This window comes from Scyliorhinus torazame, chromosome 4, assembly GCF_047496885.1.
Source record: "Scyliorhinus torazame isolate Kashiwa2021f chromosome 4, sScyTor2.1, whole genome shotgun sequence".
In the NCBI taxonomy this organism is placed as follows: Eukaryota; Metazoa; Chordata; class Chondrichthyes; order Carcharhiniformes; family Scyliorhinidae; genus Scyliorhinus; species Scyliorhinus torazame.
This window is the reverse complement of record NC_092710.1, coordinates 63,153,022-63,225,110: the sequence shown is the minus strand read 5'-3', so window position 1 is coordinate 63,225,110 and position 72,089 is coordinate 63,153,022. Positions and strand designations below refer to the sequence as shown.

At 46.5% G+C, this 72,089-nt stretch overlaps 1 protein-coding gene and 1 non-coding gene across 2 annotated transcripts; both read right to left on the bottom strand.

Annotated features, from left to right (window-relative positions):
- Window positions 1-54,401: 54,401 nt before the first annotated feature.
- LOC140411372 (probable G-protein coupled receptor 139) lies at window positions 54,402-64,784 on the bottom strand. Its single transcript, XM_072500492.1, has 2 exons — window positions 64,718-64,784; window positions 54,402-55,312 (listed from the first exon to the last, which is right to left on the bottom strand). Exons 1-2 carry the CDS (start codon window positions 64,782-64,784, stop codon window positions 54,402-54,404), a joined length of 978 nt encoding a protein of 325 aa, XP_072356593.1.
- Window positions 64,785-69,756: 4,972 nt separating this feature from the next.
- On the bottom strand, window positions 69,757-69,830 carry trnai-aau (transfer RNA isoleucine (anticodon AAU)). Its single transcript has one exon. It is a non-coding gene; the product is annotated as a tRNA-Ile (tRNA).
- Window positions 69,831-72,089: the final 2,259 nt, after the last annotated feature.

The following is a 72,089-nucleotide window of genomic DNA, read 5'->3' as shown; positions in this document are numbered from 1 at the left end:
GGTTTAAACTAATTTGGCAGGGGAATGGGAACCGGATCTGTGGTCCAGCAACTAAGGTAGCCGATATTCAGGACGCCAAAGCGTGTGATGAGGCAGTGGGGAAGGGAACACTGACAATGGAGAGTACTTGCAGGCACGGAGATGGGTTGAAGTGTGTATACTTCAACGCAAGAAGCATCAGGAATAAGGTGGGTGAACTTAAGGCATGTATCGGTATTTGGGACTACGATGTGGTGGCCATCACGGAAACTTGGATTCAAGAGGGGCAGAAATGGTTGTTGGAGGTCCCTGGTTATAGATGTTTCAAAAAGATTAGGGAGGGTGGTAAAAGAGGTGGGGGGGGGGGGGGTTACATTGTTAATTAGAGATAGTATAACAGCTGCAGAAAGGCAGTTCGAGGAGTATCAGCCTACTGAGGTAGTATGGGTTGAAGTCAGAAATAGGAAAGGAGCAGTCACCTTGTTAGGGGTTTTCTATATCATAGAATTTACAATGCAGAAGGAGACCATTCGGCCCACCGAGTCTGCACCGGCTCCTGGAAAGAGCACCCTACCCAAGGTCAACACCTCCACCCTATCCCCATAACCCAGTAACCCCAACCAACACTAAGGGCAATTTTGGGCACTAAGGGTAATTTATCATGGCCAATCCACCTAACCTGCACATCTTTGGACTGTGGGAGGAAACAAGAGCACCCGGCGGAAACCCACGCACTCACGGGGAGGAAGTGCAGACTCCGCACAGACAGTGACCCAAGCCTAAATCGAACCTGGGACCCTGGAGCTGTGAAGCAATTGTGCTATCCACAATGCTACCGTGCTGCCCGTATAGGCCCCCCAATAGTAGCAGAGATGTGGAGGAGCAGATTGGGAAACAGATTTTGTAAAGGTGCAGAAGTCACAGGGTAGTAGTCATGGGTGACTTTAACTTCCCAAACATTGAGTGGATACTCTTTAGATCAAATAGTTTGGATGGGGTGGTGTTTGTGCAGTTTGTCCAGGAAGCTTTTCTAACACAGTATGTAGATTGTCCGACCAGAGGAGGGGCAATATTGGATTTAGTACTTGGTAATGAACCAGGGCAAGTGATAGATTTGTTAGTGGGGGAGCATTTTGGAGATAGTGACCACAATTCTGTGACTTTCACTTTAGTAATGGAGAGGGATAGGTGCGTGCAACAGGGCAAGGTTTACAATTGGGGGAAGGGAAAATACGATGTTGTCAGACAAGAATTGAAGTGCATAAGTTGGGAACATAGGCTGTCAGGGAAGGACACAAGTGAAATGTGGAACTTGTTCAAGGAACAGGTACTACGTGTCCTTGATATCTATGGCCCTGTCAGGCAGGGAAGAGATGGTCGAGTGAGGGAACCATGGTTGACAAGAGAGGTTGAATGTCTTGTTAAGAGGAAAAAGGAGACTTATGTAAGGCTGAGGAGGAAACAAGGTTCAGACAGGGCGTTGGAGGGATACAAGATAGCCAGGAGGGAACTGAAGAAAGGGATTAGGAGAGCTAAGAGAGGGCATGAACAATCTTTGGCGGGAAGGATCAAGGAAAACCCCAAGGCGTTTTATACATGTGAGAAATATGAGAATGACTAGAGCGAGGGTAGGTCCAATCAAGGACAGTAGCAGGAAATTGTGTATTGAGTCTGAAGAGATAGGAGAGATCTTGAACGAGTACTTTTCTTCTGTATTTACAAATGAGAGGGGCCATATTGTTGGAGAGGACAGTGTGAAACAGACTGGTAAGCTCGAGGAAATACTTGTTAGGAAGGAAGATGTGTTTGGCATTTTGAAAAACTTGAGGATAGACAAGTCCCCTGGGCGTGACGGGATATATCCAAAGATTCTATGGGAAGCAAGAGATGAAATTGCTGAGCTGTTGGCAATGATCTTTTCGTCCTCACTGTCAACCGGGGTGGTACCAGGGGGTTAGAGAGTGGCGAATGTCATGCCCCTGTTCAAAAAAGGGAATAGGGATAACCCTGGGAATTACAGGCCAGTTAATCTTACTTCGGTGGTAGGCAAAGTCATGGAAAGGGTACTGAAGGATTGGATTTCTGAGCATCTGGAAAGACACTGCTTGATTAGGGATAGTCAGCACGGATTTGTGAGGGGTAGGTCTTGCCTTACAAGTCTTATTGGATTCTTTGAGGAGGTGACCAAACATGTGGATGAAGGTAAAGCAGTGGATGTAGTGTACATGGATTTTAGTAAGGCATTTGATAAGGTTCCCCATGGTAGGCTTCTGCAGAAAGTAAGGAGGCATGGGATAGTGGGAAATTTGGCCAGTTGGAATACGAACTGGCTAACCGATAGAAGTCAGAGAGTGGTGGTGGATGGCAAATTTTCATCCTGGATCCCAGTTACCAGTGGCGTACCGCAGGGATCAGTTCTGGGTCCTCTGCTGTTTGTGATTTTCATTAATGACTTGGATGAGGGAGTTGAAGGGTGGGTCAGTAAATTTGCAGACGATACGAAGATCGGTGGAGTTGTAGATAGTGAGGAGGGCTGTTGTTGGCTGCAAATAGACATAGATAGGTTGCAGAGCTGGGCTGAGAAGTGGCAGATGGAGTTTAACCCTGAAAAGTGTGAGGTTGTCCATTTTTGAAGGACAAATATGAATGCGGAATGCAGGGTTAACGGTAGAGTTCTTGGCAATGTGGAGGAGCAGAGAGATCTTGGGGTCTATGTTCATACATCTTTGAAAGTTGCCACTCAAGTGGATAGAGCTATGAAGAAGGCCTATGGTGTGCTAGCGTTCATTAACAGAGGGATTGAATTTAAAAGCCGTGAGGTGATGACGCAGCTGTACAAAAGTTTGGTAAGGCCACATTTGGAGTACTGTGTACAGTTCTGGTCGCCTCATTTTAGGAAGGATGTGGAAGCTTTGGAAAAGGTGCAAAAGAGATTTACCAGGATGTTGCCTGGAATGGAGAGTAGGTCTTACGAGAAAAGGCTGAGGGTGCTAGGTGCCTTTTCTCATTAGAACGGAGAAGGATGAGGGGCGAGTTGATAGAGGTCTATAAGATGATCAGGGGAATAGATAGGGTAGACATTCAGAGACTTTTTCCCCGGGTGGAACAAACCATTACAAGGGGACATAAATTTAAGGTGAATGGTGGAAGATATAGGGGGGATGTCAGAGGTAGGTTCTTTACCCAGAGAGTAGTGGGTGCATGGAATGCACTGCCTGTGGAAGTAGTTGAGTCGGAAACATTAGGGACCTTCAAGCAGCTATTGGATAGGTACATGGATTACGGTAAAATGATATAGTGTAGATTTATTTGTTCTTACGGGCAGCACGTTGGCATTGTGGATAGCACAATTGCTTCACAGCTCCAAGGTCCCAGGTTCGATTCCGGCTTGGGTCACTGTCTGTGTGGAGTCTGCACATCGTCCCCGTGTCTGCGTGGGTTTCCTCCGGGTGCTCCGGTTTCCTCCCACAGTCCAAAGATGTGCAGGTTAGGTGGATTGGCCATGATAAATTGCCCTTAGTGTCCAAAATTGCCCTTAGTGTTGGGTGGCGGTGTTGACCTTGGGTAGGGTGCTCTTTCCAAGAGCCGGTGCAGACTCAATGGGCCGAATGGCCTCCTTCTGCACTGTAAATGCAATGATAATCTATGATTAATCTAGGACAAAGGTCCGGCACAACATTGTGGGCCGAAGGGCCTGATCTGTGCTGTATTTTTCTATGTTCTATGTACTCTCCTATGTTGAGCGTTGCATGGGCTCTTGCAGATTTTGCCATCTACCAGACACACTGGTTGACTGGATCGAATGAAAGATTGTGGGAATTCATGAAATCGATTCCCAGAATGTGTTCTGCTGTGTGGGGCAGGTCAACTAAAACTATGGGGTGCTTGGTGGTGATGGTACCGATTTGAATTGGTCCAGGGGCTGTGATGTGTCTCTGCTGTGAGTGGCCTGTAAAGCCGCTGAGGGTGATGGTGGCTGTAGTGGGCCACGTGTCTTTTTGGAACAGGGTGGAGGAATTTATTGTGGTGCGGGATCTTCCTGTATCCCACAGTAATTCGATGGGCTGTCCCCGAATTTTTGCTGCAACTACCGGTCGTCCGGACCTATCCCAAAGTGTGCCGCAGACCCAACTGGGGGAGCCCCCATACACCGTCAGTCCGTTCCGGTCAAGTCCGTCTGATCTGAACGGGCGCTAATGCTATGACTGGGCTCTGTCTTTTTCTTACTCAGAATGCCCGTCTGCTGGGCTCTCTGTGGCTTTCTAGGGGTATTGCACTCTCTTGCGAAGTGTCCCAACTGTCCGCAGTTGTAACACTCCTGCGACTTGGGTGGGGGGCTGTTCTTTCCTTCATTTACCCATGCGGGGTTCTGGTGTATTTTTACTGCATATATATCTGCTTCGGCCTGCTTTTCCTCGGGATTCTTGACTGCGGGTTTGCTTTCTATCGATTGCTCCCAAGCGCCGGACAATCTTTTCACTACCCACTTCTCGTTATGGGCCTCCTCTGAGGGATCATAACTCGCGCAAGCTTTCTGTCCGGTTTCTGTGGCATGGGAGATAAGGGTGCGGGTCCATTTGGCCATGTTGTCTGGGGACAAATGGGCACGGTCTAAGTCTCCAAAAACTGCTGCAAAGTGGATCCACAGGCGTCCAGCAAACACTGTGGGGTGCTCGGATTCATTTTGCCTACATTTGTTGAGGCCATCTACGGGGTCACCCCGGTTATACCAGATCGCATCCAGGATCACGGTATGCATTTCTGCAAGGATGCCTCCCCCTACATTCTGTGGGTCTGGAAGGGCTGCTGCTCCTGAAGGATCGAAACTTAAAACGGTGAGCTTGACATGCTCTCACTCATCCAGGCCGTACATGGTCACCTGATGCTTGACCAAGGCAAAGAAATGGTGGGGGTCTGAGGTGGGGAGGAACGGTGTGATCTTATCGCATGCGTCCCGTAATTGGGTCACTGTTAAGGGGGTGGAGTATAGAAATTCCGCATCGTCCGATGTGGCTGTGTGGTGGGTGGTGACTGCGTTCATTGGAGCCTGGAGTATCTGCTCTGTGGGGGGTTGGGCGCTTTCCTCTTTTGTGGCTTTGCCTGCGCACATGTTCCCTGAACATATCTCTGCGCTGTTTCATTCAATTCTTCCCAATCAGGGCCGTCTTCCTGATCTAATTTTGCTCCAAAGGTTTCCTGGAAGCCTATCTGAGCTGAAAGCAGCGATTGCAGCTCTGCAATCTGCTTCCAGCACTTTGCGTGATCTAGCGTGCTTTGTCTTTGTTCTGTGGTGGCAGCATGGAGTGCTTTTAATGCTGCCTTTAGATCGCTGCATTTTCTCTGCAATGCTTCTACCTGCTTTTCTGTTTCTTCACGTACGAGCACTGCACGTTGCGTGTCCTGATAGGCCTTTTCGTATTGAGACTGGAAGCTGCTTAAGTGCGCCAGACAAGACTGGTGTGCCCTTTTGGCATCCTCCACCTCTCCATCTTTTGCTGCCAACTTCCTTCTCAATTCTAAATTCCTCTTTTCTACCTCGCTTCCATCCACCTTACTCATTCGATGTATGCCCTCACCTTCTTTCCGGAGTGTCCTAACGACCTCCTCTGTGACTCGCAATTGTGCCAAGCAGGACATGATTGCCATCGGCTTGCGAGCTTTCCCTATGCTCTTTTTGTGGATCTCGCTCAGGTTCTCCCACCAAGTATGTCCTATACTTCCGGGGCCTGATTCCTCGTTGTCACAGAATTCATTCCAAAGGGGTCATCCTTTCCCTTTGAGATATTTTCGGATTTCTTCCTCCCAAATGGGACATTGTCCCACTCTACTGCTGCTGGTCGCTGCAACCGCAAATTCCTCTGGGTTCATGAGGCGTTGCATTGCCTGCATTGCCATCTTTCCTCTCCGAATTCTGCTCTTCAAATTTGGGACAGGGGTATTAAGGCGGTGCTGTAAATACGGGTACGGCTTTCGCTACTTTCCGAAATACAAACTTCCGACAGTTTTGTCGCAACAAAAAATCTATCAGTTTTACCTTAACGCCCTGTTAGTTATGCATGCATACACACACTTCCGAATTATGAGTATTAATCAGAACTGCTTGAACGCTTGTGGTTTTCTGTTTCCAATTTGGTCTCTAATTCAAATTCTGGGTTCTCCCCGAGTGGTTTTCCAATTCTAGATCGGGTCCTGTCAGATGTCGCCAAATAATGTTGCTGATTTTCTCCTTGGTTCAATTGCTCTGTTTTATTACCTTTGCTCTCGAGTCGGCAGGTATCTTTATGATACCGCCACGAGGTTCAAGTCTGAGTAATGATCAATAACCCAATACACCGATTAGTAGGATTTAAATCAAAGCACATTTATTATACACAGTAATCGCTACTCATGCACAAATTCTACTTCTAAGCTGCTTCTATAACTAACAGGCCTATACTTAGCTTCGGACTGGCCCACCAGGTCAGGGGAACAAATGGCCTTTCGTTCGGGTACTGAGTCTGCGGGATTCGAAGTTGGTACGGATTGGTAGCTAGGAGCACCTATCTCGTAGCGAGCGTTGAGTCAAGACTTACGGGTTTCGGTGATCACTGGAGTCACTGCACCAGTCACGGTCAATGTTGGTTCATGTTGCTGGGTGACCCGGGCAGGAAGAAGAGAGAGCGATTTGAACTTGGGGCTCAACTCTTATAGTCCCCAGGGGCTTCCCGCCTTTCGGGGCGTTCCCTGCACCTGGTCCCAAATGATTGGACTTTGTCCCAATCGCTTGGTTCGATTTTCTCCAATACTGGAACGGTTCCCTGATCGATGGGCGGTCTTGAGGTGCTCGTTAACCTCCTTTGTGTTGGCTCCTGCTGGCGCCGAGGAGTCTGGCTTTGCTTTGTGTGTCCAAAATGTTATTTATTGTTCCCGGGGATTGCTCATCAGTATGCAGATGGCTGCTACTTTGTTATGCTGATGGCCGCTGGTATCGATGTTGTCTGGCTTTTGCAGAGGTAAATACACAGAAAACCTGCAGCCGCTGGTTTCTGCCTTGTTGGCTGACTTTCCCATCAGACTTTGCCGTTCGCCATTTTAAATCGGGAGTTGGCCACTTTAGGTGGCTACACGACTCTACTCAGACTTTTCTCATACCACATTCCTCTCTATTCCAGAATCAACTTCGTGAATCTCCTCTGCACTCCCTCCAGTGTCAGTACATCCTTTCTCAAGTGAGGCCACCAAAACTGTACGCAGTACTCCAGGTGCGGCCTCAACAGAACCCTATACAGTGGTAACATAATCTCCCGGTTTTTGAATTCCATCCCTCTAGAAATGAAGGACATAATTCCGATTCTTGCACAAGGTCACCCAGGTCCCTCTGCACCACAGAATACTGCAATGTGTTACCATTTAAATAGTATTTCATTTTGCTGTATTCCTACCAAATGGATGACCTTAGATTTACAAACAGTGTACTCTATCTGCCAGACCCATTTCCACTCAGCTAAACTATCCAAATCCCACTGTCGGCTTTCCCTGTGCTCTGCACACTTTGATCTACCACTCATCTTAGTGTCATCTGCGAAATTTGACACATTACAATTTGTTCGCAATTCCAAATTATCTGAGTAAAATGTAAACAATTGCGATCCGACACTAATGCCGGACGCATACCACTAGCCACTGATCGTCGACCAAAAAAAACACCCATTTATCCCCACGTTTCCTTTCTGTCAGTTAACTAATGATCTATCCATGCTAATACAGTCCCTGTAACGCCATGCCCCTTCAACTTATGCTCAGCATTTCGTGTGGCACCTTGTCCATCGCCTTCTGGAAATCCAGATACTCCATAACCACCAGTTCCCCGTGGCCCACCGCGCATGTAATGTCCTCAGAGAATTCCAGTAAATTGGTAAAACCTGACCTGCCTTTTCAATTCCGCTGCCGGCAATGTGCTGAGAGGTCGCACATCAGGTGACACACCTCCCACGAACATGCAAAGTCGCCACTTTTCATTAGGAAATCGCCTAAAAACTCAGCAATTCACCCCCGACCTTAGTAGAACAGGGAGAAAGAGAAGAAGGAAAGACATGCCTGTCAAAGGTCAATCCAGGGACCGGGTAGAGACCAGACGTGGAAAGACCCAGGCGCGGAAGGGAACAGGCTAGCCGATCGGTGCACGAGGCGACAAACCCCACGTTTTGCCGGAGCAAATGCATGGCATTCTTTTTAAGAGCGCTGAAGGAGCACAGCGACGAAACGAAAACGGACATCCAGTCTCCGATGAAGGGTGCAGTAGCTGAAGCTCTGGCACAAATGCCGCTCGCTCTAGAGAAAGATGAAAAGAGATTGCAGGCGCAGGATGCGACGATCACACGCCTGGAGAGGGCCGAAACTGACCAGAGTAACCGGGTCGTCGCCCAAACAAAAGTCGTGGGGAGGCTGGTCCTGACTCAGGACAGCTTAAAATGAATGGTCGAGGACCAAGAAACCCTATCCAAGAGGCCACATTTACGGGTTGTGGGCCTGCCAGAGGAGATCGGAGGTAGGGACCCCACAGGCTATATAGGGCACAAGTGTATAGCTAACCTGGTTGGACTGGAGACCTTTCCTATCCCACCAGAAATAGACAGAACACGCCGGTCGCTACGACCAAAGCCCAAAGCCGGGAGCAGCCAAGGGTGGTGAAATTGCACCGGTTCAAAGACCGGTAGAGAATCCTGCGCTGGGCCAGGGAGTCCATAAACTGCAGCTAAGACGGGCATAAGCTAAAAATATGCCAAGACATTGGAACTGACATGGCCAAGCGATGGGCTAAGTTCAACAAGGCAAAGGCCGCACTATATAAGAACAGCGTACGATTAGGTATGCTGTACCCAGCCAAGTTCTGGGTCACGTACCAGGGCAAAGAGCATTTCTTCGCAGTCCTGGAGGAGGCGGGTAAGTTTATTGCGGGATTTCGGCTGGAGAAGCGGCAACAGGGAAAGTGATGAGGAGCCCACAGGAAGAAACAGCAATGCTGTAATTGGCTGACAGGGGTATGGGGAGACGAATATCACCCACCAGGGTAGTCACGTGGAATGTCAGGGGACTTAGAGGCCCAGTGAAACGCTCCAGATTCTTCATCTACCTGAGGAATATGAAAGGCGACACAGTCTTCCTCCAAGAAATGCACCTGACAGAGAAGGACCGACTGCCGGTTAGGAAGGGCTGGTTGGCACAGTCTTACAGTTCCTGCTATGGGACGAGGGGAGTAACCATACCAATTAAGAAGAGGACGATCTTTACAGCGACAAGGACAGTTGTACGGTACGGAATGGGACAGCACGTCATGGTCAGCAGGTCCCTAGACGGGGCATCGGTAGTCCGAGTTAATGTGTATGCTCCAAAATGGGACCACACAGAATTTATAAAAAGGACAATGTCGGAATTCCCCTACATATACTAGCACCGACTGATAATGGGGGCGGGGTGGACTTTAACTGCGTAATGAACCCACGGACGGACAGGTCGAATCTCAAAGCAGGAAGGACTTCCATCAAAGCAAAGGAACTCTGTCTATTTATGGAGCAGATGGGGGCGGTAGACCCATGGCGAGTTCTCCTTATTCTCCCCAGTGCATAATGTATACTCAAGAATCGACTTCTTTGTAGTGGGGAAATCGGTACTTTCAGGACTAGTCAGGGTGGAATATTCCACATTCGGCTGAACGTTCCAGGATTTAGAAGTTTCAGGCGGGATAGAGGGGGATGTAAAAGGGGTGGCGGAGTTATGCTACTGGTGAGGGAGAATATCACAGCTGTACTACGGGAGGACACCTCAGAGGGCAATGAGGCTATATGGTAGAGATCAGGAGTCACAATGTTGGGGGTTTACTACAGGCCTCCCAACAGCCTGCGGGAGATAGAGGAGCAGATAGGTAGACAGATTTTGGAAAAGAGTAAAAACAACAGGGTTGTGGTGATGGGAGACTTCAACTTCCCCAATATTGACTGGGACTCACTTAGTGCCAGGGGCTTAGACGGGGCAGAGTTTGTAAGGAGCATCCAGGAGGACTTCCTAAAACAATATGTAGACAGTCCAACTAGAGAAGGGGCGGTACTGGACCTGGTATTGGGGAATGAGCCCGGCCAGGTGGTAGAAGTTTCAGTAGGGGAGCATTTCGGGAGCAGTGACCACAATTCAGTAAGTTTTAAAGTGATAAGAGTGGTCCTAGGATGAATGTGCTAAATTGGGGGAAGGCTAATTATAACAATATTAGGCGGGAACTGAAGAACCTAGATTGGGGGCAGATGTTTGAGGGCAAATCAACATCTGACATGTGGGAGGCTTTCAAGTGTCAGTTGAAAGGAATTCAGGACAGGCATGTTCCTGTGAGGAAGAAGGATAAATACGGCAATTTTCGGGAACCTTGGATAACGAGAGATATTGTAGGCCTCGTCAAAAAGAAAAAGGAGGCATTTGGCAGGGCTAAAAGGCTGGGAACAGACGAAGCCTGTGTGGATAATAAGGAAAGTAGGAAGGAACTTAAGCAAAGAGTCAGGAGGGCTAGAAGGGGTCACGAAAAGTCATTGGCAAATATGGTTAAGAAAATCCCAAGGCTTTTTACACGTACATAAAAAGCAAGAGGGTAGCCAGGGAAAGGGTTGGCCCACTGAAGGATAGGTTAGGGAATCTATGAGTGGAGCCAGAGGAAATGGGGGAGGTACTAAATCAATACTTTGCATCAGTATTCAACAAAGAGAAGGAATTGGTCGATGTTGAGTCTGGAGAAGGGTGTGTAGATAGCCTGGGTCACATTGAGATCCAAAAAGACGAGGTGTTGGGTGTCTTAAAAAATATTTAGGTAGATAAGTCCCCAGGGCCTGATGGGATCTACCGCAGAATACTGAAGGAGGCTGGAGAGGAAATTGCTGAGGCCTTGACAGAAATCTTTGGATCCTCACTGTCTTCAGGTGATGTCCCGGAGGACTGGAGAATAGTCAATGTTGTTCCTCTGTTTAAGAAGGGTAGCAAGGATACTCCAGGGAACTAAAGGCCGGTGAGCCTTACTTCAGTGGTAGGGAAATTACTGGAGAGAATTCTTCGAGACAGGATCTACTCCCATTTGGAAGCAAATGGACGTATTAGTGGGAGGCAGCATGGTTTTGTGAAGGGGAGGTCGTGTCTCACTAACTTGATAGAGTTTTTGGAGGAGTTCACTAAGATGATTGATGCAGGTAGGGCAGTGGATGTTGTCTATATGGACTTCAGTAAGGCCTTTGACAAAGTCCCTCATGGTAGACTAGTACAAAAGGTGAAGTCACACGGGATCAGCGGTGAGCTGGCAAGGTGGATACAGAACTGCTAGGTCATAGAAGGCAGAGAGTAGCAATGGAAGGATGCTTTTCTAATTGGAGGGCTAGTTTTCTAATTGCAGTGGTGTTCCACAGGGATCAGTGCTGGGTCCTTTGCTGTTTGTAGTATATATAAATGATTTGGAGGAAAATGTAACTGGTCTGATGAGTAAGTTTGCAGACGACACAAAGGTTGGTGGAATTGCGGATAGCGATGAGGACTGTCAGAGGATACAGCGGGATTTAGATTGTTTGGAGACTTGGGCGGAGAGATGGCAGATGGAGTTTAATCCGGACAAATGTGAGGTAATGCATTTTGGAAGGTCTAATGCAGGTAGGGAATATACAGTGAATGGTAGAACTCTCAAGAGTATTGAAAGTCAGAGAGATCTAGGAGTACAGGTCCACAGGTCACTGAAAGGGGCAACACAGGTGGAGAAGGTAGTCAAGAAGGCATACGGCATGCTTGCCTTCATTGGCCGGGACATTGAGTATAAGAATTGGCAAGTCATGTTACAGCTGTATAGAATCTTAGTTAAGCCACACTTGGAGTATAGTGTTCAATTCTGGTCGCCACACTACCAGAAGGATGTGGAGGCTTTAGAGAGAGTTCAGAAGAGATTTACCAGAATGTTGCCTGGTATGGAGGGCATTAGCTATGAGGAGCGGTTGAATAAACTCGGTTTGTTCTCACTGGAACGAAGGAGGTTGAGGGGCGACCTGATAGATGTCTACAAAATTATGAGGGGCATAGACAGAGTGGATAGTCAGAGGCTTTTCCCCAGGGTAGAGGGGTCAATTACTAGGGGGCATAGATTTAAGCTGAGAGGGGCAAGGTTTAGAGTAGATGTACGAGGCAAGTTTTTTACGCAGAGGGTAGTGGGTGCCTGGAACTCGCTACCGGAGGAGGTGGTGGAAGCAGGGACGATAGTGACATTTAAGGGCATCTTGACAAATACATGAATAGGATGGGAATAGAGGGATACGGACCCAGGAAGTGTAGAAGATTGTAGTTTAGTCGGGCAGCATGGTCGGCACGGGCTTGGAGGGCCGAAGGGCCTGTTCCTGTGCTGTACATTTCTTTGTTCTTTGTTTTTTGTAATCTCCAACCACGCTCCACATTATATGGATATGAGGTCGGAGACGGGCAGTGCCCAACGTTCCACTTGTAGGTTGGACACGGCCTTACCAGTCGATAAGGCCTTTTGCGAGAGAATAACACAGGCCATAGATGAATATACAAATATCAACCAGAACGGGGAGGTCTCATCCTCTACGTTCGGGAGGCATTAAAGTCTGTGATCTGGGGAGAACGTATCGTTTTAAGTCACGAATAGACAGTGAGGAGAGGGCAGCTAGGCAACACTTAGTTGACTTCATATTGGAGGTACACCGGTGATACTCCGAGGCCCCGACCTCAGAGCTCCACGAGGAGAGTGGTGCACCAACTCCAGCAGGCACGGGGGACCGTTTATGAATACAGAGGCAACGCCAGCCGCCTGCTCGCGCATCAGCTGAAAAAGCAGGCAGCCACAAGGGAGATCACTCGAATTAGGGATAGCAGGGGCACACTAGAAACGGATCCAGACGAAATCAACAAAGCCTTCGAGGCGTTCGACCGGGGCTGTGCACGTCGAAGCCCCCAGCAGGGAATTCAAGGACGAAGCAATTCCGCGACGGACTGGACATGCCAGTTGTAGGAGAAGACAGGAAACGGGGTCTGGAAGCACCGCTAGAACTGGGAGAGTTCATGGAGAGTATTACCTCCATGCAGGCGGGAAGGCGCCTGGAGCGGACCCTTTCCCGGCAGACTTCTACAAAACATTATTGTAAGCCACTCTTGTCTTTGTCGCTTTTTTCGTGGTTTTCTGTTGACTTTTAAATCGTTCCCAATCCAATACTTTCCCACTCATCTTTGCCACTTTGATTGCATTTTCTTTAAATTTGATGCCCTTTTATTTTCTTAGATATCCATGGCTGATTATCATATTTCCTACAATCCTTCCTTTTCACTGCAATATACGTTTGCTGAGCAATGTCAAAAAACGCTTTGAACGTCATCCACTGTTCCTCACTTGCCCCACCATAAAGTCTTTGCTCCCAGTTGACCTTAGCCAACATCTTCTTTATCCTCTCATAGTCTCCTTTTATTTCAGCACAAGACACAGGTGTTTGATTTTACCTTCTCACCATCCATCTGTATTTTAAATACATCCGTACTATGATCGTTCCTTTCAAGAGGATCCCTAACTAACTCACCTGGTTTGACTAATTGACATGTAGACTAAAATACCTCATGTTAGTTGCCGTACCATTTTGACATGCATCAGTTATTTCTTTGTTTACTTCCCGCCCCACTGTGATGTTATTATTTGGTGGTGTATAGACTACGGTTAATAGTAACCTTTTCTCCATACTATTTCTAATTTGTACCAAGGACGACAAATCTCATAATAGCACAGAATCGCAGAATCGCAAACTTCTACATTGCAGAACAGACTCTTCGGCCCGTCGAGGCTGCACTGACGCATGGAAGGCTCTGACCTGCCCACCTAATCGCACTTGCCAAGACTTGGCCGATAACCTTGAATGTTATGGTGTTTGAAGTACTCATCCATGTACTTTTTTGCGGATGAGAGGCATCCCGACTCTCCCAACCTCCCAGGCAGTGCATTCCAGACCGTCAACACTCTCTGGTTAAAAAGGTTTGTCCTGAAATCCCCCCTGATCCTCCCACCCCTCATATTGGACTTGTATCCCATCGTAATTGACCCTTCAACTAAGGGGGCCAGCTTCCCCCTGTCCATCTTGTCCATGCCCCTCAAAATCTTATACAACTCAATCAGGTCACACCTCAGTGTTCTTTGCTCAAGAGAAAACAAGCCAAGCTTATCCAACTTCTCTTTTTAACTTAAATGTGCCATTGCAGACAACATTCTAGTGTGAACCTTCTGAGCACCACCTCCAGTGCAATTGCGTCTTTCCCACAATTTAGCACTCAGAATTACACACGGCACTCCACCAGAGTTCTATAAAGCTCCATCATGTCCTCCCAGCATTTGTAATCTGAGCCACGATTGGTATAATGTGTTTCCCATATGCTATTTAACCAGCCTGTTAGCGTGCTCTTCTGGCTTCAGAGATCTATAGACAAACTCGCCAAGGTCACTTTGTTCTTCGGAACTTCCCATTGACACACCTTTCATCGTATACTTCCTTCTTAAATTATTCCTTTCAAAGTGTTTCACTTCACACATTTCAGGTTTAAATTCCATCTACAAATTATCTGCCCAATTGACCATCCAGTTTATATCTTTCTACAATCCAAGATTGTAGTCAATCTCACTGTGAATCACCCAGCCAATCTTTGTGTCATCCACAAACTTACTGGTCCTAGTGCCCACATAGTCATCAATGTTATTTATATACATAACAAACAAAATTGGGCCTTGCACGTTTTATAAGAACATAAGAACATAAGAACTAGAAGCAGGAGTAGGCCATCTGGCCCCTCGAGCCTGCTCCACCATTCAATGAGATCATGGCTGATCTTTTGTGGACTCAACTCCACTTTCCGGCCCGAACACCATAACCGTTAATCCCTTTATTCTTCAAAACACGATCTATCTTTATCTTAAAAACGTTTAATGAAGGAGCCTCTATTGCTTCACTGGAGAAGGAATTCCATAGATTCACAAACCTTTGGGTGAAGAAGTTCCTCCTAAACTCAGTCCTTAATCTACTTCCCCTTATTTTGAGGCTATCCCCCCTAGTTCTGCTTTCACCCGCTAGTGCAAACAAACTGCCCGCATCTATCCTATCTATTCCCTACATAATTTTATATGTTTTTATAAGATCCCCTCTCATCCTTCTAAATTCCAACGAGTACGTCCCAGTCTACTCAACCTCTCCTCGTAATCCAACCCCTTCAGCTCTGGGATGAACCTAGTGAATCTCCTCTGCACACCCTCCAGTGCCAGTACGTCCTTTCTCAAGTAAGGAGACCAAAACTGAACACAATACTCCAGGTGTGGCCTCACTAACACCTTATACAATTGCAGCATAACCTCCCTAGTCGTAAACTCCATCCCTCTAGCAATGAAGGACAAAATTCCATTTACCTTCTTAATCACCTGTTGCACCTGTAAACCAACTTTTTGCGACTCATGCACTAGCACACCCAAGTCTCTCTGCACAGCAGCATGTTTTAATATTTTATCATTTAAATAATAATCCCTTTTGCTGTTATTCCTACCAAAATGGATAACCTCACATTTGTCAACGTTGTATTCCATCTGCCAGATTCTAGCCCATTCACTTAGCCTATCCAAATCCCTCTGCAGACTTCCAGTATCCTCTGCACTTTTTGCTTTACCACTCATCTTAATGTCGTCTGCAAACTTGGACACATTGCCCTTGGTCCCCAACTCCAAATCATCTATGTAAATTGTGAACAGTTGTGGGCCCAACACTGATCCCTGAGGGACACCACTAGTTACTGATTGCCAACCAGAGAAACACCCATTAATCCCCACTCTTTGCTTTCTATTAATTAACCAATCCTCTATCCATGCTACTACTTTCCCCTTAATGCCATGCATCTTTATCTTATGCAGCAACCTTTTGTGTGGCACCTTGTCAAAGGCTTTCTGGGAATGCAGATATACCACATCCATTGGCTTCCCGTTATCTACCGCACTGGTAATGTCCTCAAAAAATTCCACTAAATTAGTTAGGCACGACCTGCCCTTTATGAACCCATGCTGTGTATGCCCAATGGGACAATTTCCATCCAGATGCCTCGCTATTTCTTCCTTGATGATAGATTCCAGCATCTCCGTGTGGTACAGCAGTTGACTCTGGCTTCCAGAGATTAAAGCAGACGGCTGTCATCACCCTCTGACTCCTACCGCTAAGCCAATTGTGAATCCAGCTTATCAAATCACCCTCTATCCCATGTGTTTTTGCCTTCTTCGTAAATCTCCCATGTGGCGCCTTGTCAAAGGCTTTGCTGAAATCTATGTAAACTACATCAACTGCACTACCCTCATCTACACACTTGGTTACATGTTCAAAAGATTCAATCCAATCTGTGAGGCATAACGTACCTCTAACAAAGCCATGCCGGCTATCCCTGATAAAACTTTGCCTCTCGAAGTGGAGGTAGGTTCTCTCCTTTAGAATCTCCTCCAATAGTTTCCCAACGACTGACGTGAGACTCACTGGTCTGTGGTTCCCCGGCTTGTCTCTACAACCTCTGTTAAATAGTGGGACCACATTTGCGTTTCTCAAGTCCTCTCCCACCTCCCCGTGGCCAGCGAGAAATTCAATATTTGGGTCAGCACACCGGCAATCTGCTCCCTCGCCTCCCACAGCAGCCTGGGCACAATTCGTGCGGACCTGGAGGTGTGCCCACTTTTAAGCCCGCCAATACCCCCAATACCATGTTGCTCCCTGTGACAATTTGCTCAAGAACCTCACAATCTCTCTCTTCCATTTCCATAACTACCTCTTCATTCTCGTGGGTGAAGACAAATGTGAAATTTTCGTTCAGCACCCTACCAATGTCCTCTGGCTCCAGCCACAAATCACCCCCTTTGTCCTTAATGGGCCGTACCCTTTTCCTTATATCCTCTTCCCATTGATATATTTACAGAATATCATGGAATTTCCCCTGCTTTTAGTAGCCAGAGCTTTCTCATATTCCCTCTTTGCTCTCCTAATTGAATTCTTAAGCTCTATCCTGCATTTTCTGTGCTCTACTAATGCCTCTGCAGACTTGTTCCCTTTATACTTGTTAAAAGCCTCTTTTCCTTCTCATCGTATCTTGAATGTCTCTAGTCTCTCGTACTTTGGGTTTGTTACACCTCCCTATTACCCAAGAGGGAACATGTTGGGTGTGTCCCCTCTCTATTTCATCTTTGGACTCTTCCCCACTGCTCTTCTGTAGATTTCCCCACGCGTAACACTTTCCAGTCTACCTTGGCCAGGTTCTGCCTTACTTTGTTTCCATTTACTCTCCCGAAATCGAATTCTTTTTTTGCAAATTGTCTATTTCTTTGTCCACAACAACTTAAATTGAACTATGTTGTGGTCGCTACCACTAAAATGCTCCCGCACCAACTCTTCAACCAGCTGCACGGTTTTGTTCCCCAGAATTAGGACAAGCACTGCACCATCCCTCGGTGGACCCTCTACATACTGAGCTAAAAATTTCCGTTGTGTAGATTTTAAGAACTTTACTCCGTCTAAGTTTTTAGCATCATGGTTTTCCCAATTAATTTTGGCAAAGGTAAAATCACCTAATATAATCACCCTCTTATTATTTTAACGCCCGTCTGCGCACTGCACACATATTTCTATATCCCGGGTGGTTGAGCTGTAAATCCTGCCCCTCACTCAACCATGTCTCTGTGATTGCTATTATATCATAATTACATGTGTCAATCATCGCCCTTAAGCCATCCTATTTACCTTCAATACCCCTGCATTAAAGTCGAGCCATCCAGCCTTGTTTTACTCGCTTGAAACTTAATACCGCTGTATTCGATTTGACCTGATTGATTTTCTATGTTTATAATGTTTCCCTATTCTGCTATCAGCCTGCTTTCCCCCCTTCCTGCCAAAGATTTATGAACGTTGCTAGCAAACCCGCCACCTTGAATCTTAGTCCCGTTTTGGCTCAGATGTATAGCGTCCCGCTTGTACAGGTGCCACCTTCCCCAAAATCTGTCGCAGTGGTCCAGGAATCTAAAACCCTCACTCCTGCACCAATTCTTCAGCTTTCATCTGTACCATTCTCCTATTGCTGTACTCACGAGCACGTGGCACTGGGTGCAATCCAGGGATTATATCCCGAGAGGGTCTGCAGTTTAGTCGATTGTCGAACTCCCTGAATTTTTGATGCAAGACCTCATCCCTCTTTCTACATATATCATTGATACCAATAACTACAATGACCGCTGCCTCATCACCCTTCTCTTCAGGATGTCCTGCACCTGTCAGTGAATCCAGGACACTGGCACTAGGAGGCAACACGCCATCCTGATGTCTTTTTGACGACATCAGAGGCGCCTATTGGGTAAATTCGTGGAGGATTCAATATGGATACAGAGGAGCTATGTTTATTAGGTGGAGTGCAGAAAGTTTGAAGCTGTTAGGTGTGTGAGAGTGGGTGAGTATACTTGTGCGCTGGAGAGCAGCAAAGGATCATAACTGGAAGATAGCGCGGAGTGAGCTGATTAGTCATCGTTAGCAGGTGCTACCGATATACTAGGGTGCTTGAGATTATGATGTGAGGTACAGAGGAGCTGAGGATGTTATGCGGATGAAAAGCAGTCGTAATGTTCAGTGTATACGGAGGTACTGAGAATATTTGTTGCACTGAGGGTGGTTTGAGGATGTTTGGTGGACTGTCGAGGAGCTGAGAGTATTTCGTCCATAGAACATCCTGAATATATTAAATGCTATAGGGAAGAGGGGAGGGTTTATGTCCCGGGCTGGCAAGGGGCTGGTTTAGCACACTGGGCTGAATAGCTGACTTTCAACGCAGACCAAGGCAGGCCAGTAGCACGGTTCAATTCCCGTACCAGCCTCCCGAACAGGCACCGGAATGTGGCGACTAGGGGCTTTTCCCAGTAACTTCATTGAAGTCTACTTGTGACAATAAGCGATTTTCATTTTTCATTTAATCTTGTCGGGGCGGCGAACTGAAGACAATTCCGAGATGTGGCGATTGCCTGGTGAGTTTCTTAAAGTATTCAGGCGCTAGCACTAAGATCTCGGGAGATTAGATGAACTCAGAAAAACTGAGAATATTCACTCGGGAACTGAGATTAGTCCATGGGGCTGTGCCAGAGAGGAATCAATTAGTGGCGGGTATGGATGAGCTCGGAAAATTAGGAGGGGTGGGCACAAGCCTCGGCTATCAGGTCTAGACCGTGAAGAGCTGAGAAATATACGTGGAATGGAAAGGAGTTTTGGATGTAAGATGACGTGGGGAGGAATTCATTATATTTATGAAAATTCGGAGAAGCTGCGGATATTAAGTCAAAGCTGGAAGGGTTTAACTGAATCCGGCGTGGCTGGGAAGCAAACGTCGGTGTTAGATGGGTTGGGAAGGAGTTGAGAGTATAATGTGGGCTGGAGCATTTGAGAATATTAGATCAGGGTAGGTCGTATCTAAAATATTACACCGGATAGGGGAAAACTGGGGAAGATAGGTCATGCTGGATTGGATGTGAAGAAATCGAGTCGTATAAAGAACGTGAGAATGTTTCCTGGAATTTAGTCGCAGTTGAGTGTGCTGCACACAAAATAGACAGGTTGGGGGCCAAGCAATGCTCAAACAGTGAACGAAATGCGTAGAGGATCTTAAGCAAAATGGCTGGTGATCCTCTTGAAACGATTTATTTATTCATTGATGGGATATGGGCGTCGCTCGCTAGGCCAGCATTTATTGTCCATCATCAGTTGCCCTTGAGAAGTTAGTAGTGAGCTGTCTTCTTGGTTCAACGTAGTCGGTGAAATGTAAGTAGACCCACAGCGTTGTTAGGGAGGGAGTTCCAGAAATTTTACCGAGCGACAGTGAAGGGTTGGTGATAGACTTCCATGTCACGATGGTGAGTGACTTGATGGGGACCTTCCAATTGATGGTGTCCCAAGGTATCTCCTATCCTTGTCCTTTTCGATGCTAGTGGTCATGCGTTTGGAAAGTTCTGTCAAAGGAACCTTGCTGAGTTCCTGCAGTACAGCTTAGAGATGGTACACTCTGCTGCCCAGCCGCTCATCGTCACTCCGAATTTCCACAACTCCTCAGCCGAACTCATATTCCCATCTTCCCACCAATCCAACTGACAGACTGAATATTCAATTACTTGGATTCGTACATAATATAATTCCGAACCTTTGAGCTGGTCTTGTAGCCACAGTATTTATATGCATAGTCCAGTTCAGTTTCTGGACAATGGTAATCCGTCCAAGATTGATAATGGGAGGTGAAGGATTTCAGCGATGGCAATAACATTGAATGTCATGGGGCGATGGTTAGATTGTCTCTTGTTTGAGATAGCCATTTTCTGGCACTTGTGTGGCGCAAATGTTACTTGCTACTTGTCAGAAGTGATACCTTCACCACTTGTTTTGAAAATTAGCAGTGCAAATAATCTACAAACTAGCAGCACAAAGTGATGGTACAAAACTGGCGCTGAACAACTGTACAAAACAGTAGGACAAAGCAGAAATAACAAAGTATAAGTATGGGAGAGTGATAAAAATCAACCATACAAATCAGATACAATGATGATCGGTACAAAGCAACAACATAGTCGGACAATGGCGTAATCCGGTTCCTATATTTGTTCAGGGGGCTCTGGGTCTGTTTTTCTTGAGAGTGCACCTGATGGAATTAGAATCAACGGCCCCATTATGTGGTTATATAACTGGTTGGGGCTTAAAAGACATCCTTCTACTTTTACATTGAAAATCAGAGGGCCAGGAAAACCAATTTGCTCGTGTTACCAGAAAGGAGGGATGCATCTCCTGCACCCGTGCTCATCTCTCAGGCTCCAGTGACAGATCTGTCCTTTCATTTCCAATGCAGTATGCCAGAAAAACTGAATGGCTTTCCTGCCGCTATTTATCGGCGTCGAGGAATTGACTAACCGCCTCTCTTCTTCCTCTGTGACACAATCAGGAACCTAAATGGCCTGCTCCTGTACGAATGTAACCGTCTGAAAGGGCAAAATGCCTTATTTCTCGTATGTGAGAAGCTCGAGAAGGAGAATAGCCTCATTGTGCCCCTTTGGAAGACGGGAAAGATTTATTTATTTCCACCTTTCGTTACGTAACATAGCCGGAGGGGGGGGGGGGGGGCGTTAAAGACGGAATCCCTCACAATGTTAGAGACTCGGAGGACGGGATGACAGTGAATCGAGAAAAAATTAATTGGTTCTCATTGAGCAGGCTCCTGGGAACGAATGTTCTCTTCTTGGCCACATTTACCAGTTTTTAGGGATTAACGATATGCGCATGCCCCTATGTATGAGGCTGTGGTGCCTGAATAGGCACTGCACTCCCTTTAAACCAAATAAGACGAGCTAAATTATCTATTATTCTTTCTTTGCCAAATACTGGAGAGATTGAATCGTATACTTCTATTCCCCAACAACCGACGTGAAGAGTCTCTCCTGTCGCTAGCTGAGAATATCAATGTGCTGATTGTTTAATTGCCTTTCTATGTAACAAGCTACCGGGGCTTCATGGCCAACTCCAATCCATGTATATAAGGTGGCCTCTGCAGGATAGCCAAATCTTGACCCTGGCGCTGTAGCTGCTGACAAAGAAACATTAGATAAAAGTTACAAGAACACAGTAAAACAGCAACTTACCCGAAAGGAAAATTAGACGCCCTGTATAAAGGGTTCCCTATTGAAATGTTAACACATAGTTAACTGGGTAAATGGCGTGCATGTATTGCGATTCTTGTGTGGTCACCGAAAAGGGTGTCTAGCAAGGGATGCGGGGAAAAGTGATCAAACAAAGTTGCAACCCAGGCTTTGCTGACTTCAAACGATGTCACAGGTTGTTATCAATGATATAAGGAAAATCCCATCTCCAGGCCATCCCGGGATCAATAGAACTGTCCTGTTAATCGCACTTATTTACCAGACACAGCGGCACCTAACTTCCCTATTTGGAAGACCTACATATTTTCAGCACCTTCATGGCCACTGAGTGCCACCCCAAAATTGGTGTGGCAGCCCCTGATTTTACTTGATGGATCAGGCTGATTGAGCCTTGTTCAATTGATTGTCAGATGACCCAGAGACCGCCCAAAAGGGTCACGAAATCCAAACAGCGTAAAAGTTACTGCACAGATTCTTTCTTTGTCTTGGAGCAGCAACCAAAACGGTGACTTCTACTGGCCAAAGAAGGAGACCATCCATGCTATCAACAGAAGGAAGACCAGAGCCAGAACATAACCAGATTGATAACCAACGAACAGGGACAACAAGACCAGAACCAGAGATAACAGCCTGGTATCTGCCTAGCATTTGTCGGCCACTGTCGAGTTAAGTTCAAATCTTGAAACTATTGGTGTATAGTGTAACCGATGATTGGGAATGTGTGATTGAATAACCATAACCAGTGTTTGCGCGTGAATACATATTGTCATGTTTTATAAACTGAGTGTCATGTTAATTTATCCACTGTATACAAGTTAAGACACACAGTGGTTTAGACAGGAGCAACAGTTGCAAATCAATGGGTAAAAGAGTCCTTTGTTATTCCTACGTAAATGAAATGATCAGGCAAATTGCTAAATCCTGTTGCTATGCAAGGGGATCAAGGCAGTAAATGACCTACTATATTTACTACGTAACTGCCACTGGGGGTGAAAAACAATTACTTCATGGCCGATTGGGCAAGCTGCGCAGCTTCCTCGAACGAAAGAGAAAATGCTGGGAAATCTCAGCAGGTCTGGCAGCATCTGTAGGGAGAGAAAATAACTAACATTTCGAGTCCGATGACGCTTTATCAAAGCTAACAGGCAGAGAAAGTGGGAAATATTTATACTGTGGAGTGAGAATGAAAGATGAGTCATAGCCACAGAAACCCAGGGAAACCGGGTGCTAATGGCCACAGTAACCAAGGGGAAAGAGTAATTTGCTTTTATCCAGTGAGTAGCTTCCTCGCCTTACTACAAACCGGTTCTAGACATTGGCTGACACGTTCCTATTCACGTGCAACCGGTTCAAAGCGCTGATTCGCAAGCTCAATTTCAAATGTAGCAGGTTGAACATGCTAACTTGCATTGACTGTTCCACGTATAGCAGGTTCAGAAAACTAACTAGTAAGGTTAATTTCACGTGTTACTGGCTGAAGGGACCAACGTGCATGGTGATTTCACTAGTTGCATGTTCAAGAAGATGACTGTCAAGGTTATTTCAGATGTAATAGATTATGGGAACTGGTTTGCGACGTCGAACCTACGCGTAAGAGGCCCTAGGTGCTGCCTCGAAAGCTCCGCTTCACAAGTAAGGCCTTTCAGAGCCTCTATCTTTTTTCTGTTCCGCTATCTCAAACTATCTGGTCTGTACTTCGATTTATCAGAGCCTCACGTAGCTCAGTGGTGCATTCATTTTCGTTCTTATGTTTGTTGAGACTGCGTTGCTGGTCTTGTTCCTTTATATCAACTATAAAGGGCTAGATGCGTTCCTTGTTGCTCCTATATGACAAGCTGGAGGGACAGAATGCCCTCTTCCTGTTTCTAACTATCAGGGTAGAGCGAGTGTATGAATTCCTGCTCTTTCTGCAACTCCTTAATATTGGAGCTGAATGCCCTGTTCCTGTTAATATTTAACAGATGCAATGCTGCATGTGGCCTCACCCGTTTCCAATTTATATTTCCGGCTCTGGACAGATATGTAGAAAAGAAATGGAAAAATCCCATTTTTCTTATGTACCATATGCGAAAGATTGAATGTTTTTGCCCTGTGGGAGAGGCTGAACGACTTTCTGTTGTTGTTGATCTGGTGATTTGCTTCATCCTGTTTCTATCTAACAGATTTAAAGAACTGCCCTACCTATTCCATTCCGTAGGTGACAGGCGCAATCGACCACACTTGTTCTGTTGTAACAGATAAATGATACTGGCAATCCTAAACAAACAAACTCACAACAAAGAAGAATTATTTCAGTTAAAACATAGCTTCCTTGTTTGACAACAGTCCAAACAAATGAATCTTGTATCAGCATAACCCTGTTTGACTAATGACAAAGTCCTACCTACCATATAACTCTAGGAAATTGAATAAATTGATCAGAATCAGCACTCGTGTTCATTAAAAATACTGACCTCGGATTACAGCACTGCAGTCACATTTGTTCCAACGATTATTACTTTGTTTTGTTGAAAATACGATTAGGGTAATATAAACAATATTATAATTTTAGGTTACCATGTGAAATCTATTGAAATACGCGACTATTGTACACCACACACGACTTTGCATCAGGGTCCGCTGTTGTTCTGGGTGAATTTGGAAGCCTGGATTGTCAGCTCAGCGAAGGTAATTTTAAATTCCACAACGGCAATTTGGGAACATTAAGTTAGATTTACAAACATGACACTGAAAATGAGGGATCATGGAGCTGTCGGGGTGCCTTAAAGGCTAAACTAATTCGCTCAGGCCTCTGGAGATACGAAAGCCTGCACTGGTTACTAATTGTGACTCTTGACCTCATCAGATTAATGTACTCTAAACGACTCTTTCAGGAGAACCAAACAAGTCACTATTTTTTTAAACCCAACCACCTGCCAACGGTTCCACAGGATGGTTCAGCAATATAACATTTCCTCCACACAACCAGGGACAGTGAGTAAATATCTGACTTGCGAGCGACGGCCACATTCACAGAACGTTAACAAATGTACTTATTGTATTGAAGTCGCGCTTGATGCCTGTGATATGAAGCTGAACTTTGACCAAGGTGTGGTGCAGGGTTATTTCAATAGAGAGCGGGCATTATCTCAGTTTGCGGACTTAGTTCAAGGTGGATTTGTTGACTGGACACTGAGTGGCTTCAGACTTTACGTCTTCACAAGGTAGGAGCAAAGAAAATTCTTCAAATTTGACTCGAAATAATTTAAGATATGCGAAACATTGTACTTATTCGAATAATGCGAGTCTATTTTTGGAATTGGATAGATGAATTCAGGGGTGTAATGAACTGATTGGCAAGAAAGGCTACCGGGTGTAAGTGCAGGGCTCCTGTTCCTGTGCTTCTATGTGAGCGCTGCGAGCACCCTCGGTCTTTAATTACCTCACGTGGTCTATTAATCTGTTCCATTGTTATAATGTCGTCCTTTCCTACGTTCTTCTGTCGCCAGGTTCTTACTGACTCCTTTCCAATTCTCCTCTAGTCCGATGTCCGATTTTACAATACCTCATATCCTTCTGTCAAAAGCTTCATTTCAACGTTATTACTGATACTCCGATTTCCCCTCATAAGTTAACGTTTACGGTATGCTTTGGAATGGCCCCGCAGAAAACAACGGCTCCAAGTTTGGTCCGGCTCAACCCGAAGCGAGTTGGCGGGCAAAACTAGAAATTAAGGAAGTGAGATAATCCTCCTCTCTATTCTAACTTCATGTAATTTACTCCATGTGGGTTAATTGCACCTACCAGTATTTCAACAGGATATATTTTCGATCGTGGTTGCTCTTGCTGTATTGGGGGTAAGACAGCGATTGGATTCTTAGAACAATATATTGGAGTTCATTGCAAAGACACTCTGGGCTAGAGCGTGGTCAATTCCGGCCGCTTTAAAGGTGTCGCAACATCAGTGAATTAACCAATAATTCTTATAAAGGTTTCGTATCATTGGCCCTAGACTGCTGCAATCCCTTCACAGGCACCAGAATCGTATGTAAAACACAACATAAAACTGTTTATTTGTAACAAGAAAGGAGTTAAAACATGCTATAATTGAACTTCAATAACGACCTGCTGATTTATTGCTTTCACCTTTGGTCATCTCATCCTCTACCCCGACACACACATGACAGACGCATATAGAGGAAGGTAAAGGGGTACAATGATAAGGACTAAAATATCGAAAAAGAGAGATATATTTTTGTTGCTGATGTTAATTTTTTTGTATCTGACTATCTTCTAAGGGCGTGGTGTTGAAAGCACCAGTTGGATTGGATCTTCTGGCATATATATTCAGTCAAAACTGGCAATTATTAGCTTCACTGAGAAAAATTAGATTTCTCCAATTATCAGAATATTGAGGTTTTCAAATAACCCAGCCTCGTTGCAACTGGGGCCGGTCTGGATCTTCCTGCAGGTTTAACTGGCAGCGGAGAGAGGGAGATAACGGTCGTTTCTGCAGAACCATAGAGGTCATCAGGAGAGAGAGATAAATTAGAACTGCAGCTCTCTAGCCTCTTAATCAAAAGGGAGCTCCTATCTCCAAAAATAGAGCTGCATGTGTTTGACAGAATATTCCAGAATACTAATATCTATCAGCACTGACTACGGGTTCAACCCCGAGAATATAAGTAACTATTTGGTTGCCAGCCAAGTCCATCAAAATATGTAACCACTGGACAAAACCAAAAGCACATCTGCCCGGAGGTGTACCGAGGCCGGAACAAATAGCACGTCTGCTGGCGTGTGTATGTGTGTGTGTGTGTGTGTGTGGGGGGGGGGGGGGTGCAGTCCATTTTGTTAAAAAAGTTAAAAGTGCATCATCTGAAAGGCATACATCCCAGCAGCTGTCGAGGCACAAAACGTGCAATAGTCACACAGGGTATACACAAGGGAATCCAGGAGGATCCTAACACCCTACAGTGCAGAAGGAAGCCATTCGTAACATCGAGTCTGCACCGACTCTCCATAGGCCGCCTTCCACACCCTATCCCAATAACACATGAGCCAAACCTACGCAACACTGGAGGGGCAATTTAGCATGGTCAAACCACCTTACATATTTGGACTGTGGGAGGATACCGGACCACGCGAAGGATACGCACGCAGAGACGGATAAAAGGCCGGAATACAGTTCTAACCACTGTACCACCATGCCGCCCTTCGATTGGTGTGCAAGCTACAAACAACTCAGACTCTATCATTTCCTTTCGGGGCATAATGGTGTCCCTAAGCACCTCGCATAAAATTACGTGTTTTATTTCTTATCATTGTAATGTAGGGAAACTCGACAATCACTTTGATTGTACGAAACAGCAACATGCTAATGACCATCAGGTTTAGTGGACTAAATATTGACAAGAGGATCCTAGTGTAAAACTATATTGATTTTCTGAAACGCTATGTTTTGGAATGCAGGATACAATCAGTGAAAGCAGACAAACAATGTCTGTGTGACTTTCTCGTTGATGCCTGGCGAGGTGTGGTGAATGTGGTGGTGAAAGGTTGAAGTGTCCAGACTGTACTAATAGATAAATATCGATATAGTCAATCTTTCCGCGATAAAGTTGTGAAAAGTGAAGCTAATAGAGGCAGATCTTAATACTTCTGGAAGTTATAATTTAATATTATCGCATTTTTCGTCTATGAGCTAATTTCAGCAACTCTGTCATTTCATTGGATTGATTGTTCTGACGTCATAACGCAGCAAGAGTGTTTTGGTATTTAGCATTTCTAACAATTGGATTTTTTTGGGGGGGGACAGATTAAAAGCAGGCGCGACATGGCCGAGCGAATGAACGTAGGGCCAGAACGATCTAATTCAAAAGGGGGGAAAGGCGGAAAGGGCGCCGTTCGGAAGATAATCAGCTGTATCACAGGCGCAGGTGAGGAATGAGCAGGAAAACCTCTCGAACCTGTTGTACAGAAATTCCTAATTTTCTTTGTCAAACCAGTTTTTAACAATACTTGATATAATTTAGTCTCTCGAATCTGTCAGGTACAAATAGAAGTGATCATTCAGACTTTCGAAATGATTGCACTGGACAAGGAGTGAGGCATTAATTTTGTGGAGAGTGTTTCACAGAGGCAGGCTTAGATGAATCATAAATAAAAATGCCGAACGAACTCAGCATGTTTGGCAATATCAGTGGAGTGAGAAACCGATCTGTACCAAAATCAAAGGGAATCTAAACGTTAAGTCTGGTTCTCACTCTGCAGGTACCGCCAGACGTGCTGAGTTTATCCAGCATCTTATTCATCTTTTATTTCAGATTTAAAGCATCCACAGTATTTCGTTTTTATTAGACCAATAAGAGACTTGAACATAAAACACGGGTACACAGATGAGCCACTTAGCTCGTAGAATCTCTTCCACCATGTACTGAGGTTGCATCCAATTGGAACGTAACAGCAAATAGGAATGCTTTCAAGACAGAGAAGAAATAATGGTTTGGAAATTAAATCCATTGCCAATCATAGAAGGGAGAGGTTATGTGCAGTGATATTTTCATACATATGTGTGCAATATTTTGTAAATTATATTTTGTCCAGTTCCACTGTTTTCTATTTATAGCTGACGATAGCGATGAAATCCGAAAACTAATGAACAGTTATAGTGACACGGAGTTAGAGGTTATTACCCAATTCTACCGTCAGAGATTGGAGGAGGCTATTTTAGAACTGGTGGAGAGCATTGCCTTGGCATTAATAGCAACAGGTTCATTGAGCAACGAGGAATATGGGGTATGTTGCAATCCAGAAGCTCAGTTATTGTACCATTTTAGGTTAATACAAAAATAGCAGTAATGAGGGTTCAGATGACGAGAAATGTAGAAACTTGTAGGGAACTGGCAACTGAACACTTCAGAGTAACCATATGAAGAACATTAGTCAGATTATTGGCAGATCTGAAACATTTATTTTGAAAACATTTGATTGCAGTCTTTATTTTATACACTGCACAGTAGATAAGGGTATGTGCAACGGGTGAAATATGCAAGATGTTTACATTTATATCAACCCACCCTCCTCCGGCCCGCCTTGGCTTCCCCCATGCCCCCCCCCCCACCCCCAATTCCCGCTTCCCCCATCAGCACCACCATTTTTTGTTGCTTTAAGACATTTTCTTAGGTCTCTTATCATACAGTAGGCAATTCGCATCATTTACATATATGCAGTTCTTGCCCCTTTCCCACCACCCGCTTTGTCGATTGGTCCCCCACCCCACCAATCCTATTTTCTGTATTTCTTTGGGGGTCTGTTCTTTGTGGCCTTGCTCGATGCCCCGAATATCCGTTTCGACCATTGTGCAGCCTCTCCGCCCTCTCTCTCTCTGGCGTCCCTCCTCCCCTTACTGGTCTGTTCCTTGCAATCTCGTTGGCTCCCGAATGCCCCCCCCCCCTCCTCGCGCCCTATTGGTTGTTCGTTTCGCACAGGTCCTGGAACAAGTTCTCCACGTTGTGTGGAAGACCGCCTTTGACCCTCGGATAGCGAATTGGATCTTCTTGAGGTGGAAAAATTCCGACAGGTCTATCAGCTAGTCTGCAGTTGTGGGTTGTATTGCTGATGCCAGACTAGCAGAATTTATCAACGGCGATAAGGGAAGGAAAGGCAAGGGTCCTGGCCCCTTCCCCATGTCTGCTTCTGGTTTGTCCGATACCCTGAAGACTGCCGCTCTCGAACACGACTTCACTCTCACCCACACAACCTTGCACATTGCCTCGGAAAATGCTGTCCAGAATCCGACGAGTCTGGAGCATGCCGAGAACATTTAGTTTTGGTTGACTGGGCCTATCTACCAACTTTCACGTTTGTCCTCACATCTCCAGGAAGAATCTGCTCATTCCGGTTCCTGTCAGTGCGCTCTGTGCACCATATTCAGTTGCATGAGGCTTAGCCTTGCGCAAGTGGATGTGGAATTAGCCCTGTTCAGTGCTTCGCTCCACAGGACCCAGCCTATTTCCATCCCTAGTTCTTCCTCCCATTTTTCCATGCTTCGTCCAGTGGAGAGCGTGCACTTTCTAATAGTCGTCTGTGCAGGTCTTTCCTTTATTACCCATGTCCAGTAGCTCCTCTAGCAGTCTGTGCCTCGGGAACCGTTGTTGTGCTGTTGTCCCCTTGTGGAGAACGTTCTTAATTTGTTGGTGCCGGAGTTCATTGTGGTTAGATAGCTGCACTTTCTCTGTCGGTTCCTCTAAGGTCACTAGCCTGCCTACTGTATAAAAGTGCCAAACGGTCAGTATTCCACCGTCCGGTTTCTACCTCTTAACGGTGCCATCTAGCATGGCTGGCATGAACCTGTGGTTGCCACAGATTGGGGGGGGGGGCATGGTGTACATCTCAGTAAGGCCGAACTGCTGCCTCATTTGGTTCCAGATTCAGAGGGTGGCTACTACCACTGGGCCTGATGAGTGTTTTGTTGGTGGAGATGGGAGTACTGCTGTGGCGAGGGCCCAGAGGGCCATCCCTGTACAGGAGCTCTCCTCCATCATCGCCCATTCCATGGCTGGTTCTTTCACCCATCAAATCATTCTTTCTGCCGTGGCTGCACAGTGGCAGTACTGTAGGTTTGGGATGGCCAGGCGCCCCATGTTCCTTCCTCTCTGCTGGGGCTTTTGGGTATCCTTGGGTTCTTCCCTCCCCCCTCCCCAAACAAGCGTCATAAACATTTTGTCGACCGTATTGAAGAAGGCCTTGGGGATGTAGATCGGTGTGGATCTGAACTGGAAGAGGAACCTGTGCAGTACGCTCACCATGGTCGTCTGTACCGTCCCCGCTAGGGCGAGCAGGAGTGCATCCTATCTCTAGTCCTTCCTTACTCCTCCGCCAGACTGGTCAGGTTGCACTTATAGATTGTGTCCAATCATGGGCCAACTGGACACCCAGGTAGTGCAATTTTCATTGGGCAAGTTTGAATGGTAGTCCCCCCCAGCTCTTCTGCTCCTCCTCTCGGGTTCATCGGGAAGACCTCATTCTTGTTCAGATTGTGGTTGTAGCACGAGAAGGCTCCAAACTCGCTCAATAGCTTCATGAGCCCTTCAATGCTACTTTGCGGATTCGAGATGGGGAGCAGGTCATCTGCATAGATAGAGACTCTGTCTGCTCTTTGGATTACCTTCCAGCTTCTCGGCGCTTTGAAGGTGATCACCAATGGCTCAATTGTCATGGGAAATACGAGCATGGACAGCGGGTATCCCACCCAGTGCCTCTGTGCAGCTGGAAGTACTCAGAACTGGCGGTGTTGATCCGTACGCTCGCCTTGCGGCGTTGGACGAGAGATTCACCATGAGGTGGCATGCCCAGTCCATCGACCAACTGTTTCATCACCAAGTCCCCATCGAAGGGCTCAGAGGTGTGCAGGCCCCGGTAGAAGGCTTTGAATGCATCATTTACCTTTTTGTTGTTTCGGCTACCAATCTTAGAATATAATCACAGAATTTACAGTGCAGAAGGAGGCCATTCGGCCTATCGAGTCTGCACCGGCCCTTGGAAAGCGCACCATGCTCAAGCCCATGCCTCCACCCTATCTCTGTAACCCAGAATCCCCACTTAACCCTTTAGGACACTAAGGACAATTTAGCATGGCCATTCCACCTAGCCCACACATTTTTGGACTGTGGGAGGAAACCGGAGCACCCGGAGGAAACCCACGCAGACACGGGGAGAACGTGCAGGCCGCACAGACAGTGACCCAAGCCTGGCATCGAACCTGGGACCCTGGAGCTGTGAAGTAATTGTGCTAACCACTGTGCCACCGGGCTTCCCCAGAGTACTGGGCTAATGGTAAGATTCTTGGCAGTGTGGATGAGCAGAGAGATCTCGGTGTCCATGTACATATATCCCTGAACGTTGCCACTCAGGTTGAGAGGGTTGTTAAGAAGGCGTACGGTGTGTTAGCTTTTATTGGTAGCGGGATTGAGTTTCGGAGCCATGTGGTCATGTTGCAGCTGTACAAAACTCTTGTGCGGCCGCATTTGGAGTATTGCGTGCAATTCTGGTTGCCGCATTATAGGAAGGACATGGAAGCATTGGAAAGGGAGCAGAGGAGATTTACCAGAATGTTGCCTGGTACGGAGGGAAGATCTTATGAGGAAAGGCTAAGGGACTTGAGGCTGTTTTCGTTAGAGAGAAGAAGGTTAATAGGTGACTTAATTGAGGCATACAAGATGATCAGAGGATTGGATAGAGTGGACAGAGAGAGCCTTCTTCCTCGGACGGTGATGTCTAGCACGAGGAGACATAGCTTTAAATTGAGGGGAGATAGATATAAGACAGATGTCAGAGGTAGGTTCTTTACTCAGAGAGTAGCAAGGGCGTGGAATGCCCTGCCTGCAACAGTAGTGGACTCGCCAACACTAAGGGGTTTCAAATGGCCATTGGATAGACATATGGACGATAATGGAATAGTGTAGATGGGCTTTAGAGTGGTTTCACAGGTCGGCGCAACATCGAGGGCCGAAGGGCCTGTACTGCGCTGTAATGTTCTATGTTCTATGTTCTATGCCAGCAGGCGGCTAATCTTGTCTCTTTGTTCAGAGAAAGTCTCCCGTGTTTGGTGGATTTGGTGCACTGCCTTCCTGGTGAATAGCAGGTTAAAGTCCATTTGTAGCTTTTTCCTCTCTGTCACAAGCTCTTCAACAGGGGCCTCAGAGTATCTTCCATCGACGTCCACAATAGAGTCCATCATTTGCTGCTGAGCCGCCGTCTTCTTCCCTGTCCACTGCATCTTCTGGAGCTGCTGGGATTAGAGATCTGCCAGCCAATCAGATTAACTGGCAGCTCTCTGAGGTGGACTTTCTCCTGAATAAGGGGCCACTTGGAATGGTTGTTGGACAGCCAATATCTGTTGGGATGAGTTGGCGGCTGACTCCTTGGATGGCAGGAAGGGAAACTCTGCCTTCCAAAATGTCCTGGTCAGTTGTCATTTCCTTAATTTATTCATTGAATTTATGAAGTGAGCAAATCATGCAATCGAGTTGGGTTTTAATAACAGCATGTATGCACATCGTGTTGCTATGAGATCCACTGTGGGTCCCACTCTCGCTATTATTTGCATTGGTTTCTACGAGAAACGTATGTTTGATGGAATGATCCTGAACACCTATTTCCAGCATGCCTTATCGGAGATAATTTTTCATTTAATCACAGCCTTCAGCGCATCCCAGAGCGTGGAGGGTGAGACCTCCCCGTTCCGGTTGTTAGTAACATACTCGTCTATGGCCTGTGATATCTTCTGACAGAAGACTTTGTCGGCCAAGAGGATCACGTCCAATCTCTTTGTGCGCGTTGGGCACGGCAAGTCTCTAAACTCACCTCCATGAGCATTGGGCGCGGTCGGTGATTACGATCTTGCAGTACTCTGCTCGAACTACCCCTGGAAGCACCCATTTCCCCACTACAAATAAGCAAATCCTGGTATCGACCTTGTGTACTTACGAGAAGAAATAAAGCACCATATCACCTGGGTGATTGAACTGCCATGCGTCCACAGCCACCATCTACTCCTCCATAAATGTTCCCAGTTCTCTCGCCTTGCCAGTTCTGGGGTTTGACATGTCTGTCAGTGGTCCTGTACCCAATTAAAGTTCCACCACCACCAACACCAGCCCCCATGATCAGTCGGTGAGTATCTATGGCGGGGATTTCCGTAATGGTCTTCTTAACAAATTCTGTGCCGTCCACGTTGGGCGATTACATGTTGACTAGGACAACTGATGCCCCGTCTAGGACACCGCTGACCATGACGTACCATCCCCCTTGGTCCGGAAGCGTCTTTGTCGCAGTGAGCATCATCCTCTTACTTACCAATATGACTACCTCCTCGCCCCCGTCTCCCGTCCCGCAATATGAATGGCATGTCCACCCCACTCATCTCTTTCTTAGCCAAGGTCGGTCGTGCTCCCTCAGGTGCGTCTCTTAGAGGAAACTACGTCAGCTTTAATAACGTTGAGGTGGACGACGACTCCGGATCCCCCCCCCCCTTGGCCGTTAGGTCCCCTGACGTTTCAAGTGGCTATCCTGTTGAGGAGTTTTGTCGACCGCCCCCCTCCTGTGGAATCAATGATTCTTACCTTGCAAACTGTGACCCTGCACTCTGGGGTTTTCCTTTCTACAGGTGCCACCCAACATGGTCGTCACCTGTGCGTGCCCCCTGTACTCCGTGGCTTCCCTTTGTTCAGGGGCCCGCCAAAGTGGCAACTTGCGATGGCATCTTGTTCCACGTTCACGAGAGTGAACTGTTGCAGCCAGTCTAAAGGTCTCCTGCTCCCACCACTGTCTCCGTCGTTTTCACCCCCTGCGCATTTGTTCCCTTCTCCCTACTTCTGCCTCACTCCTCATGTCCATTTCCCATACCACCACCACCACCCTCATTCTCTTTACTCCTCTGCTTCCCCCATTTGGTGGTGCGCTTTCTTTCCCATAGATCTGATGAACCCCCTTCCTGGGATCGGTCTGACCCCCTCTGATGGATTCCCCTCTGTCTCCTCCACACCCTCTCCTGCGTTCTGATGCACCAACCGTCATCAACCGCTTAATTTCAAATCACGGGAGACGATTCAGTCACTCTGGTCCGTCGACGTTTTCATTGCTCCTTTATCGTGGTTCCCTCGGCCTCCAGTATCCTTCCTTTGCTGCCGAGGGCCACGTGCACGGTGGCCAGCACATCAGTCACTGCCACCTTGACTGCCGTCTTTAGTTTGGCCTTAATATCGTCTCTCATCTACTTCAGGTCCCTTGTGAGGATAGTCTTCCATCCATGACCTGGCGGAGAGGGGCGGGAGACAGTCTATTGGTCGCTGTTCTCCGTCCCTCGGGGGCAGCCGGGCACCCCTTGCCTTGTGGGTTTGCAGATCCGCTTGCTCACCCCTCCGGTCCCTTGCCTGTTATTCAGTGTTTCGGAGGAGAGGGACATGTTATGTGACGGCTCAGCAACGCCCCCCCCCCCCGCTCCCCCCTGTCATCGGAAGTCAGCGCCCGATCAGAAACATGAGAAAGGTTTGGAAACCAGTGAAGCTGAACTGAACGAAAGGAGAACAGAAAGAAATGGAAAATTGATGGAGAATAATAACGCAAAATTATAAATTAAACAGGCAGCTGTGAGGATTTTACTAAGTATATGCAAAAGAAGGTAATAGCTGAATAGCCACTACTTGAATGATGGGACTGGCAAACTAATAATGTCATGTTCGAAAGTTTAAACACATGTTTTTCAATCTGTCTGCACTGTGGAAGGGAGTAAATACATCTGAATAATAGTATAAAAATCGATTGAAAAGTAAGGGATGAACTGAAAATAATCATTATCAATGGAGAAAAATGAAACACATTTATAGGATTCAAAGCCGACAGGTCCCCCGGATCCTATATATACTGTAGTTAGAAAGTAAGTGACTGCAGAGATACTGAATGCGTCATTTCCAATCTCCCGAATTTGTTAAATTCTGGAAGGATCACACAGGACATGAGAAATGGAAATGCAACGTACCAATAGAAGAAACAATAGGGAAATAGAGCATGAAACGAGAGGCCAATTATCCTTGCATAGCAGCACGGCGGCACAGTGGTTAGCGCTGCTGCCTCAGTGCCGGGGACCCAGGTTCAATGCTAGCCTTAGGTGACTCTCTATGTGAGTTTGATGTTTCCACATGTCTGCATGAGTTTCCGCCGGTTGTTCCAGTTTCCTCCCACAGTCCAAGTATGTGCAGGTTACGTAGATTGGTTATTCTAAATTGCCCCTCGGTGTCCAGAAGGTTAGGTTGGGTTACGGCGTTACGGGATAGGGTGGGATGTGGGTCTAGGTAGCGTGCTCCATCAGAAGGACGGTGCAAACCTGATGGATTGCATGGCCTTCTTGTGCACTGTAAGGATTTTATAATTGTATGAAGTTATTTCACTGTAAACTTCTCCAATTTGTTCTCCGCGGAGTAATAGCTGATTATTATGATAAGGTACGTAAACATGTATATTAATCATGGCTTTATGAAAGGGAAAAGTGTTTGCTAACTGAGTGGACTTTGCTGCGGACGCAGTGAGCAGTGGGGATAAAAATATACTGTTACATCTAATCAGTTACAATTTACCGAAAACACTTGATAAGTTGACACATTGAATGCTGCTACTGTGATCACGAAATTAACGTATTGGGAGCAATACATTAGCATGGATAGGAATTAGCCAAACAACAGAAAACAAAATAAATGTATTTCTTTGTGTGGAAACGGTAAATCGTGGAATTACAGAGAAATTAGCGTAGGGTCTGAACACTTTATACTAGATACTAATGCCTTGGTTGAAGGACGAGAATGTTGTAGCGAGGTTTGCTGATGATGAATGACATAAGGGGAAATAAATAGTGAGGCGAAGACTAAGAGTATGCATGGGGTATGGAACGTTTAAAAAGTGTGCAAAAAATCGACTGTGGAATTTACTGGGGGAAAATCATCAAATTTGATCAGAAGAACAAGGATGTAAATTTTTATTTGAACGAGGAGATACAGTGGATGTAGGTAGAATCGTGATATCTCCCCTCGTTGTTTTATTTCTCCTGCTCTTGATTTTGCTTTTCTAATATATTTTCTCAATCCTCCCTTATCGCATCTTTCCCCTCTTCCTTTCTTTTCTCCCCCTCCCTTTTTTTCCTTTTCCGTTTTCTCTAATTCCAGTTCATCAGTAAACTGTCAAAACATCAACGCAGAAAGGAAGCAGCCCGATACCTACTCGACATCTTAGCTCAAAAGAATGGTCAGACTAACCGGGAATTCTTGGAAACATTGGTGAAAATGCAAGGAACAAAGCCAAAACTGAAAAGCATTTTAAAAGAAATAAAGAAAAAGGTACTGTACCAACCAATGTAGCAAGAAAACGTGAACTTATATATCAATATGTCAGTCAAACTTAATACTAATGAAATGAAATATGTTCACCAGGTTCTCTTGTGCTTTCTAATGCACGGGCTAGTCAGCTGGAACAAACTCTATCAGCCAGCCTCAAATGTAAGTCAATGGCCATTTTCTCACTGTTCCCTAAAATGATGCAAGACACGTTAAACACCCCATCAGTGTTTCTCGCACAATAAATTAAATGTCAACTGTTGCAATAAGGTGTCATCAACGTTGATGCATTGATTGGGTGTTAAAAAATTAGGTCGGGGTGAAAAACTAGAAAATATTCTACCTGCCACAAGTTGCATTGCACATGCCAGAACTCCGGCTCATTGAAGTATAGTAAGGACCAGATCAGATAAGTATAAATTTGCACCTTTGCCCCTAAGTAGACGTCCACCTGATTGAAACTCAATATGTCCAGTTTCTGATTCCCGATTCAGTGCTTCATTGTGTGAGTCAGATGGTCTCAAATATTAGTCTGGTAATTTTTGAACGCTGGAGAAATATTGTTGCGATTCCATGAATCTGTGTTCATACTTGAGATGTTGTTTTAGCTGATTGTGGAAGGTCATGGTTGACATACAAACCGAGATAGGACATGACTGCAATTACGCATAGGAGCAGAGTGGGTAAGGACAATAGTTCTATTAACTCCCATACTGTTTAAGCACTCGAGTCACATATAGCCCAAGGGTTTTGTATGAAACAGTGTTACATGTAGTGCCAGAATAGGAAAGGACTGACAGACACGTAGGCCCGGTCTATGCACGTGCACGTCACATTTGGCAAAGACTGATGAACAAAAACGCCCACAAAGGATTAGGTTTCAGTTACATATGGCCTGAAGTGGATAAGGAATGGCGACCTATGTAGACGTAGACTATTAGCCAGGAAACAAATTTCAACATAAATTAGACAACTGGACATTCAAAGAACTCCTTATTGATTGTATAAGATACAAAATGGCTAAGGAATGGATTCACATATGTTCCCGGGATGATAGCAACTTCAGACATTTACATTCTCAGACCGAATAAAGACTGGATTTCGTATTCATTCCGGAGTGGTTAAAAGGATAAGTTAAGTCCTGGCCCAAACAGGATAGTGACTTGAGATACAAATGCAAGACTCAATAAGGATAAAAGCAAATTGCTGCGCATGCTGGAATTCCTATTTATCAGCCCATTTTACATCCAAGTTGCAACTTTTATTCAATGCGCTGTAATTTTTCACGCCAGTCTGTTGTTTGCACTGTGTGGATGACCTTATGAAAGTCCATGTTATCACATCAACAGCATTATTCTCGTCGAGTCTTTCTGTTACCTTATTGAAAAATCCCAGCAAGATAGTTTGATACGTTTTTCCCTTCAGAAATGCATGCTGCCTCTTGTTAAGCAACCTATATTTCTTCATGTGACTATTAATTTTATCCCGATTAATTCTTTCTCGGAGCTTGCCCGCTATTGATGTTGAACTGTCTCGCCTGTAACTGCTATTCGTACAATATTCAAACATTACAAGGGCGTAGAATTTGCCCTAACCTTTGTGGCATACCACTGTAATTTCATCCACGAAATATCTCTCCGAAATCAATGCAACTCTGCAACTGGATCCTCAACTTTCTGACGCCTAGACCACAATCAGTAAGAAGAAACTATAACATCTCCTCCACGATAGACCTCAAAACTGAGCCCTGCAATGTTGAATACTTAGCCCCCTGTTATACTCCCTATCCACACACGACTGCGTGGCAATATTTGGCTCCAACTCCATCTACACGTTTGCTGACGACATGACCATAGCGGGCCTGATCTCGAACAACGACGAGTCAGAATACATGAGGGAGATAGAGAACCGGTGGAGTGATGTAATGGCAACAATTTCTCCCTCCTCAATACCAACAAAACTAAAAAGCTGGTCATTAACTTCAGAACGCAAGGTACTGTATACACCCCTGACAGCACCAACGAAGTAGGGAAAGGTGGAGATGGTTAACAGCGTCAAATTCCTAGGTGTGCATATCGGCAAAGATCTATCCAGGTCTACACAGGTTGCCGCTACGACCAAGAAAGCACAACAGTGCCTGTACTGTCTCAGGAAACTAAGGGAAGTCGGCCTGTCAACATTTAATTTTACCAACCTTTACAGATGCACCGTATAAAACATCCTATCTGGTTGCATCACAGCCTGGTATGGCAAGTGCTCGATCCAAGACGGCAGGAAACTACAGAATATCGTGAACACCGCCCAGTCCATCACTGGAACCCGCCTCCTATCAACTGACTGTATCTATACCTCTCGCTGCCTTCGTTCAGCGGGCAGCATAATCAAAAACACATCAGCCGGCTTACTCACTCTTCCAACTTCTTCCAGCGAGCAGGAGATACAAAAGTCTGAGAATGCAGACGAACACATTCAAAAACAGCCTCTTCCCCGCTGACACCAGACTCCGAAAGGACACTCTTATGGACTAATAAGCTTAACACTGCACTCCTGTATGCTTCACCCGATGCCGGTGTCTATGCATTTACATTGTGTACCTTGTGTTGCCCTATTACGCATTTTCTTTTCATGTACTAAATGATCTGTTTGAGCTGCATGCAGAGAAATACTATTTACTGTACCTCGAGACATGTGACAATAGACAACTCGAAATAAACAAACCCAATAAATCTCACTTCTCAAGGGACAGCGTTTATTTTTTAATTTATTGTGTGCATTAGTAAAACAGAGAGAGGCCCTGATTAGATTCAAAATCAGGACCCCCAATTTGCTATACAGGCCAACAGTTGGAAACAATAGGAAAGTGGAGTGTTCTCCTCCAACACAGGATGTCGAGACATTTAATAAAGCTGTCCAGCATGCTGAAGGTATGCATGCTGAAATAAATCAGATTAACTTGTTTCCTTTGAGACAAGAAGTTAAAAACAGAGGATTGAAAATTGACAGCATCATCATGGGGGAAATGAAAAGGGTTTATTTGATGCATAGGATTGCTTTGACCTGGAAATCACTCTCTGAAAGGGCGAAGGGAGCAGATTCAATACTAACTTTCAGAACGGATTTTAATTAATCCGTTATGTCGGGAAGTCACATGGTTATGGAGAAAGGAACGAGCACTTCAACTAATTGAAGAGTTCTTTCAGAGAGCCTGCACAGACCATAAGACGTAGGAGTAGAAGTAGGCTATTCAGTCCATCGAATCATCTCCGCCATTTAATGAGACAGTGAGCTTTGCGCACAGGCCGTGGGAGAGAAGGAACATCCGAGTGAGGCAAAGGCAGAGTGAGTTTTAAGACTGACAAACAGCTTCTGCCCCGCTGTTCCCAGACTCCTAAACGACCCTCTTATGTGTTAAGTAATGGGTTAAGAGACATTGCAATTAGTTGTCTCATTTATGTTAAGTATCCATTAATTGACACTGATATGTAAAGGGTCTTCAGGTGGCCTCTGTCAGGTGGTGTGTTGTTAACAGTTTTGGGCAGAGACTGTGGAAGTGAAATAAATGGTGTTTGGTGAAAAGGAACAAGAACTTTAGACTCTTCATTTCACAGCAACTAAAACGTCTAACATTATGGGCTGACATGATTAACACTACACCCCTGTCTGCTTCACCCGGTTCCGCGGTTATGTCATTACATTGTCTACCTTGTGTTGCCCTATTCTGTATTTTCTTTTCTTTTCACATACTAAATGATATGTGAGCTGCTCGCAGAAAAATACTTTTCACTGTACCTCGGTACACGTGACAATAAAGAAAATCCAAATCCAATTTGTACACGAGCAGTGAGAGAGAGGCCACATCTTTCTTTGTGGAACACGGTAGCACAGTGGTTAACACAGTTGCTTCACCGTTCCAGGATCCCAGTTTCGATTCCCGGCTTGGGTCACTGTCTGTGCGGACTCTGCACGTTCTCCCCGTGTCTGCGTGGGTTTCCTCCGGGTGCTCCGATTTCCTCCAACAGTCCAAAGATGTGCAGGTTAGGTTGACTATGCTAAATTGCCCTTAATGTAAAAAAAGGTGGGGTGGGGTTACTGGGTTACGGGGATAGGGTGGAGGTGTGGGCTTCTGTCGGGTGCCCTTTCCAAGGGTCGGTGCAGTCTCGATGGGCCGAATGGCCTCCTTCTGCAATGTCAATTCTATGGTCCTCAGTGAGGCCACAGGCAGAGTGAATTTCAAGCTTTAAACTTGGGAATGTGGTGCAGAGCGGGAATTGTCTGCAGAGCAGGGCGAGGTGCCCTTTGCCGTTTCTCCTTACTTTGCAGCTTTCACACTTTCAGAGAATGGTCTTGCCCTGCTGTAGCTGAGGACGTAAGGGAATGAGCTGATTCGTTAGTAGTGGTCAAGGTCGGTAAGTCTTCAGAACTTTCATCAATTATAGTTTAAAAATAGATATTGTGGTTTATAATCAGTAAGGACTATAATTGGTAGTAACGAGGACAGGCCATAGAAAATTGGATTTAATCTAACTAGCCATCAGGGAGCGGGGTTGGCACGAACTCAGGGAGGCGGAGCTTTGGGACGAACACAGGGCATCCTGAAGGGGGATGCTCAACAGCCAGATGTCGTAGTACACATAGGTACTAACGGCATAGGCAGAAGAGTGATGATGTCCTGCAGAAGGAGTTCAGGGAGTTAGGCATTTAGCAAAAATCAGGACCTCCATGGTTGTAATCTCAGGATTACTCACTTTGCCACGTGCCAGCGAGGCTAGAAATGGGAAGACAGTGCAGCTAAACACGTGGCCTAACTGGTGGTGTAGGAGGGGGAGTTTCAGATTTCTGGATCATTGGGATGTCTTGCGGGGCAGGTGGGAACCGTACAGAAGGACTGGTTGCATCTAAACTCGAGGGCACCAATATTCTGGCTGGGAGGTTTGCTAGAGTCACTTGGGAGGACTTATACTAGTATGGCAGGGGGCTGGGAACCAGAACGTTAGCTTCGGAGGTGTAATAACTGAAGGGGAAATAGAGAACAAAAATAAGAGAACAACATTTCCCTCAGGCAGGGCAAAAAAGGTGACGAGTGTGAGAAGTGAGGTGGTAAATGCAGGACTGAGGGTGTTGTGAATGAATGCGTGCAGTGTACAAACAAGGTAAATGAGCTTGTTGAACACATTGAAATTGGCCGGTACATCACAGGAACGTGGCTGCAAGGGGATCAGGGCTGGGATCTAAATATACAAAGATATGTGTTCTAGTGAAAGGATAGGAAGATCGGCAAAGGGGGCGGGGTTGCATTGTTTGTAAGGAATGAACTTAAATGGATAGTAAGGAGCGATATAGGATCAGAAGGGAGAGAATCTTTGTGGAAGTGCAAAGGTAAAAAGATCCCGATGGCAGTTATGTGCAGGCTCCCTAGCAGTAGTCAGGATGTGGGGCAGAAAATAAATAAGGAGATAGAGAAAGCATGTAAAAAAGGCAATATCACAATAATCATGGGGGACTTCAATATGCAGCTGGTCTAGGAAAACCAGCTTGGCAGTAGATCCCAAGAAATTGAATTTGCGGAATGTCGAAGATGTTTTTTTGGAGAAGCTTGTGACAGAGCCTCTGTCATAGGCAACAGGAAACAGGCAATTCTGGATTTGGTGACGTGTAATGAGGCGGACTTGATTAGGGAACGTAAGGTGAAGGAACCCTTAGGGAGCAGTGACCACAATATGATAGAATTTACCCTACAGTTTGAGAGGGAGAAGCTGGAATCAGATGTAAAGGTATTACAATTAAATAAGGATAACTACAAAGACATGAGGGAAAAGCTGGCCAGAGTTTATTAGAAAATGAGTCTCGCAGGGAAAACAGTTGATCAGCAATTGCAGGAGATTTTGGTAGATAATCGGTAGGCACAACACAAATTCATCCCAAGGAGGAGGAAACATGCTAAGGGAGGACAAGGCATCCATGGTTGACGCGGGAAGTCAACGACAGCATAAAACAAAAAGAAAAAGCATACAAAGTCGCGAGGATTAGTGGGAAGTGAGAGGATTGGGGAACCTTTAAAAGCGAGTGGAGGGCAGCTAAAAGAGCAATAAGCGGACAGAAGATGAAATATGTGCAAGCTAGCTCGTAATATAAAAGAAGATAAGAATAATTATTTTTAAATATATAAAAATAGACGTTGGACCACTGAAAATGAAGCTGCAGGTGTAATAATAGGAAATAAATAAATAGCAGAAGAGCTGAATTGTTATTTTGCATCAGTCTTCACGGTAGAAGACACCAGTGGGATGCCAGAGAATCAAGGGGCAGAGGTGAGTGCAGTGCCATCACTAAGTAGAAGTTTCTGGGGAAATGGAAAGTTCTGAAGGTGGCTACATCACCTGGACCAGATGGATTACACCCAGGGTTCTAAAAGAGATAGCTCAGGTGATAGTGGACGCATTGTGGTGATCTTTCAGGAATCACTGGAGGCAGGAAGTGTCCCGGGGACTGGAAAGTGGCTATTGTAACACTGCTGTTTAAGAAGGGAGGGAGGAAGAAGACGGGAAATTATAGGCCGGTTAGCCTGACTTCGGTCATTGGAAAGATTTTAGAGTCCATTATTAAAGATGAAATTGTGGAGTACTTGGAAGGCATAACAAAATGCGACTGAGTCAGCACAGCTTTGTCAAAGGGAGGGCACGTCTGACAAATCTGTTAGAGTTATTTGAGGAGGTAACAAGGAAGTAAGAGAAAGGAGAACCAGTGGACATGATTTATTTAGATTTCCAGAAGGCCTTTGACACGGTGCCGCACAGGAGGCTGTTAAATAAATTAAGAGCCCATGGTGTTAAGAGTAAGATACTAGCATGGACAGAGGCTTGGCTGACTGGAAGAGGGCAGAGAGCGGGGATAAAGGGTATTTTTCAGGATGACAGCCGGTGACTACTGGTGTGCCTCAGGGGTGAGTGCAGGGATCACAACTTTGCACAATATATATTAATGATCTGGAAGAAGGAACTGAAGGCACTGTTGCTAAGTTTGCAGATGATACTAAGATCTGTAGAGCGACAGGTATTATTGAGGCAGCAGGGGGGCTGCAGAAGTATTTGTACAGGCTAGGAGAGTCGGGAATGAACAAAGAACAAAGAACAAAGAAATGTACAGCACAGGAACAGGCCCTTCGGCCCTCCAAGCCCGTGCCGACCATACTGCCCGACTAAACTACAATCTTCTACACTTCCTGGGTCCGTATCCTTCTATTCCCATCCTATTCATATATTTGTCAAGATGCCCCTTAAATGTCCCTATCGTCCCTGCCTCCACTACCTCCTCCGGTAGTGAGTTCCAGGCACCCACTACCCTCTGCGTAAAAAACTTGCCTCGTACATCTACTCTAAACTTTGCCCCTCTCACCTTAAACCTATGCCCCCTAGTAATTGACCCCTCTACCCTGGGGAAAAGCCTCTGACTATCCACTCTGTCTATGCCCCTCATAATTTTGTATACCTCTATCAGGTCGCCCCTCAACCTCCTTCGTTCCAGTGAGAACAAACCGAGTTTATTCAATCGCTCCTCATAGCTTATGCCCTCCATACCAGGCAACATTCTGGTAAATCTCTTCTGCACCCTCTCTAAAGCCTCCACATCCTTCTGGTAGTGTGGCGACCAGAATTGAACACTATACTCCAAGTGTGGCCTAACTAAGGTTCTATACAGCTGCAACATGACTTGCCAATTCTTATACTCAATGCCCCGGCCAATGAAGGCAAGCATGCCGTATGCCTTCTTGACTACCTTCTCCACCTGTGTAGCCCCTTTCAGTGATCTGTGGACCTGTACTCCTAGATCTCTTTGACTTTCAATACTCTTGAGGGTTCTACCATTCACTGTATATTCCCTACCTGCATTAGCCCTTCCAAAATGCATTACCTCACATTTGTCCAGGTTAAACTCCATCTGCCATCTCTCCGCCCAAGTCTCCAGACAATCTAAATCCTGCTTTATCCTCAGACAGTCCTCATCGCTATCCGCAATTCCACCAACCTTTGTGTCGTCTGCAAACTTACTAATCAGACCAGTTACATTTTCCTCCAAATCATTTATATATACTACAAAGAGCAAAGGTCCCAGCACTGATCCCTGTGGAACACCACTGGTCACAGCCCTCCAATTAGAAAAGCATCCCTCCATTGCTACCCTCTGCCTTCTATGGCCTAGCCAGTTCTGTATCCACCTTGCCAGTTCACCCCTGATCCCGTGTGACTTCACCTTTTGTACCAGTCTACCATGAGGGACCTTGTCAAAGGCCTTACTGAAGTCCATATAGACAACATCTACTGCCCTACCAGCATCAATCATCTTAGTGACCTCCTCGAAAAACTCTATCAAGTTAGTGAGACACGACCTCCCCTTCACAAAACCGTGCTGCCTCTCACTAATACGTCCATTTGCTTCCAAATGGGAGTAGATCCTGTCTCGAAGAATTCTCTCCAGTAATTTCCCTACCACTGAAGTAAGGCTCACCGGCCTGTAGTTCCCGGGATTATCCCTGCCACCCTTCTTAAACAGAGGAACAACATTGGCTATTCTCCAGTCCTCCGGGACATCCCCTGAAGACAGCGAGGATCCAAAGATTTCTGTCAAGGCCTCAGCAATTTCCTCTCCAGCCTCCTTCAGTATTCTGGGGTAGATCCCATCCGGCCCTGGGGACTTATCTACCTTAATATTTTTTAAGACACCCAACACCTCGTCTTTTTGGATCACAATGTGACCCAGGCTATCTACACCCCCTTCTCCAGACTCAACATCTACCAATTCCTTCTCTTTGGTGAATACTGATGCAAAGTATTCATTTAGTACCTCGCCCATTTCCTCTGGCTCCACACATAGATTCCCTTGCCTATCCTTCAGTGGGCCAACCCTTTCCCTGGCTACCCTCTTACTTTTTATGTAAGTGTAAAAAGCCTTGGGATTTTCCTTAACCCTATTTGCCAATGCCTTTTCATGACCCCTTCTAGCCCTCCTGACTCCTTGCTTAAGTTCCTTCCTACTTTCCTTATATGCCACACAGGCTTCGTCTGTTCCCAGCCTTTTAGCCCTGACAAATGCCTCCTTTTTCTTTTTGACGAGGCCTACAATATCACTCGTCATCCAAGGTTCCCGAAAATTGCCGTATTTATCTTTCTTCCTCACAGGAACATGCCTGTCCTGTATTCCTTTCAACTGACACTTGAAAGCCTCCCACATGTCAGATGTTGATTTGCCCTCAAACATCCGCCCCCAATCTATGTTCTTCAGTTCCCGCCTAATATTGTTATAATTAGCCTTCCCCCAATTTAGCACATTCATCCTCGGACCACTCTTATCCTTGTCCACCAGTACTTTAAAACTTACTGAATTGTGGTCACTGTTACCGAAATGCTCCCCTACTGAAACATCTACCACCTGGCCGGGCTCATTCCCCAATACCAGGTCCAGTACCGCCCCTTCCCTAGTTGGACTGTTTACATATTGTTTTAAGAAGCCCTCCTGGATGCTCCTTACAAACTCTGCCCCGTCTAAGCCCCTGGCACTAAGTGAGTCCCAGTCAATATTGGGGAAGTTGAAGTCTCCCATCACCACAACCCTGTTGTTTTTACTCTTTTCCAAAATCTGTCTACCTATCTGCTCCTCTATCTCCCGCTGGCTGTTGGGAGGCCTGTAGTATACCCCCAACATTGTGACTGCACCCTTCTTATTCCTGATCTCTACCCATATAGCCTCACTGCCCTCTGAGGTGTCCTCTCGCTGTATAGCTGTGATACTCTCCTGAACAAGTAGCGCAACTCCGCCTCCCCTTTTACATCCCCCTCTATCCCGCCTGAAACATCTAAATCCTGGAACGTTTAGCTGCCAATCCTGCCCTTCCCTCAACCAGGTCTCTGTAATGGCAACAACATCATAGTTCCAAGTAGTAATCCAAGCTCTAAGTTCATCTGCCTTACCCGTAATGCTCCTTGCATTAAAACATATGCACTTCAGGCCACCAGACCCGCTGTGTTCAGCAACTTCTCCCCGTCTGCGCTGCCTCAGAGCCACACTGTCCCTATTCCCTAGTTCTCCCTCAATGCTCTCACCTTCTGACCTATTGCTCCCGTGCCCACCCCCCTGCCATACTAGTTTAAACCCTCCCGTGTGACACTAGCAAACCTCGCGGCCAGGATATTTATGCCTCTCCGGTTTAGATGCAACCCGTCCATCTTATACAGGTCACACCTGCCCCGGAAGAGCTCCCAGTGGTCCAGATAACAGAAACCCTCCCTCCTACACCAGCTGTTTAGCCACGTGTTTGTCTGCTCTATCTTCCTATTTCTAGCCTCACTGGCACGTGGCACAGGGAGTAATCCCGAGATTACAACCCTCGAGGTCCTGTCTTTTAACTTTCTGCCTAGCTCCCTGAACTCCTGCTGCAGGACCTCATGCCCCTTCCTGCCTATGTCGTTAGTACCAATATGTACAACGACCTCTGCCTGTTTGCCCTCCCCCTTCAGGATTCCCTCTACCCGTTCGGAGACATCCTGGACCCTGGCACCAGGGAGGCAACATACCATCCTGGAGTCTCTTTCACGTCCACAGAAGCGCCTATCTGTGCCCCTGACTATAGAGTCCCCTATAACTATTACTCTTCTGCGCTTTGACCCTCCCTTCTGAACATCAGAGCCAGCCGTGGTGCCACTGCTCTGGCTGCTGCTGTTTTCCCCTGATAGGCTATCCCCCCCGACAGTATCCAAAGGGGTATATCTGTTCGAGAGGGGGACAACCACAGGGGATTCCTGCACTGACTGCCTGCCCTTTCTGGTGGTCACCCATTTCTCTGCCTGCACCTTGGGTGTGACCACACTTACATAACTGCGATCTATGACGCTTTCCGCCACCTGCATGCTCCTAAGTGCATCCAATTGCTGCTCCAACCGAACCATGCGGTCTGTGAGGAGCTGCAGTTGGGTGCACTTTCTGCAGATGAAGCCATCCGGGACACTGGAAGCCTCCCGGACCTGCCACATCTCACAGTCAGAGCACAGCACCCCTCTAACTGACATTGCGTCAATTAATTAAAATTAAAATTTGTCTTTTTTTTTTTTTTAATACTTTTTTTAAATTTCAAAGTTACTGTCAACTATCTGTTTCCTAGCACTAGATTTCTAATAGAAATGCGATAGCTAACTATAATATTCTCCGATCTCTGGCTTAGATATCCTCTAAATTATAATTAAGTTATTATGTTTAATTAGATCCCAAATACTCAAAAAAATTTAGGTTAGAATCCCAACCAGCCACTCAGGTCACAGCTTTTCTGTGATGTCACTTCAGTTTCCCCCCCGACACACACAATTTGAAAAACAGGTATAAAAGTAAAAATCACTTGCTTACCTTCTGAGATGTTCTCAGGTTCCCTCGCTGACAGAGACTGCTCCTCCACCTCCGATCCTTGACCTGCACAATGCTAATAATATAATAATATAATATGGCACTTACCTTACACCAATGGGTCTTATTATTAGGTTAGAGGAGGAGGGCGGGTGGGAGACACTACACGTGTAGTGTCTCGGGTTTCCTCTCCACCAGAATTTATTGGGGGGGGGGGGGGGGGGGGGGGGGCACTTGCCAGAGGTCGAACTTCCGGTTCCCGCCGAAATCCAAAGGGCTGCTCCTGCAAAGGTAAGTGCTTTTAAACTAACTACTCACCTCCCAGAAGGCCCCTGCGCACCGCTGCCGCCGAAATCCAAAGGGCTGCTCCTGCAAAGGTAAGTGCTTTTAAATTCACTACTCACCTCCCAGAAGGCCCCTGCGCACCGCTGCCGCCGAAATCCAAAGGGCTGCTCCTGCAAATGTAAGTGCTTTTAAATTCACTACTCACCTCCAAGAAGGCCCCTGCGCACCGCTGCCGCCGAAATCCAAAGTGGCAGATGAAATTCAATGTGGAAAAATGTGAGGTTATGCACTTTGGAAGGAGGAATGATGACATACTATTTTCTAACTGGGGAAATGCTTAGCAAATCAGAAGCACAAAGGGACTTGGGAGTCCTTGTTCACGATTCTCTTAAGGTTAACGTGCAGGTTCAGTTGGCAGTTAGGAAGGCAAATGCAATGTTAGCATTCATGTCGAGCAGACTAGAACAGAAGACCAGGGATGTAAGTCTGAGGCTTTATAAGGCTCCGGTCAAACCCCATTTGGAGTATTGTGAGCAGTTTGGGGCCTCGTATCTAAGGGAGGATGTGCTGGCCTTGGAAAGGGTCTAGAGGGGATTCACAAGAATGATCCCTGGAATGAAGAGTTTGTCATATGAGGAACGGTTGAGGACTCTGGGTCTGTACACGTTGGAGTTTAGAAGGATGAGGGGGGATCTTATTGAAACTTACAGGATGCTGCGAGGCCTGGATAGCGTGGATGTGGAGAGGATGTGTCCACTTGTCGCAAAACCAGAACCAGAGGCCACAATCTTAGTCTAAAGGGACGCTCCTTTAAATCAGACGAGCAGGAATTTCTTCAGCCAAAGGGTGGTGAACCTGTGGAACTTTTTGGTGCAAAAGGCTGTGGAGGCAAGATCACTGCGTGCCTTAAAGACAGAAATAGATAGGTTCTTGATTAATAAAGGGATCAGGGATTCTGGGGAGAAGGCAGGAGAATGGGGATGAGAAGAATATCAGGCACAATTGAATGGCGGAGCAGACACGATGGGCCGAGTGGCCCAATTCTGTTCCTGTGTCTTATGGTCTTATGGAACAGTAAGTATAAATTAATTACCTGAAAAGTGATGTCACAATAAAGCAGTGACCTGATTGGCTGGTTGGTAATTTGTTGTAAATGTGAAAAACTAGAGTAATTAACCAAGTAGCGGAGTAACGAGGAGGTTAGTGAATTTAGCATTTAGTATTTATCGGATAAATATAGCACAAGGGACCATACAACTAATTTGAACTTAAATGTAGTAAGTATTTATTTTAATGTAACTAATTAATTTGTACTAAATTTAATGACTACGTATTTTGACGTAATGAAAAAAATAGTGCTAGAAATGTCTGTCAGTGTAGGCAGTGTTCTAACTGTGACATGTGGGAGTTCCGTTGCGCTTCCAATGTTCCAGATGTCTGCGTCTCAGGATGTGTACCCAATTGCAGCTCCTCACATTCCACGTGGTTCGGTTGGAGCAACAATTGGATGCGCTTAAGAGCATGCAGATGGCGGAAAGCGTCATAGATAGGAGTTATAGAGACGTGGTCACACCCAAGGTGCGGGAAGACAGATGGGTGGCCGCTCCAAAGGGCAGGCAGACATTTCAAGTATCTCCGTGGCTGTCCTCTCTCTAAAAAGTATACAGCTTTGGATAATGTTCGGGGGACAGGGTGGCCTATCGGGGTAAACAATAACAGCAGCGTTCAGAGCAGTGGCAGCACGGCTGGCTCTGTTGATCAGCAAGGAGGGTCAAAGCGCAGAACATTAGCTCAATGTGTAGAGGGTCCAACAAGGGATGGTGCAGCGTCGTACCTAATTATCGGGAAGAAACCTGTGACCACTGACGTACCACAGGGATCCGTCCTGTGTCCCCTATAGTTTATCATTTATATAAAAGACATAGATGACTAGACGGGGAATAGGATCAGTAAGTTTGCAGATGACACATAAATTGACCGGATACTTCAACCCAGATAGGGGAGCATTTCAGTGATAGCGAACACAACATGGTTCAATTTAAATTTGTTATGGACAAAATAATTGACAAGTTGCCAAAAAAGGCTTCGGAATGGGGGAAGAGTAGATTTTAGCAAAGTAAGGCAGGATCTTGCCAAGGTCGACTGGAAAGAGTTACTTGTGGGGAAACCTACAGACGAGCAGTGGGGGCTTTTAAAAATGAAACGGGGCGGCTGAAGGCCCAATATGTTCCCTCTGAGGTAACAGGGAGGTGTAACAAACCCAGAAAATCATGGATGACCAGAGACATTCAGGATACGATAAGAAAGAAATGAGAGGCTTTTAACAAGTATAAGGGGAACAGGTCTGCAGAGGAATTAGTGGAGTACAGAAAGTGCAGGATGGATCTTTGAGGAGAGCAAAGAGGGGATATCAGAATGCTCTTGCTGTTAACGGTAAGAAAATTCCAAAATATTCTGTAAGCATTTAAATGGGAGTGCGTAACCAGGGAAAGTGTAGTGTCAATTAATGACCAAGGAGGATATCTGTGGGTAGTGCCAGAGGACATCGATCGCATGTTGAATGAATATTTCACGTATGTTTCGCCCAAGAGAATGGAATTCGGAGAGAGAGATTGTGAAAGTCTTGAGCAAATTGTCACAGGGAGTGACAGGGAGATATTGGCGGGCATAAAAGTGGACAAATCCACACGTCCGGTTAAATTTTCTCCCAGGCTGTTTAGCTCAATTCTGTCATAGGCTGCTGTGGGAGGCGCGGGGGGGAGGTTGCCGGAGCCCTGACCCAAATTTTTAATTCTTCTCTGGCCAGGGGGGAGGTGGCAGAGGACTGGAGAACAGCTAACGTGGTCCCAACATTTCTGCAAAATTGTAGAGACAGGCCAGGGAACTACAGGTCAGTGAGTCTCACGTCAGTGGTTGGGATAATACTGGAGTATGTTCTGAAGGAGAGAATCTATCTCCACATGGAGAGGCAAGGTTTGATCAGGGATAGTCAACTTTGCTTTGTCAGAGGGAGGTCATGCCGAACAAATGTGGGGCATGCACGGTAGCACAAGTGGATAGCACTGTGGTTTCACAGCGCCAGTGTCCCAGGTTCGATTCCCCACTGGGTCACTGTCTGTGCGGAGTCTGCACGTTCTCCCCGTGTCTGGTTTCCTCCGGGTGCCCCGGTTTCCTCCCACAGTCCAAATGCGTGCAGGTTAGGTGGATTGGCCATGATAAATTGCCCTTAGTGACCAAAAAGGTTAGGGGGGGGGTATTGAGTTACGGGGATAGGGTGGAAGTGAGGGCTTAAGTGGGTCGGTGCAGACTCGATGGGCCGAATGGCATACTTCTGCACTGTATGTTCTATGTAAATGTGATTGATTTTTGTGAGCATGTAACCAAGTGTTAAGATGAGGGCAGTGCAGTTGATGTAGTTAACATGTATTTCAGCAAAGACGTTGACCGTGTCCCACATGGGAGACTTATTAAGAAGGAAAATGCACATGGGATGCAGAATAATTTGATAAGGTGGATTCATAATTGGCTTAGCGACGGAACACAGGAGACTGCTTTAGTGTCTGGAGGCCAGTGGCCAGTGGCATACCACAGGGATCCGTGTTGTGCCCCCTATTGTTTATCATTTGTATAGATGATATAGATGATTATGCGGCAGGTCGGATACTTAAGTTTACGGATGACACAAAGTTTGGCCGGATGCTTAACAGTGAGATTGAGTGTCTTCTGTTACAGGTAGAAATAGACGGACGGTCAAATAGGTGGATAAATGGCAGATGGTATTTATCCCTGAAAAGGGGATGGTTTAGCTCACTGGGCTAAATCGCTGGCTTTTAAAGCAGACCAAGGCAGGCCAGCAGCACGGTTCAATTCCCGTGCCAGCCTCCCCGAACAGGCGCAGGAATGTGGCGACTGGGGGCTTTTCACGGTAACTTCATTGAAGCCTACTCGTGACAATAAGCGATTTTCATTTTCATTATACACTTTGGAAGGCGTAATTAAACAAGGATGTGTACCAAGAAAGGTCTGACACTGGTAAGTTCCGAAGAACAAAGGGACCTTGGCATATTATTTCCATAGATCTCCTGAAGGCAGAAGTGCATGTTAACAGAGTGGTGGGAAAGGGATATGGGAAACGTGATTTTAGCAATCGGGGCATTGATTACAAAAGCGGGAGATCATAATGGAGCTGTTCAGAGCTTTGGTGAGGCCACAGCTGGAGTATTATGTGCAATTCTGGTCGCCACATTATAGGATGGGTGTAATTTCACTGGAGGGGTGCAAATAGGATTCACCAGAATGTTGCCTGGGGTGGAACAGGTAAGTTGTAAAGAGAGGTTTTGATTTGATTGGGTTATTTTCGCTGGAGCACAGGGGTGACCTGATTTAGATGTACGGTTATGAAGGGCACAGACAGAGTGGATTGGGAGCAGTTGTACCCTTTAGGAAGGGGCCGTTACGAGGGGAGACATGTTCAAAGTGAGGGATGGGAGGTTTAGCGGGGGTTTGAGGAAATATATTTTAATCCAGAGAATGGTGACAGTCTGAAATGCACTGCCTGGGAGGGTGGAACTTGCGGCATGCCTCATATCCGTTAAAAAGTATCTGGATGTGTACTTGGCACACAATAACATTCAAGGCTATGGGCCAAGTCTGGAAAATGGGTTTACGTGTGTCGATCAGTGCTTTTCATCAGTCGGCGCAGACTCGATGGGCCGAAAGGCCTCTTCTGCACTGTAGTATTCTGTGATTCTGTGATTATGAAAGTATGGCCATGTCTCCCCACATCTCTCGCACCCCCCTCCCACCTATCCCCACACATTGTGATGAATATGATTAGGGTGGAGTTTGCATTTCAGGTTATGGTTAGCCTTCATGTTAAAACATTGTTTTATTTGTTATGATTCTTCTTCAGCATTAGGGGTACAGCTGGGTTTGGGATATATTTAAGACCAATTGTTGGTTCAGGGGTGACCGTTGAGGTGTGTGTTTGAGAAAGGAAGACTGACGAAGGACAACAGCAGAAAATATCTTTATATACTGCCTTCCCCACCACAAATCTCATGACACTTCACACAAATGTACAGCAAAATGTGACAACCAACCAAAAAAGCAGATAATAGAATGTTATTAGTGAGTTTCATAGATTATTATAGATTATCATAGAATTTACAGTGCAGAAGGAGGCCATTCGGCCCATCGAGTCTGCACCGGCTCTTGGAAAGAGCACCCTACCCAAGGTCAACACCTCCGCCCTATCCCCATAACCCAGTAACCCCACCCAACACTAAGGGCAATTTTGGACACTAAGGGCAATTATCATGGCCAATCCACCTAACCCGCACATCTTTGGACTGTGGGAGGAAACCGGAGCAACCGGAGGAAACCCACGCACACACGGATGTGATAAGCTCTGTGTTACGGTGGCAGACCTAGGACGCCGATACGGTGGATTTCATATTGAGTTCTGGGAAAATGGGAACAGGTTTTAGAGGCAACAACAAGGTCAAAGAGTTCGCCTGGATAATTAGTTCGGATATCGGGAATAATTTTGCATGAACGGAGAGGTCAATGTTTGATTTCTTGAAGGTAGTCGTGATGAGGAGAGAGTCGGAATCCGAGGAGCGAAAATAATTAACAATATAGCTCACTTGGGAGCAGCCAAGGCACCCAGTCATATCCATCCGATCAGACGTCAGACTGAGACACTGGTGCGGTCAGAGGCTCGACCTGGAGTGTTTCACTGATGCTTCCCCAGGAGTGAAGCCGCATAGCCATTTCCACCATCTGATTTGTAGAAGGAGAGACGGGAATTATTGGCAACAGGGAATGGTAAGTGTCATGACTCCGAATGTGTTGCCAGCAATAAATTGAGTGATAATTAACGGTCACGTGAAGATTACTAAACAGATTGAATGTTGTTTTCGCAAGAACCGGATGTGAGGCAAAGAGAATTGAACGAGTTGCAGTGAAGGACTGATGGTGACTGTACTTTATCTTCCTGTAATTTTGTGGTCACTATGGCAGTCGCCCTGCACCTTTTTCATCCAAACCTCCAGCGGTTACCTCTTGCTGCATATGTACTTTCTTTTGTGGTCCTATTGGGAGTCTGGGATAAATATTACATTAATAAACAGGTAATAATGCAATTTAGCTCAGGCCTGGTCTCAGTTCGTATGCTTATGGATTATTTGAATAATAACAGTAACTGGATATTTTACAGCCTGCTTGAGCTGTTCTCTGAACTTGGATTGAGTGGCTCCATAAATAAATGTGTTTGTGCAGCAGCTTAAATTCCGCAGCATAAATCCGACTCTTTGAAATATGAATTCAGCCTTGCTGTAGTCCCGGGTATTTGCTCCTGTAATGTTATAATATAAGAAATCTACGACGTGTACCAACCACAGAAGAATGAAACTGCCGGATATAGTGAAGAGTAAAATCACAGACTTTCTTCTGCTTTCCATCTCTGGATCACTGTGATTTTCTCCTTTACTCTGGGCCCTCAGTCCCTGACGGACCCGGTTACTAACCAAGATGTGTCTCACTGTCAGAGTGTTGAGCAATAGGATAAAAGTGAATGGGAGCAGTGGGGTTAAAACATAATCAAACCAATCAAATACTACCCATGCTGGTTCCGTGTAATAGCTTGGCTTTATATAACAGAACCATGGTACGTTGTTGATTATCTCTCCAGGCTCCTGTGCAAAGTAGTACGGAATGCCCTTTACACAGAGCAGTCCGCAGGTTGTTGCGAGAACCAAAGTCGCAGTTTTCTCGGTGCAAAATTTTGTTTTTAGCTTCTGACAACAAATAGCCACAAATCTATCAAAAGTGAAAGTAACAGTAAACCAGACCGAACACTCTGTCGTTGCACGACGCAGGACATTGATAACACTGCACGCATGTGTGATGAGAAGAAAAGATCCCGGGAAATAATAATAAATGATCCGCCACATTATAACTTCAGTAGTAATGAACAGTAGATCTGCCGTTGCCATGGCCACTAAGTAGCGAGTAGTGCACGTGGAGAGACCACATTTCCCCTGGGACAGGATCACAATCGCAACCAAATTAACTGTAAGGCAGACAATGGGCAAGTGAATAGAACTGACAGATAAAACATTCACTGTGACAGAATGGGCGAAACATTAATATTAAAAGATGTTTGGTTTGCGTACGAGGTCAAAATGTTCAAAATCAGAACCCTGGCTTGAATTCACCTCCTACCCACTCACATTTGGGTTAAGATGAGTTTAGATAAGGGGAGTGCACACCAGCGCACACAAGAGGGCAGTTATCGACTGAAAGATTTTAATGAGGCTGGAAATCTGTTTAAACCTGATGGACAATTTTAACTCTGTGAAATTGCCCCCCCCCCCACCCTAGACTATATTCCGTCCGATATATAAAAGTCATATGATATTGGCCAATCCACTCCTTCTGTTCAATAACTGGAATTGGTTCCCATGGATAAGAAGCCCCTTCCAGCACCATATACTCTTGAGTGTGGAACCCCTTTCTCCTATAATCTGAGCTATCCCCTGCACACAGATCATCTCAGGACCATTCTGTAGCAGGGGATGCGACCCTCCCCAGGAATGAACGCCTTCTATCAGAGTTCAGCCCGTTTTGGACCTCAATGTTTAATTCCCATTTTTGTAATGGAGCAGGCAGCCCTCGTGTTTTTCCCATGTTCCTCATGTCACTGAACGTGTGTCTGCACCACATGGACTACGAACTTTCAAGGTCCAACTCACCTCTATGTTCTCAAAAGAAATTGACCACAGAGTAATGTGCTTTTCAGTGAATGGCACAGCATATGAATCGATAAAAGAAACAAATGATTTGGGAATATAAATAGGCAAAGCCCAATATTAATCCTATGTCATATGATGTAAGATAACACTTGGCCCACAGATTCTCAAGAGCCTGTTGGGACGGGTATGATAATCGGCATTAAAACATGAAGTATTAATATTTGGTGTAACTAACACACAGATATTTTGAGTACAATAGCAACGCTATTCAGATGCTTCGCTCTCTGCAGGTAGATAAAAACCGTCTTTATTGCAGCAGTTCGTCTGAAAAACAAACTTAACTTAATTAAACCATAACGAAAAAACACAACTGTCCATCTCCTTTGCAATCTATAACAGCTATAAAAACGTAGGCAGCGCCACGGAATTGAGTCACTGAAGATTTTCGTAATATAACAAGCTCCTTCACTACAGTTAGTCACCCACATTCAACAACACCCTATCGTGACAGGAACTCCATGAAGAAATATGACCACGAGGGTCAGGTATTCCATGCTTGTTGGAACTAACGCTAAGCACATTTCAACAGATACTTATTTCCAGTAATGCATTATACTGAGATTATGTATTGCAACGAAGTTGGTGATCTTTGTTCAATATAAATATACACTTAGAGATACTCCAACTTAGACCCTTCCTGGGAGATTAGGCTGCACTGAGTTCTGAATACACCGTACAAGCTGCTGCAGGAAATGTAATAGCTTCAAACTGCAAAGAGAGGTGCTTATGAGCCCAGGTATATTTCACAATAATTCCTGACCACTCAAATACTGAAGCAGCCCCTGTCCAAATGCAACAAGACCTGAACAATAAGCAGAATTTGGCTGACAAGTGACAAGTAAAATTTACGTCACAGATGTGCCAGACAGTGACCATCTGCAACAGGAAATGATCTAATCTTCGCTCCTTGACATTCGCAGAATCACAGAAAAATACAGTTCTGAAAAAGCCCTTCGGCCCATCGGATCTGCACCGCCGCATGAAAGGCACCTCATCTGCCAATCCAAACCCATTTGCGAGCACTTGACCCATAACGTCAAATGTTAATACCTGCCAAGTGCTCATCCAGGTGCTTTTTAAAGGATACGAGGCAACATTCTCTACCACCCTCCTCGGAAGTACGTTACAGACCGTCACCACCGCCTGGTTAAAAACGTTTTTCCTCAAATGCCGCCTGAAACTCCCGCCCCTCACCTTGAACTTCTGTCCCCTCGGAACCGGCACTTCAACTGTTGCCCATCTACCCTGTCCGTTCCCCGCACAGTCATATACACCTCGATCAGATCGCCCCTCAGTCTTCTCTGCTCCAGCGAAAACAACCCAAGCCGATCCAAACTGTCTTGGTAACTTCAGGGTCTGGACTTCCGGCAACGGCGATGTACTGAGCAGTTGCACATCAAGTGGCTCCCCCCCCCCCCCCCCCCCCCCCCGCGCACCAGCAAAATAGCCACTTTTCATCGGAGATTCGCCACCAAAAAAAACTCCTTCGCCCAACCTGAGTTAAACAGGTGAGGGCGGCGGGGGTGGGGGTTGGGGGTGGGGGGGGGGAGGGAGGGGTTGTCAGAGAGAAAGGGAAAATACCTGGAAAAAGACAGTCCAGGGTCCGAGCAGAGACCAGGAGTGGAAGGAGCCTGGAGCAGAAACAAACGGACGAGCCAATCAGTGCTTGAGGCGACGAAGCCCAAGATCCACCGGAATGAGAAGGGCAGACCAGTCGCACACAAAGCCCCCCCTCGGGGTGGGGGTGGGGGGGGGAGGGGTAACTGGATGAGGTTCTTCTCGGAAACACTAAAGGAACAAAAACAATAAACGAAAGTGGATACCCAGGCAGCGGTGAAGGGTGCAGTAGCCGAAGCCCAGAGACGCATGCAGCTCGCCCTGGACATAGCTGAAAAGAGACTGGAGGCCCAAGGAGCGACGATCATAGAACTGGAAAGGGCCGCGACGGACCAGAGTGACTGGATCGATGCCCTGAAAAAGAGGTGACGAGGCTGGACGTGACAAATGAAAGGTAGAGGGCCAAGATAACCGGTCGGGGTGACAAAACTTGTGCATCCTGGGCCGAGCAGAGGGGATCGAATGTAGGGACCCCTCAAACTATGTGGTCCAAATGCTGGGCAACCTGATGGGCAGGTAGACCCTTCCTCGCCCACCAGAAATAGACAGATCACGCTGGTCGCTGGGACCAAAGCCGAAAGCCAGGGACCAACCAAGGGCGGTGATAGCGAAATTACACCCTGCCAAGACCGGGAGAGTCCTGCGCTGGGCCAGGCAGTCCAAGAACTGCAGCTGTGAAGGACACAGAAGTAGAATTTCCAGGACATTGGGGCTTGCCTGGCCAAGCGTCTTTCCGAATTGAACAGGGCAAAGGGTGCGCTGTACAAGAACGGCGTACGTTTTGGTATGCTGTACCCAGACAAGCTCTGGGTCACATACCAGGGCAAGGAACATTTCTTTACAGCCCCGGCAGAGGCAGACAAGTTCTTCACGGAATGCGGGCTGGAGCAACGACAACAAGCGAAGCGATGAGGAGCCCACTGGAACAATCAGAAATGCGGCAATGGGCTGCCATGGGTGGGGGGGGGGGGGGACAGAGATGAACCTCTAACCCTAACACAACCTGTACTACCAACAGCAAGCCATCACCTAGGAAACCGCTTTATGCAGGAGATTGTGGCCTCGTTCAGGACAACAAGGGTAGCGACAGAGGGAAAGCAGAGTGACACTCAAGAAAAACACAGGATCAGACGGGTATGGGACGGGTAGGAACTTCAAAGCGCTGGCGTGGAAAAGCAGGACAGTAACTTAAGGGAGGGAAGTCACGTGACGAGCAGGATAGCTATCGCCGGGACCCCTGTCGCGACCCCCAACAAGAACTAACTAATTATGGCGTTCATGTGTGTGTGTGGGGGGGGGGGGGGGGAGTGGAGGGGAGGAAGAATGCAAGGATCGCCACAAAGGTCCTACAGCAAACGAAATCCAGGGGGACTAGCTCACCCAAACCTGCAGTACTACCACTGGGCAGTGACAGAGAAAGAGTAATGGGATAGATAAAGGAACCAGAAGCCGAATGAATGCGCACGGAGGAGGATTCCCGCAAGGGGACCTCCCTCCGGACCCTCGCCATGGCGGCAGTCCCATCCCCATCCAAGAAGTACTCAAACTTGGTGATGGTGGCAACACTCCAGTCGTGGAACCAGTTACGACAACAGTTTGGCCCAAGAAAAATGCACGATAAGACCCTCACCTGCAACAGCCATAGGTTTAGGCCGGTACTCACAGACGTCTCCTTTAAAAGGTAGAATGACGTTTCGACCAACGGCAGGGTCACAACACTGGATGAACTAATTGAAAGATTTCAACTAGCTGGCGGCAGCGAATACAGGTACCTGCAGCTTAAAAACTTCCGATAGAAGGAAACAAGGACATATCCATGCCGCCACGACAGTCACTACTAGAAGAATTACTGGACGCAGACATTTTAGGCAGAGGGAACTGGAGTAACATGAACGGACGACTGATGGACAGGGCCGATGCCAAACTGGACGTGACAAGGGGGAAATGAGAGGAAACACGAGGTTCGAAATAGGGTAGACCTATTCCCGAAATAGGGAATTGCTAATTTGGGCTAATCATGGATTTATTGAAAACTGCTTCCCTGGATTAAATGGAGGAAAGTTACCATGACCATGCAGACACGTGGGCTCATGATGCAAAAGCGGCAAACGAGGGATTCCGCCAATCCAGATAATTCATGGCAAGTGGAGCAACATAGTGGACGTGACCATCCTGTGGAAATTGTTCTCTCGATGTTCACAATCAGGCAGCTGTAATTTCTAAATATGAAAAATTATCCCTTTTCGTCCAAGAGTCTTGCGTGTCCAGGCAGTTTTTCTTCATCAGCTTCCGAATCGGCTGTTGTCATCCTGAATTTTCAGTATGTCTGTTCGCATCTGTGCATTCGTCCGGTCTTTTTAAAATCAGGCAACCAGTGCCCAGAACAGATTATGCAGGGTGATCCTTGCTCAAGGTGGTAGCTAATAAGCACTGTGATCGAGTGGGAAAGCAGTTGAACCTTCTACCGGGCACTGTGCACCTCTGAACGCTCCGAAGGGAACTCGGGTATGAAGCAATTCCGTCATGGTCTGGACATGCCAGTCGTGGGCGAAACTAGGAGGCAGAGGCTGGAAGCACCATTTGATCAGGGAGAAGTAATGGAGAGCATTAACACCATTCAAGGGAAAAGGCGCAGGGACCGGATGGATTCCCAGCCGTCTTCCACAACAAATGTGCGGCAGCACTGCAGCGCATTTGTGGGAGAAGTTAACAGACTCGATAGCAAGAAGTTTCCTGCCTCCAACCGTGGCACCAACCACAATCTCGCTGATACCTAAGAAAGACAATGTCCACAGCAAATGTGAATCTGACAGACGCATCTTGCAGCTCAATATGGACGCGAAAATAATGGCAAAAGTCCTGGCCATGCGAATGGAGAACTGCGTACCAGAGGTGTTAGGTGACAGCCTGACGGGTTTTGTCAAGAACAGGCAACGAACAATGAAAATCAGACGCCTTCTGAACTTGATATTGACCCCATCTAGGGAGAGAACACCAGAAGTGATCATTTTCCTGGATGCAGAAAAGGCATTCGACAGAGTCGAGTGCAAGGAGCACATAGTACTGTATTCGGTTGGATTTGGAACAGGGTTCATCTCCTGGGAGAAACTCCCGTGCACAGCCTCATGGCGAACGTACATACCGCACCACCAGCTCTCAATACTTCCAGCAGCAAAGGGCATATGGGCAGGGATGTCCGCTCTCCCCACATTTATTCGCCCTGGCAATTGAGCCGCTAGCGATCGTCCATCAGAATGGCAAAAAATTGGAAGGGGATTCAGAGACGGAACAGATGGTTACTCTATGCGGATGGTCTGTTCCTCTAGGTCTCAGACCCGCAAAAGAGCATGGAAGGGGTGACGAAGCTCCTGAAAGCGTTTGAAGCCTTCTCCCACTACAAACGCAACCTGAGCAAGAGAAATATTCCCGGTGTATCCGAAAGAGAGATGGGCAGAGCAGGAAGGGCTGCCGTACAGGCAAGCCCAAAGCAAATTCCGCTACCTGGGATCCAAATTGCCCATGACTGGACACAAATCCACACACCGTACCTGACTAGCCCGGTAGAAGAAGTAAAAAAGGACCTGCAGAGGAAGGACGTACTCCCACTCTCCTTGGCGGGAGGTTGCAGATGATCAAGATGAATTTGGGGGTGGGGGGGGGGAGAGGAAGAATCCAAGGATCCCCAAAAGGGTCCTCTACAGAAAATAAAATATGGGATGCCTGGCCTTCCGAAACCAACAACACTACCAGTGCTGCCACAGCAGGGAGAGTGAGGGGATGGGCGAAGGGGCCATAAATATAATGGGTGAGGATGGAGGAGAGTTCCTGCATGGATACGTTCCTCCGAGCCCTCACAAGAACAACACTGCTTTCTCCGCCAGCCAAACACTCAGCAAGCACAGTAGTAATACCACACTCTGGACATTGAACCAACTGAGACAGCACTCCGTTCTACCGTGGCCTCCATCTGCAGCAACCACGGTTCGTGCCAGTCACGATGAATGCCACATTAAACAGATGGAGACAGGACAGAGGGACAATGACAGTTAGGGACATCTACACATACGACACACTAGCGACGTTAGTGGAACTGATGGAAAGTTTGCAACTGCCCAACGGGAATGAACTGAAACACTTACAAATCAAAAACTTCCTCCACTATCTCAATGTTAGAGGAACTGTTGGACACAGGCGACTTAGGTGGGGGACGTCCGGGGACCTGTATGGGCAACCTTTAGGGGAGACGCGCCGCCAGCTGGAAGACACACAGAACAAAATGGGAGGAAGAACTACGGGTGGAAATAACATAGAGGCTCTGGAGCGAAGCCCTGACCTGAACAGGGCGAACTCCACATAATAATAATAATCTTTATTTTCACAAGTTGGCTTACATTAACACTACAATGACGTTACTGTGAAAAGCCCCTCGTCACCACATTCCGGCGCCTGTTCGAGTACACAGAGAGAGAATTAAGAACGTCCAATTCACGTAACAGCACGTCCTTCGGGATTTGTGGGAGGAAACCGGAGCACTCAGAGCAAACCCACGCACACACGGGGATAACGTGCAAACTCCACACAGCCAGTGATCCAAGCCTGGGAATCGATCCTGCGACCCTGGAGTTGTGATCAAAGAGTGCTATCCACTTTCCTACCGTACCACCACTCACTCCATCCCAGATGGAATTATGTAAATAGAACCGGTGGACGAACCAAGCCAATGTGCTTGCAGAAGGAGGGCTGGAAGATGGTCGATGTTATCTGGGTACTTTTGCATGTATGGCTACCTTCTTCCTTTTTCTTATTGTACTGTCACATGTAAACAAATTGAAACGCTAAAAACAGGGTAGAGACTCTGGAGCGAAGCACTTCACAGGGTTAACTCCACCTCCACATGCGCAAGACTTAATCTAACGCAACAAAAAGTGGTACATAGAGTCAACTTGGCCAGAGCCCGAATGAGTAGGTTCTTCCCAGAGGTGGAGGACAGGTGCGAACGATGCCAAGGAGGCCGGGCCAACCAGGCCCACATGTTCTGGTCTTTCCCCAGACTTGTCGGGTACGAGACAGCCTTATTCAAGCCAATGTCCACAGTAGTGGAGGGTGGGCAACAACGGAGTAGAACCAGGTCCCAGGTTCGATCCCAGCTCTGGGTCACTGTCCGTGTGGAGTTTGCACATTCTCCCCGTGGTTGCGTGGGTTTCGCCCCCCACAACCTAAAGATGTGCAGGGTAGGTGGATTGACCACACTAAATTGCCCCTTAATTTGAAAAAATGAATTGGGTACTCTAAATCTATTTAACAAAAAGAAATGTAAATAACACCAGGGGCACCACCCAGGTCCCCCTCCCACCCCTGCAGAAGTCCTATCTTGTATGTACTTATACTGTGCTCTGTATAACAAAAACAATAAAAACATTTTTAAAAACTTAAAGTTCCATTCCAGGCATCATCCTGGTGAAACAGCCCTGTACCCGCTTCATTGCAATCACATACTTCCTTCAATGTGGCGACCCGAACTGCACACAGTACTCCAGCTGTGGTATCGCCAATGTTCTATATTACTCCAACATAACTACCTTGCTTTTGTAATCTATGCCACGACTGATAAAGACAAGTGTATCATAATTCTTTTCCACCACCCTATTATCCTACCTTCAAAGATCTATTTACCAATACGCCAAAGTCTCTTTGTTCCTCGGGACCTCTCAACGTGGTGCCATTCATTGAATATTTCCTTGTCAAACTGCTCCTTCCAAAGTGTAACAGATGACACTTTTCAGGATTAAATTCCGTCTGACACGTTTCTGCCCATTTGACCATCCCATCTATATCTTCTTGTAACCTAACACTCTCAACCTCACTGTTAACCACCCTGCCTATCTTTGTGTCATCTGCAAACTTAATGATCCTACCCCCCACATAGTCAACTAAGTCATTTATATAAATGACAAATAATTGGGGACACAGCGCAGATCCCTGTGGTACACTACTGGGCACTGGCTTCCAGTCACGAAAACAGCCGTCTGTCATCGCCCTCTGTTTCCTACAGTTCAGCCAACTTTTAATCCACCTTATCATGTTCTCCTGTATCCAATGTGAATTTGCCTTCTTTATAAGTTCCCATGTGTGACCTTGACACATGCTTTGCTGAAATCCATGTATACTACATCAACTGCATTACCTTCATTGAATGGCATTGTCGTCATTGAAACTCCCACTATCAGCATCCTGGGGGGGGGGGGGGGGTACCATTGGCTGGAATATTACCTGGAATAGCCATATAAATGCCATGATTACAAGAGCAGGTCAGAAGGTAGGAATCGTGGCGAGTACCTCACCTCCTGACCTACCAAACCGTGTCCATAATCTGGAAGGCACAAGTCAAGGGTAGAATGGAAGGCTCTCCTCTTGCCTGGATGAGTGCAATTCCAACAATCCTCAAAACCTCCGACACAATCCAGTACACAGCACTGGCTTGATTGCTATCCCTTCCACAGGATGGAATCCATTCAACACCGACGCAAAAAACAGGAGTGTGTACCTTGGACTGGTGGACTGTAATAACTAACCACAGCTTCTTAGACAGCACTTTCAAAACTCACGGCCAGTTCCAGCTGGATGGACGAGAGCAGAAAATACATGGGAACACCGCCATCTGCATATTGCCCCTCGAGTCGCTCACCATTCTGCCTTAGAATTATATCGTCTTTCCTTCACTGTCTCTGGGTTAATATCCTGGAACTCCCTCGCTAAGAGCCCTGTGTGCGTACCTACACTGCATGGACGTTTGCGGTTCAAGAGGCAGCTCGCCACCACCTTCCCATGACCAATTACCGATGGGCAATGGTCTTGGCAGACTTAGCAAAGCCCATATTTGGCGAGTAATTTAAACAACACATATTTGCTTCAGTAAAACAATATCATTGATTGGGTAACTGTTTTACGGTAAGCACAACATCAGGATGCAACACCATCAGTAAGAGAGTAAACCAAAGACCAGCACACATACAGATTTAAATAGCCTCGCATTTATGACCACTTACCAGGAACACCAATAACAGCAAGAGTAGTGTAATATATTTTCATCACATTATCAATTGGATAATGCATTTCGTGTGTGAAGTGCTCTGCTCCTTCGTGCTGCAAACTATGATCTGTCGAACTTTACGTCAATATATTTTCACAGCCTTTATTTATACCCCATGGAAATTCCACGGGGATACTGAGATTACAACATTGTTCATTTACATAAATAAATCAGGTTACAGCAGATAATTAATGTTCTGTTTTGACAGAACACATCTGGTGATGACACTCTCTTGTTTAATTCTGATCACAATAAATAAGTTTCAAAATAGGAACTGTATTCTAGTAGCAATGGTTCTATTCACTCACAGCCATCAGTTCCGTTACGAAATTTGATGCTGTTTCAGTGATGTCCTTTACTTTACTGTGATCATTAATAACCAAACGCCAAGTGTCTCTTTCAGAGCTGTTTCACTGATTAAAAGATTAAAAACAAAACAGCAAAAAGCCCGTTTTCCTTTTTGTCTTCATTCTTTGTCTCTGGGATTCAAACTTTTGTGAAATTCTAGTCTTATAAGGCCGCTAGTGCTCATTAAAATGTGTATAACCGTGAATGCATTGCGCAGAAGAATCACATCAAATGGTACAGCCGGTGTTTGGGAAGGCAGTGGCGTGGTGGCGTAGTTGTATCGTCACTGGATTAATAATCCACAGACCCAGAAAGAGACCTGGAGATTGGATCCTGGTACAGCACATGGTGAAATTTGAATCCAATAAAGGTTGGAGTTAACAATGATCATGAAACCATTGTCAATTGCCGGAAAATCCCATCTGGTTCACGAATGCCCTTGAACGAAATCTACCATCATTACCTTGTCTGGCCGTCATGTAAATCCAGATGCAGGTAAATTGTAATCCCTCTTAAATGCCCTCCGAAATGGCGGGTTGTTCTGGATGGGCAATGAATGCTGGCCCGTAAATTAATTTTGGATGAGTTGAGTATCTTGATTTCCAACTTCATTTTTAATTTAGAGTACCCAATACATTGTTTCTAATGGAGGGGCAATTTAGCGTGGCCAATTCACCTACCCTGCACATCTTTGGGTTGTGGGGGCGAAATCCTCGGAAACACGGGGGGGGGGGGGGGGGGATGTTCAAATTTCAGACGGAAAGTGATCCAGAGACGGGATCGAACCTGGGACCGCGGCGCCGTGAGGCAGCAATGCCAACCACTGCGCCACCGTGCTGCCCTCTTGATTGATAACTTAAAATGAGAGAACCAAACGTTGTTACTTTCACAAGACTAAATAAAGGGGTTTGCGTGCTAATATGAGCCTTTAATACACAATGCCAGGTGATGTTATTTATACAACCAGAGCTACATTTCTTTCGGTGAAATATTTACTTTTCAGCTTCTGTCAATAATGCGTACAAATCAGCCAAACAAGTGAGTGACGGTGAACCAGACCGAGCAGTCATATGGAAGATGGCGTAGTCATTTCATTCATTAATGAAAATCATGAAATGAAACCATTGGACTTATATCAACAGAGGGGTGAGCTTACCGACGATATAATCAAACCCAGATATGGATATCAGGTCGGAAGTAGTGCTCGGGGAGATTGCACTTTTCCAAGGCAGGATAAACATTACTCCTAAATTAAGTGGAAGGTAAAGCAACAGAGTTCTAAAAGGATTGACGACCTATTGCGAATTTCATTAGGTATTGAATTAATCGTGCACAAAAGAACAAATGAGAAAGTATGTTACTCTCTAACTGTTGAACTCAATGTTAATCATAACCCCTTACTTCCTCCTTTCTTCACATAACTATAAATAATCTATACATTCTCATTTCTAACGAAGGGTCGTGAACTTGAAGCATTACCTCTGTTTGTCTCTCCAAAGTTTCTACCAGAATTGACAAGTAACTTCAGCATATATGTTTTATTTTCAATTTGTAGCATTAACAGCAGTAGCTTTGTTTGGAAAAGTAAAAAGTTGGAGTGACTGGGGAATTCAAAACCTGGAATAGGTATAACGAAATTTAATAATTTTAAAACACTGTTTGGAAATGGGTCCATTGAATTGCTCGCTGCGAGTTAATTTAAAGTAATTTGGGCTAATGATGGATTTATTGAACACTGGTTCCCTGGATTAAATGGAGGAAAGTTACCATGACCATGCAAACACGTGGGCTCATGATGGAAAAGCGGCGAACGAGGGATTCCTCCAATCCAGATCATTCATGGCAAGTGGAGCAACATAGTGGACGTGACCATCCTGTGGAAATTGTTCTCTCGATGTTCACAATCAGGCAGCTGTCATTTCTAAATAGGAAAAATTATCCCTTTTCTTCCAAGAGTCTTGCGTGTCCAGGCAGTTTTTCTTCATCAGCTTCCGAATCGGCTGTTGTCATCCTGAATTTTCAGTATGTCTGTTCGCATCTGTGCATTCGTCCGGTCTTTTTAAAATCAGGCAACCAGTGCCCAGAACAGATTATGCAGAGTAGAGACCCGGAACTGGTCCGGACTTTGGGTTTTTTGTCTGGAATTCAAGTCCATTAGGTCACTTCGCCAAAACCTTGCTCAAGGTGGTAGCTAATAAGTACTGTGATCGAGGGGGAAAGCAGTTGAAACCTTCTACCGGGCACTGTGCACCTCTGAACGCTCCGAAGGGAACTCGGGTATGAAGCAATTCCGTCATGGTCTGGACATGCCAGTCGCGGGCGAAACTAGGAGGCGGAGGCTGGAAGCACCATTTGATCAGGGAGAAGTAATGGAGAGCATTAACGCCATTCAAGGGAAAAGGCGCCGGGACCGGATGGATTCCCAGCCGTCTTCTACAACAAATGTGCGGCAGCACTGCAGCGCATTTGTGGGAGAAGTTAACAGACTCGATAGCAAGAAGTTTCCTGCCTCCAACCGTGGCAACAACCCCAAATATGTGGGGTGGGGGGGAGGGGGGGTTGAGGGGGGGAATCCAAGGATCCCCAAAAGGGTCCTCTACAGAAAATAAAATATGGGATGCCTGGCCTTCCGAAACCAACAACACTACCAGTGCTGCCACAGCAGGGAGAGTGAGGGGATGGGCGAAGGGGCCATAAATATAATGGGTGAGGATGGAGGAGAGTTCCTGCATGGATACGTTCCTCCGAGCACTCACAAGAACAACACTGCTTTCTCCGCTAGCCAAACACTTAGCAAGCACAGTAGTAATACCACACTCTGGACATTGAACCAACTGAGACAGCACTCCGTTCTACCGTGGCCTCCATCTGCAGCAACCACGGTTCGTGCCAGCCACGATGAATGCCACATTAAACAGATGGAGACAGGACAGAGGGACAATGACAGTTAGGGACATCTACACAGACGACACACTAGCGACGTTAGTGGAACTGATGGAAAGTTTGCAACTGCCCAACGGGAATGAACTGAAACACTTACAAATCAAAAACTTCCTCCACTATCTCAATGTTAGAGGAACTGTTGGACACAGGCGACCTAGGTGGGGGACGTGCGGGGACCTGTATGGGCAACCTTTAGGGGAGACGCGCCGCCAGCTGGAAGACACGCAGAACAAAATGGGAGGAAGGATTACGGGTGGAAATAACATAGAGGCTCTGGAGCGAAGCCCTGACCTGAACAGGGCGAACTCCACCTACACATAATAATAATAATCTTTATTTTCACAAGTTGGCTTACATTAACACTACAATGACGTTACTGTGAAAAGCCCCTAGTCGCCACATTCCGGCGCCTGTTCGAGTGCACAGAGAGAGAATTAAGAACGTCCAATTCACGTAACAGCACGTCCTTCTGGATTTGTGGGAGGAAACCGGAGCACTCAGAGCAAACCCACGCACACACGGGGATAACTTGCAAACTCCACACAGCCAGTAATCCAAGCCTAGGAATCGAACCTGCGACCCTGGAGTTGTGATCAAAGAGTGTTATCCACTTTCCTACCGTACCACCACTCACTCCATTCCAGGTGGAATAATGTAAATAAAACCGGTGGACGAACAAAGCCAATGTACTTGCAGAAGGAGGGCTGGGAGATGGTCGATGTTATCTGGGTACTTTTGCATGTATGGTTTCCTTCTCCTCTTTTCTTATTGTACTGTCACATGTAAACAAATTCAAACTCTAAAAACATGTAATATAATATGGGAAATCAATAATAACCAGTTGGGGTGGGGGGAAATTGGGTGGGGATGAGGGGCATATTGAGGGATTAGTTTACATTGATGTGGGGAGAGAGTGTTGGAGCGGTTATTCCTCTTATTGTTCGGTTTCTGTAAACTTTGTACAAGAAATCATTAAAATTCCAATACAAATATTAACAAAAGTCACACTAATTGAAATACCAACGCATGCGTGTTAATGGCCCCAGAATGGGTGGAATGAAGCATTCAAAAGCAACGCAGCCGAGTTGAGAATCTCCGAGTTCAGCTTGATGATGTCTGCCAAAGGAGATCGCTGTTTGCCCCTGCCGTTGCAGTGACAGCAACTGAGATCGCACCAGGGAGCGAATGTTAGAACATCGAACATACAGTGCAGAAGGAGGCCATTCCGCCCATTGAGTCTGCACCGACCCACTTAAGCCCTCACTTCCACCTTATCCCCGTAACCCAATCACCCCTCCTCACCTTTTTTGGGCACGAAGGGCAATTTAGGATGGCCAAACCACCGTTGCGGTGTCTGCACGTCTTTGGACTGTGGGAGGGAACCTACGCAGACACGGGGAGAACGTGCAGACACCGCACAGACAGTGACCCAGCAGCGAATCGAATCTGGGTCTCTGGCGCTGTGAAGCCACAATGTTATGCTGTGACTGTGATATCGTCCTGCCCTAAAATAAGGTCACCGATAAATGGATGCTGGGGAAGATTTGACAAACATGTGATGGAGCACAGGGCACTTTTTTAAAAAGTTGGTACTACAGATTTTGCGCTTTCATCAAACAGGTTTTCCCATGATTTTCTATTTTCCAACATTCGTTTTTCAGCTCGCTGTTTTGATCTAAAACCGTGCATCGACGAAACGTCTAAAGGCACTGCTGAGATTTGAACTCAGAATCACCTGTTTATTAGACAGGCGCTTTAACCGACTAAGCCACAGCGCCGATTGTCATCCAATCCGCTGGCCTGAGACGCGTTTCTGTTTTTTGCGGGAGTCATTCCATTCGTGATATCTTATCAGAGTGGACCTAGGGGTTACAAAAAAATAATTCGGAAGCCTGGGTGTTAGCTGGAAGACGGTGCAGCCATCAATAGTTTCGCAGAGGAAAGGCGGATACAAATGTGATCAGATGGAGGAACATGCATGGTATCTGGCAAGGTGGCCAGGAGGGGAGCAGGAGGAAATCTGTGTGGATTTTGTTTTTTCACGTTATTTCACGTAATATTTTTAACATTAAGGAAATAGGTGTCCACGAACTCATTGTACCTGGTTCAAAAGCAGCAGCTTCACAACACAAATGAAAATAATTTGAAAGCAGATTCAGAAGGGTGTGGCATTGAATTAAATTGCGACTCCAAGAATTCTGAGGAATAGCCAGTACTTTGTTTAAGGTCGCCCTTGTCGGTGGGAATGGATAATAGAATCATTGTTTACATGCGAATAAAGAGGAAATCTCATTCAGCACACAGGCTGATGGAAATGGGTGTAACGTACCTATTGCAGAAAGTCTGGAGTAATTTGGAAGCCTTGTAGAACTAGGATCGTAAATGGCTGGCGAGAAGCGCGAAATAAGGCGAGAGGCATAAATAAGCAATTGAAGCCACAAGGGCAGGGGACACAAAACCATGACGGACGGCATTCTCCGTGGGCCGACGGCGATGTCTGGAAACGCGATTGGGTGGAGAATCTGTCGTGAAGCGAAACTCCCGGCTGGTGCCGGGCGCCCACCAGAATGCTATGCTCCAGTGCGTCAACAGCAGCGATCTACTCCGCTGCGGGGGTGGGGGTGCGGGGGGGGGGGGGGGGGGGAGCATCTTCAAGTCTGCGGTGCAGCGCGAAGTGACGGGGGTGAACAACGGATGGCCTGATACCACCACCACCCCCGCCCGGCGTACCCACGTTCATCAATCGATGGCCTCTATTGCCGCAGCCTGCAAGACCGCCATCTTGCTGCCCACCTCACTGACCGCCATCAATGGCACATGGCCGTGCAGTGGCACCGGGCACATGGGTTCCCGCACCACACCGCCTCCATATTTCACCCCCAACCCTCCACTACACCAACTTCCCTCCCCAACTAACTGCCACTCGACGGCGGAGTAGCACGTGGCCCACCAATGGCAGCGGCTGCAATAGCCCCTGCAGGAGGGCACAGGATCGGTGCGTACCACTGGCATGGGTACCGCCGGCAGCAGAGGCGGGTGACAGTGCCAGAGGTCCCCATGGTGCTGGGCACCGACTGGATAAGGGGCATGGAGGGAAGTGTGCCAGGGGGAACGCCTGGGGTGGTTTTGCGGATGGGGAAGGGAGGTGCAGTGCAGCCTGCGGCCACGATGTAGGGCCTGGTCGGGCACGTGGGTACGGACAATGCTAACATATCTGGCTTTCACCCCCAGCAGTCAATGGACTTCGGAAAGCAACGAGGAATGGTGGTATTCATCCTGTTTTCTGCTAGCCTGGGGGATGCACTGAGGCAGTACGAGCTGGAGATGTTCGGGATGTTGGAGATGGACCCTGCTACATTGGATCCTGTCCCAGTGGAACAGGAGGCAGCCGGTGAGAATGGGGAGCTGACCGCCCAACAGGCCGAGCAAGAGGTGGGAATAAGGCAACGCATGAGACCTCGAGTGTTTCACAGCGCTTGTCGTTCGAGGACATGGCAGACCGGTCATGCCGTCGAAGACTCTGGCTGAGTAGGTGGACAGTGCAACACGTCTCCCAAGTCAGGATGCCGACAGCAACACGGGGGAATGTAAGAGGATACCTGCTCCTGGTGGCCGTCAAGGTGATGGTCGCCCTGAACGTTGACGCCACGGGATCCCTCTCGGCGCTGAGTGGGGACCTAACCGGCATCTCACAGGTGCATTCATGCCGTCATGCTGGCCCTAAATTCCGGGGTGGCACAAATAGATCAAATTCGATGTGGACCATTCCTATCAGGTTGCCCAGGCAGTGAGTTTTGCCATCCTCGCCAACATGCCCAGGTCCAGTGGTGATCGACGGGATGCAAGTCCCTAATGAGAACCATCGCATGACAGGCCATTCTTTATAAACCTAAAGGGATCCACTCGATGAACCTGCAGCTGGCGTGTGACCTTAGATGCACATCTTGCACGACTGCAGTTGGTACACGGGAAATGTGCACCCAGATTTCATGCAAGAACACTCGACGGTTCCCGTCTTCTTCGCGAGATACCCCCGG

Coding starts and splice junctions, on each gene's coding strand:
- LOC140411372 (XM_072500492.1), bottom strand. CDS start 64,784: ATGCATTATCCAATTGATAATGTGATGAAAATATATTACACTACTCTT. Junction 55,313..64,717: donor TGCTGTTATTGGTGTTCCTG/GTAAGTGGTCAT, acceptor TCTGCCTTACAG/TTAATTTGGTTGCGATTGTG.